General features: G+C 38.0%; 3 protein-coding genes and 1 pseudogene across 3 annotated transcripts; all 4 read left to right on the forward strand.

Annotated features, from left to right (window-relative positions):
• The first annotated feature begins 8,852 nt into the window (after nucleotides 1–8,852).
• Nucleotides 8,853–9,821, forward strand: LOC133043134 (olfactory receptor 9K2-like). The gene has a single exon (XM_061123989.1). The coding sequence runs from the start codon at nucleotides 8,880–8,882 to the stop codon at nucleotides 9,819–9,821; it is 942 nt and encodes a 313-aa protein (XP_060979972.1). The 5' UTR covers nucleotides 8,853–8,879.
• Nucleotides 9,822–33,653: 23,832 nt separating this feature from the next.
• Nucleotides 33,654–34,595, forward strand: LOC133043372 (olfactory receptor 9K2-like). The gene has a single exon (XM_061124178.1). The coding sequence runs from the start codon at nucleotides 33,654–33,656 to the stop codon at nucleotides 34,593–34,595; it is 942 nt and encodes a 313-aa protein (XP_060980161.1).
• Nucleotides 34,596–51,546: 16,951 nt separating this feature from the next.
• LOC133043135 (olfactory receptor 9K2-like) lies at nucleotides 51,547–52,550 on the forward strand (annotated as a pseudogene).
• Nucleotides 52,551–69,555: 17,005 nt separating this feature from the next.
• Nucleotides 69,556–70,554, forward strand: LOC133043373 (olfactory receptor 9K2). The gene has a single exon (XM_061124179.1). It carries the CDS (start codon nucleotides 69,613–69,615, stop codon nucleotides 70,552–70,554), a length of 942 nt encoding a protein of 313 aa, XP_060980162.1. The 5' UTR covers nucleotides 69,556–69,612.
• Nucleotides 70,555–72,089: the final 1,535 nt, after the last annotated feature.

Here is a 72,089-nt window from a genome sequence, read left to right on the forward strand (position 1 = left end):
CTTAGATCTATAGATAACACATACTGTATGTAGTATAACTAATAGTTTATGAAAATTATGCCCTTTCATATATGATTTAACTTCTTTTCATTATTTAGTGGTATGCTGGCAAGAGGTACATATCCTGATATATATACATATATGTATACATATCCTGTTCATTCATTTAGAAAATTTATAACATATAGATCAATAAATTACCCATCTAATATCATATTGATTAGAGGTGTGTTTCTTTATTTTTTTCATTAAAAATGAAAATGTGTGGATGTCTGCTATGCACATGTCTAAAGGTTTATCACCCTGCTTATTTAACTTATATGCAAACTGCATCATGAGAAACGCTGGGCTGGAGGAAGCACAAGCTGGAATCAAGATTGCCAGGAGAAATATCAATAACCTCAGATATGAAGATGACACCACCCTTGTGGCAGAAAGTAAAGAAAAACTAAAGAGCCTCTTGATGAAAGTGAAAGAGGAGAGTGAAAAAGTTGGCTTTAAGCTCAACATTCAGAAAACTAAGATCATGGCATCTGGTCCCATCACTTCATGGCAAATAGATGGGGAGACAGTGGAAACAGTGTCAGACTTTATTTTTCTGGGCTCCAAAATCACTGCAGATGATGATTGCAGCCGTGAAATTAAAAGATGCTTACTCCTTGGAAGGAAAGTTATGACCAACCTAGACAGCATGTTGAAAAGCAGAGACATTACTTTGCCAACAAAGGTCCATCTAGTCAACGCTGTGGTTTTTACTGTGGTCATGTGTGGATGTGAGATTTGGACTATAAAGAAAGCTGAGTGCAGAAGAATTGATGCTTTTGAACTGTGGTGTTGGAGAAGACTCTTGAGAGTCCCTTGGACTGCAAGGAGATCCAACCAGTCCATCCTAAAGGAAATCAGTCCTGAATATTCGTTGGAAGAACTGATACTGAAGCTGAAACGCCAATATTTTGGCTACCTGCTGCGAAGAGTTGACTCATTTGAAAAGACCCTGATCCTGGGAAAGATTTGAGGGCAGGAGGAGAAGGGGACGACAGTGGATGAGATGGCTGGATGGCATCACTGACTCAATGGACATGGGTTTGGGTGGACTCCAGGAGTTGGTGATGGACAGGGAGGCCTGGCATGCTGTGGTTCATGGGGTTGCAGAGAGTCATATGACTGAGCAATTGAACTGAACTGAACTGAAAGGCTTATTTGGAGTGTATGCCTAGAAATGGAATTGCTGGATCCTGTGATATATAAATATTTTCTACTTTGATATATATTTATAAATTACTTTCCAAATAGGTTTTGCCAGTTTACACTTCAGGTATAAAAATGTCCATTTTTCTTTTCCCTCATTTGTCAGTTTGAAGAGTGTGAAAAATAAGGATTTTAACATTTACATGATTATTAGTGATTTTAAGAGCAATTTAAAGTTTTTATTTGTTTCCTCTTATATGAATTTATCATTAGTCTATTTATTTAGTTGTTCCTTTAAAAAATAATTTTCTTATAAATTTATATGAAATAATTGTGTGTTGAATAGTGACTCTTTGGAGGTTGTATTTTGCTCCAGCCTTTGGGTTGTTTTGTAAATATTGTTTGTGGTCTGTTTTGTCATACAGATTAAAAAAATTTAAATACAGTCAAATTCGATAACTCATCATTGTCTTCCAGATAGAAACCTAATCCTGATTTTGAAAGCCCATTTACTAAGTAAAGAACTCACAGCTGTAGATTTCTAAACTAACAATCAAGTTCATGTTTCTTCCTGGTTGGGCTTTAAGGAGATCCTCTTAACATGTAGGTATCTCTACGTCTTTTTTTTTTTTTTTTTTTAACTAAGAAGAATTTGGCTTATGGCTCAGGTAGTGTGGGAGAGAAAGGAGGTGTGTGTGCAGACTTGCCCCGATGAGACTAGGACACGGAGCCCTTAACAGGTAGTTCACTTGTCTAGAAATCCAGATCAGTGTTCCATGTTCATCAGTTGGGAACTGCCTACCACACTCCTTTGAAAATTGTTTTTAATTTTCCTTATTGAAGTATAGTTGATGTATGTGTGTGCTTAGTCACTCAGTTGTGTCCAGCACTTTGCCACCCCATGAACTATAGCACCTCTGTCCATGGGATTTCCTAGGCAAGAATACTGGAGTGGGTTGCCATTTCCTTGTCCAGGGGATCGTCCCTATCCAGAGAATGAATCTGGGTCTCCTGCATTGCAGGTAGATTCTTTATTGTCTGAGCCACCATACTTGATGTATAATATTATTTAAATTATAGGTGTACAGTATCAGTTCAGTTCAGTTGCTCAGTCATACGACTCTTTGCAACCCCATGGACGGCAGTACGCCAGGCCTCCCTGTCCATCACCAACTCCCAGAGTCCATGCAAACCCATGTCCATTGAGTCGGTGATGCCATCCAACCATCTCATTCTCTGTCGTCCCCTTCTCCTCCTGCCACCAATCTTTTCAACTGAATCAGCTCTTCGCATCAGGTGGCCAAAGTACTGGAGTTTCAGCTTCAGCATCAGTCCTTCCAATGAACACCCAGGACTGATCTCCTCTAGGATGGACTGGTTGGATCTCCTTGCAGTCCAAGGGACCCTCAAGAGTTTTCTCCAACACCACAGTTCAAAAACATCAATTCTTCTGCACTCGGCTTTCTTTATAGTCCAACTCTCACATCCATACATGACTACTGGAAAAACTATAACTTTGACTAGACGGACCTTTGCTGGCAAAGTAATGTCTCTGCTTTTTAATATGCTATCTAGGCTGGTCATAACTTTCCTTCCAAGGAGTAAGCATCTTTTAATTCCACGGCTGCAATCACCATCCGTAGTGATTTTGGAGCCCAGAAAAATAAAGTCAGCCACTGTTTCCACTGTGTCCCTGTCTATTTGCCATGAAGTGATGGGACCAGATGCCATGATCTTAGTTTTCTGAATGTTGAGCTTAAAGCCAACTTTTTCACTCTCCTCTTTCACTTTCATCAAGAGGCTCTTTAGTTTTTCTTTACTTTCTGCCACAAGGGTGGTGTCATCTGCATATCTGAGGTTATTGATATTTCTCCTGGCAATCTTGATTCCAGCTTGTGCTTCTTCCAGCCCAGCGTTTCTCATGATGTACTCTGCATATGAGTTAAATAAGTAGGGTGACAATATACAGCCTTGACGTACTCCTTTTCCTATTTGGAACCAGTCTGTTGGTCCATGTCCAGTTCTAACTGTTGATTCCTGACTTGCATACAGATTTCTCAAGAGACAGGTCAGGTGGTCTGGTATGCCCATCTCTTTCAGAATTTTCCACAGTTTATTGTGATCCACACAGTCAAAGGCTTTGGCATAGTCAATAAAGCAGTAATAGATGTTTTTCTGGAAGTCTCTTGCTTTTTTGATGATCCAGCGGATGTTGGCAATTTGATCTCTGGTTCCTCTCCCTTTTCTAAAACCAGCTTGAACATCTGGAAGTTCACGCATGGTTCACGTATTGCTGAAGGCTGGCTTGGAGAATTTTGAGCATTACTTTACTAACGTGTGAGATGAGTGCAATTGTGCAGTACTTTGAGCATTCTTTGTCATTACCTTTCTTTGGGATTGGAATGAAAACTGACATTTTCCAGTCCCGTGGCCACTGCTGAGTTTTCCAAATTTGCTGGCCTATTGAGTGCAGCACTTTCACAGCATCAACTTATAGAATCTGAAATAGCTCAACTGGAATTCCATCACCTCCGCTAGCTTTGTTCGTAGTGATGCTTTCTAAGGCCCACTTGACTTCACATTCCAGGATGTCTGGCTCTAGGTGAGTGGTCACACCATCATGATGATCTGGGTCGTGAAGATCTTTTTGGTATAGTTTTGTGTATTCTTGCCACCTCTTCTTAATATCTTCTGCTTCTGTTAGGTCCATACCATTTCTGTCCTTTATTGAACCCATCTTTGCATGAAATGTTCCCTTGGTATCTCTAATTTTCTTGAAGAGATCTCTAGTCCTTCCCATTCTATTGTTTTCCTCTATTTCTTTGCATTGATCACTGAGGAAGGTTTCCTTATCTCTCTTTGCTATTCTTTGGAACTCTGTATTCAAATGGGTATATCTTTCCTTTTCTCCTTTGCTTTTCGCTTCCCTTCTTTTCACAGCTCTTTGTAAGGCCTCCTCAGACAGTCATTTTGCTTTTTTGCATTTCTTTTTCTTGGGGATGGTCTTGCTCCCTGTCTCCTGTACAGTGTCACAAACCTCCGTCCATAGTTCATTAGGCACTCTGTCTATCTGTATAGCGATTCACAATTTTTAGAGGTTATACTCCATTTATAGTTATTATAAAGTATTTGCTACATTCCTTTGTTGTGCGATACATCCTTACAGCTTATTTTATATTTAATAGCTTTAAAGTTAAACAGGGGAGCATTCTGAGTAGGCTTGATATGTAAAATGTAAATGTTGCACATTCACATGTATTAGTGTGTGTGTGTGTACTATTTCAGATCTTGTATGGATTCCCCCAATTTATGCTGCTCTCTCTTATCAGCAGGAGAGTTTACCCTTTTGGCAACCTCACTGATTGATTCTAGTGTCGACTTTGTTAGCACTTCAGTTATCTCCAAGCAGTCTTATTTTTGTTAGATTATAGGCTCAAATCACTCTTTCCCATCTTTTTTTCCCAGTAATGTCAAATGTACTGAATTGAATAAGATGCATTTAGCAGCAAGTAACTAAAGACTCACTGAAAATAGCTTAAGCCTTAAGAGGTCCACTATTTCACATCGCAGGGTTGCTGGAGACACCTTGACTGCAGGGGTGGGTCACTGGCATGAGGGCTTCATCAAAGACAGAAGCTCCTCTCTGCTTTCTGCTCTGCCATCCTCAGCAGGTCAGTAACACCAGTTATGGTCACATCATGGCTGCAACAGTTCCAGGTATCAATTCATTATTTTTGTCTAAAGGAAGAAATTTTTAATTTTCTCTCTTATAGGTCTTTAAAAACAAGATGTTTATTATAAAAATTTCAAAATATACAGACTATAATAAAAGAGAAAAATAGTAAAATCCACTTCTATATACTCACTACTTTAATGCAATATTTTGCATTATTTTATCATACAGGATGAGAAGCACAGTTATACTTCATTCCTTATACTTAACAGACTTCTCCAAAAATGGAGTGTTCTCCTTACATTACCAATTCATTACATGCTTTAACAGGTTACTGATAATTCATTATGTCATTTCATATTCTTCTAAAAGTAAAAATCCCTGACTTCCCCAAATGCGTATTTTGTGACTGGCTTGTTAAAACCAAGAGTCAGTCAAGGAACACTCACTGCATTTGATGCTATGTCAGTTTGTTTTTAGTCTCAAACAGTTGAGTACTTTCATGATATGATTTGTGTAGGAGCCAGGCTCATTTTTTTTGGTAAAATGACCCATTCTGGATTTGTCTAATTGTTTCATCGTGGTGATGGTGAACTATTTTTCAAAAAAAAAAAAAAAAGGTGAACTGCAAACCTTTTCAAAAATGAAACTGCTCAAAGACTTTATCACCAGTAGATCCATCCTATAAGAAATGTTAAAGGAAATCTTTTTTGACAAAAGGCAAATGATGCCAGGTAGGAATCTGGGTTTACATAGAAGAATAAGGAACCCACCTGGAATAGCAATAATAAGAATTTTCTTATTATTTAAATATCTTAAAACAACTTTTTATTTTATATTGGATTATAGCTGATTAATAGTGCTGTGATAGCTTCAGGCGCTGAGCAGAGCTGCTCAGCCGTATGTATCCCTTCTCCCCCAGACCCCCCTCCCTCCAGGCTGCCACATGACACTGAGCAGAATTCCCTGTGCTATAAGTAGGTCCTTATTGATTACCCATTTTAAACATAGCAGTGTGTACATGTTCGTTTCAAACTCCCTAACTGTCCCTTCTCTCCACCCTTCCTCCTGGTAACCATAAGTTCATTGTCTAAGTCTGTGAGTCTGTTTCTGTTTTGTAAATAAGTTCATTTGCATCATTTCCTTTTAGATTCCACATATAATGGATATTGTATGACATTTCTCCTTCTGTTTGTTTCACTTCATTCAGTATGGCAATCTCTAGGTCCATCTGTCTTGCTGCAAATGGCATTATTTCATTCTTTTCAGTAGGTGAGTAATGTTCTATTGTATACATGTACCACGTCTTTATCCATTCATCTGCTGATACACGTTTAGGTTGCGTCCCTGTCCTGGCTATCCTCAACCAGCCAGCACCAAGACTGCATAGCCAAGATCAGCAGAGTTGCCTGGTTGATGACCCCGGTCTTGGGAGGTTATATGACACTGATGTTTTATGATTGGTCTCCATAGATTTTGCAGTAGCTAGCCTGAAATAGGCTAAGGCACATTTCATTTCATCATTTTATCTTGAGCATTATATTCTCAGTCTTTGATAACTGAATTTCAGAATACAGTATACTAAGAACGGCTACAGTTCTACATGTTCATTTCCTTCAAGTCATTACTGCTTTCATTACTTGTGTTTCAGTGTAACAGGCACATTCTGATATCTGGACCCTCAAACCTGTGGTCCAGTTAGAACCATGTTCTCAGCCTACCAGAGGTGACAAAGCCTTGACATAATGATTGTCACTTATTTTCAAATAGATTTGCTTGGTAGTTGACTTTTGTTTGTTCATTTTAATTATGAATGCACTGATAAAATGGTCTATAATATGTTTTATGGTATAATATGAAAAATAGAAACCATCCAGCATAGAGTAAGATCTTAGGAGAGGATAGGGAAATGAACTTAGAGAATGGGCTTCCCTGGTAGCTCAGTGGTAAAGAATCCCATCTGTTAATGCAGGAGACACAGGAGACATGGGTTTGATCCTTAAATTGGGAAGATTCTCTGGAGAAGGAAATGGAAACCCACTCCAATATTCTTGCCTGGAAAATTCCATAGACAGAGGAGCCTGGTGGGCTACAGTCCATCAGGTCGCAAAGAGTCAGACACCACTGAGCAAGCACTCAGAGCAGAGAGAGAGAGCCTGAAGAATATAAGACTATTAGCTGCCATGTAACAGCATCAATAGATAAATTTAGTGTGATTGTAGGAGGGAGAAAAAACTGAGGAATGAAAATTATGTGAGATAATATATTTCAACTTTTTAAAACAAACTTTTCTAATAAGAAATTGTTTCCCAAAAGACCTAGAGATGGTTCAGGGTGAGTTGGAAGAGTAGATAATATTCTTTCTTTTGTTTCTTTCCTATATGGCCCTCGTGGGATGGACTTGGAACTTGGCACTGTTATCACCCCATAATTGACTTTATTTTTAGCCTCTCTCAGAGGGACCTTTTCACGCAGTTCATGCTGCAATTATTTGAAATAGTTGCAACAGAGACGACTAAGGCTACCAGGTTGCCTCCTGCTCTATTCCCCCAGGTCATCGGGGACTACTACTCCTTATTGGTGATGTTATCTTTGCTGCACTTAAATTCCATTTGGCTTTCATCGTTCTCATTCTAAGACCTGTAAGATATGTCCTCATGTGCATGGCCATGCAATGTGATTCTTCAGGTTCAGGTGCATTTTCTTTTCAGTTTCCATAAAGAAATGGTCACAGGGTTAGAGTCCTCACCAGGTCATCTCTGTCATCCTCTAGAAAGAGATAAGAGGTATATAGCTATAGGGGATTTTCAGGCAAAAACACAGCAAAGGAAATGAAAAGGCTATTCTTAATTGAAAAATGAGATATTAATCTCTGAGCAGAGCCCAAAACCAAATAAAATTATATATTTCAAAACAAGAATTTATATCTCATGTAAAATTTTAATTCTTAAAATATGCTGAATTTTGACAATGTCTTTAATTTCCCTTCTCTGGTTTTACACTCCTTTTTCCATTTCTAGGATTAAACACAATAACTTTTGTATCCTTGCTTCTACCATTAGGAAATTGCTCCACCAATGTAAGGTGAGAAATATTCAGGTAAGAGATAAGATAATGTCAAATTTGTACAGAAATTTTTAGGAGCTGTCAATTTTTCCAGTAGCATGTCCGAGGTTTGTCCACTTTGAGAAGCTGAAGATGCCTTCATTTTGGATGAAGGTTTTGGATAACCAAATAACTTTCTTGCTATCCTACTTTAAACTCTCACAAACTGTTTAGCTATTGACCTGTTTTAATCTCTACCGCCTACTTGTGGAATTTAAAATTACTCTTTTTGGGCTTCCAGAGTGGCTCAGTGGTAAAGAATCTGCCTGCCAACGTAGGAGACACAGGAGACAAGGGTTTAATTCCTGGGTTGGGAAGATCCTCTGGAGAAGGATACGGCAACCTACTCCAGTATTCTCGCCTGAGAAATCCCATGGACAGTGGAGCCTGGAGAGCTACAGTCGTGGGGTCACAAAAGGATCAGATACAAGTTAGTGACTATACAGCAACAAAATTGCTCTTCAATTTGACCCTTCTGTTGTAAAATGGAAGCATTAAAATGAATTTGAAATTACAGAGAGCAAATATTATTTATCTCTCAAAATCTTCAGATATGTTAGACTTGCTATGTAAATCAAATGAGGAACTAAACAGGTATAAACAGAAAATGCTTTATGTGTGAAAGTCAAGTGCATTATAATGGAAAGAGGACTGGAATTGGAGAATCACACTAGAAAACTATGAGTTAGGCAACTCAAATGTTGTGTGTTGATGGGCAATTACAATATACCTCAGAGTCAATTCCTACAAAAGGATGCGGCAAATCATACATAACACAACAGAATCTTATAAAGGAGATGATAATACAAATTTCAATGTCTTATACAAGAGGCAAAAGATATTTTGTGATACCAGGAAATAGGTAGAAGTCTCTATTTTAATCTTGTCTTGTACCTCTCAGCAGGTTCTTGCCATGGGTGACAGGGAAACATGCAACCACTCAGATGTAACTGACTTCATTCTTGTAGGCTTCAGGGTCCGTCCAGAGCTCCACATTCTCCTCTTCCTCCTATTCCTGCTTGTCTATGGCATGGTCCTTTTGGGGAACATTAGTATGATTGGCATCATTGTGACTGACTCCCAGCTGAACACACCAATGTATATCTTTCTAGGCAACCTCTCCTTCATTGATCTCTCCTACTCCACTGTTATTGCACCTAAGGCCATGGTCAACTTCATGTCTGAGAAAAAGACTGTCTCTTTTGTAGGGTGTGCTGCCCAGTTCTTCTTTTTTGCACTCTTCATTGTAACAGAAGGGTTTGTCCTGGCGGCCATGGCCTATGACCGTTTCATTGCCATCTGCAACCCTCTTCTTTACAATGTCCATATGTCAAGACGTCTTTGCACTCAGCTGGTGGCTGGTTCCTATTTCTGTGGTTGGGTCAGTTCCATCCTCCAAGTCACTGTAACATTCTCAGTGTCTTTCTGTGCCTCTCGAGTCATTGATCACTTCTACTGTGATTCTTACCAAATTGAGAAGATCTCCTCTTCTAATCTCTTTGTCAATAAGATGGTATCTCTTAGTTTGGCTGCCTTCATTATTTTGCCCACAATAGTTGTTATTTTAGTATCTTACATGTATATTGTAACCACAGTCTTGAAGATCCCCTCCAGTGAAGGGAGAAAGAAAGCCTTCTCCACTTGCAGCTCCCATCTTGGGGTGGTAAGCTTGCTTTATGGGACTGTCTCCTTTGTGTATCTCACAACTCCAAGCAATCCTGAACTTCGTAAAGTGGCTTCAGTAGTTTACATATTGGTTACACCCATGCTAAACCCTCTGATTTACTCTCTAAGAAACAAAGATGTCAAACAAGCTTTGAGAAAAATCTTATGGAAGAAGAAAGCTTTATCCTAATTCTACTTTCTTGTGATTTCCTCATTAATGGGCCCATCGATAGTTTCAGCCTGATTTGCTTTCAGTGTGGAGTCAAGCTTGAGTCATTTGAAGATCCTTTACATTGATCATTCCATAGATGAATTATTTTCATTGAAGGAGTGGTAACAATTTATCATTCACTCTTCATCATTCACTCTCCCTTAAGAGCAGTGGTATATCTCATGCATCAGTAAAATTTGCAGTCATCCTATAAACAGAAATATACTCCTTGCTCTTTTTAGGTAAACTTTATGGAGTGAAGGAAAAAAGAATTTAATTTTATTACTGTTATTTTTCTTTGGGCCCTATTTTTAGATAGTGGGCAGAAAAAATGCTTTGGTAGAATGCTAAGCTCAGAATAATGTTTAGAAGAAGGGTCAACCCAAGACGGGGTGATTCTGAGTTGTAAGTATTTAATTATTTTATGAAATTTAACTGTGAATAAATTTATTCACAATTAGTTGATTTGGGGCTCATAGTTCTTGAATAAATATCATGGTATAAGATTGCTTTTTGTCTGTGCCATCATGAGTTTATCAGAACAACTCAATAAATCATTGGTGTTTAATTGTATCTTACTGTATCTTATTGTTTGTTATTGTTGTCTAGTCACTAAGTCATGTTAGACTCTTTTGCAACCCCACGGATTGTAGACCCACTGGGCATCTCTGTCCATAGGATTTTCCAGGCAAGAAAACTGGAGTGGGTTGCCAGTTCCTTCTCCAGGTGATCTTCCTGACCCAGGCATAGAGTTCACATCCCCTGCATTTCAGGCAGATTCTTTACCACTCTGCCAGCAGGGAAGCCCATATCTTATTGTTACTTATTTTAAATAATGTTATTGATTTATTATCATGTCAAAGAGTTGGAGAAAGGTATCTTGTATCCAGTTTTCTAAAAACAGGATATACAAATCCACAAAGATAAGACTTTAGTACTGATGTCCTATCTAGAAGGGTTAAAAATTGCATTAGATTTAAATCATTGATCCCAGTTTACTGGATTACTCTGTTCTCTTTGGTAAATACTATTAAATCAAGTTTTGTGTCTTCAAAAAAAAAAAAAAAAAAAAAAAGAAAAGTGAAAGTTGCTCAGTCTTGTCCAGCTCTTTGTGACCCCATGGACTATACATCCAGTCCATGAAATTCTCCAGGTCAGAATGCTGGAGTGGGTAGCCTTTCCCCTCTCCAGGGGATCTTTCCAACCCAGGGATCGAACCCAGGTCTCCCGCATTGCAGGCTGATTCTTTACCAGCTGAGCCACAAGGGAAGCCCAGTTACTATTTATGTGTACACAATTTTTGTTTGCTTTGTATTTTAATTACATGTGAAATTTTTATTTTCCTAACACTTGTTTTATTGGTGCTATACTTTAAATTAAGCTATTTATATTTCTAAAGTAATGTCTGTGTTGTCATATTGTTTTAATTTTTCCAATTCAGGTTGTGCTTTCAGATGTAAATTGTAAGGAATTCAATTCTCCAAATACATTTGTGTGAGTGTGCTTAGTTGTGTTGTGTCAGATTCTTTGTGACACGATTGGCTGTAGCCCACCAGTCCAAATATGTTTGAATCAACAGAAGACATTGCTGAAGAAGATGGTCAAGGTTTTGCATCTATTGTATCCCTTTAATTTATGCATTTGGTAATAAGTTTGTTGATGGAAAGATGCAGAAGGCAGAAGTAAGAGGATGTTGTATAAGATGAACTGTTTAATGTGTGTTTGCCTGTTTCTACAATTTCAGATTGTATCAGTAAAGTCAATCAATGTTGAAAGAGCTCCGTGATTGTAGAGAGAATGGAACTAATTGTAGAGGGAATGCAACCCCTTGCAGAGATTAGAAAAGGAGGGGCCGAGTCGAGAAGGATGGCGGTTGGGAGAGCAGAGTATCCTGGTATTTCTCATACTATTAATAAAAATAGGCTTCTTCTCTAATTCTTACATATTCCAACTTAGACAATTCCTTAACCAAAGACTACATCAATATTTTTTCTCAAAGAATGAGAGGTTTTTTGTACTATTCTGAATGTGGTTCTTGAATTCAAAAATTATTATATTTTGATCCTTACTAATATTTCTAATAAATCAATTATTTTATCATTTTCACTTCAACTACACATATACATTTTTATTTGCTTAATTGTGTGTGTAACAGTTAGGTTTATTTTTTTTCAAAAACATTGAAAATTACTTTGGCTAAAGTAAACAAGGGAAATTTATTAGAAAGATATGTGAAAGAGAAAAGCCAAGGAACCAGCCTTGAATTTGGGTAGGAACCAAGGAGTCCCAAGAAACAAAGAGACAAAAGTTTTAGGAGTCTGCTAGCAGAAATCTGTTGCATTGAACGCCATATTTGGAATATGGGAACTCCAAGCATTTTCAAGCTTCTGTAAACTGGAAAAAAAAAATACATGCAACCTAAAAATTGAGAGTTATGTTTTATTCAGTGGAAATTTTTAGGACTTAAGTCCAGGTGGCAGCATCTCAAGGAACCCTGAGAGAATTGCTCCAAAGAAGGGGGAGGGAGGAGCCAGGTTATATATAAGTTTTTCAACAAAAGGCAAGTGGTCTGAATGTCAATTTTTTTTTGTAAATAAAGAAAATCAGATATCCCAAGTTAGGGGATTTAGCATATGGGAAGTGCAATTTCTGTGTATGGGAAGATACAAGAGTCTGGGCTTACTGAAATCATTCCTTTGATACATACCTCAACTATCTGGGTTTTTCATGTTCTGAATTTCCTTGGTGGCTCATGATAGGTGAAAGGTCGGGGCATGCTCCGGGAAAGTGCCGCAAGGCAAATTCCGGAGGCTGGCTAAACTTCCGGGGACCGACCCCCTGCAGCCTGGTCCAATCAGGTACCAGCACGGAGCCCTTGGACACTGACCGCCGCTGTAGCCCGCGTTTTCTTCCTTATATGAAAAGACCTGGCTTGGACGCCGGTCCTGGCTATAAAACCCCTCCCCACCCCTCATACCTCGCAGACTCCCTTTGTCTCCTCACTCACCCGCCCCCGGGAGTTCTGCCCGAGAGCGACCGCTCAATAAAGGCCTTCACCACCGGTCATTAAAGGCGGCTTTTTTCCTCCCGCGGCATTTTTCTAACAATAGGGAGTGGCTGCAGTTTGATGGCTGCTAGATGGCAAGTATTCTTTCCTTCCTGAGTTCCCTCAGGGATCATCAGCTCACCATCCGTGGTGGCTGCAATTGCTGATGACTGTGATATCTTTGTTTACTGATATGGCAAGAATATTTAATTTCTCACTTCCTTTTCCCTTTTCTGTCAATTTAAGTCCTGATACAGTATACTATGGGCTTCTCAGGTGGTTCAGATGATAAAGAATCTGCCTGCAGTGCAGGAGACTGGGTTCAGTCCCTAGGTTGGGAAAGGAATGGTGACCCACTCCTGTATTCTTTTTTTTTTTTTTTTAACTTTTGGAACACTATAATTGACAGAATGGAAGTATACAAACGAATTTCAAAATGAAATCAATGCACCCAAGAGGGAGATCTAACATGAGATCAGCTCAAAATGAAAATCTGGTGAGATGGAAGAAGGCCAAAGTGTAAAGCAGAGAGTGAGCAGGGATGTGTAAAAGAGAGGAAGGGCCCTGGGACCGAGTTTTCAAGACATGCTCAGCTGATGTCTTCAACTTCCAGGTCCCCGAGGCCTTAGTTGGTGTTTTGGGACAAACATGTTATTTGGTCATAAAAAGCAGTGGTAGAGATCAGCTGTATCTGGAATGGGGAGGGAGGTTAGAGATCTGGGGAGACTGTAGACAGTCTATGACAAAGAGGACGGAGGTATGAGGGTGCGAGTGCTAATAAGGCTCTGTGTCCCCTTACCAGAGGTGCCAACCAAACCACAGCACTGTACTATGAAAAGGACTCAAGTTACTACTTTAGTGGAGGATATGAAATAGCCACAGGAAACTTCTGCAGAAAAGGTTCAGCTTATATGGACAAAAATACACATTCAAGCACTGGATTATCTATAGTGCCACACTCAGAGTTGGTAGAGAAGGGGAGCTCTTTCTGGGTGACTTGCAGAAAGAGGACAGGACAAGATGAAGACTAACAGAACTTTGTAGAGAACTGAATGCTTCAGTCCTCTCCATGGAGAAAAGATGGCCTTCTGCGAGTCTTCCACTGTAGTATTCTTGCCTGGACAATTCCATGAGCAGAGGCACCTGGCAGGATACAGTCCATGGTGTCGCAAAGCGTTGGACGTGACTGAAGCGACCGAGCACCCACACACAGAGCACTATGCAGATCAGGCTTTGGGTGCGTGTCCCTCCCTTTACTAGAGAATGGCTGGACTCTTGGCTATGACTTTATTTAATTAAAAAAAGTCTGAATCTTTAAAACATAATGACATGTTTATTAAAAGGGCTTAAACCCAAAAATCTGACAATATTTCATACTGGTGAGGATGTAGAGCAACAGGAAGTATCTTTCAATCTTCATGAAGATGGAAATGGTACAGCAGAGAGTTTGGCAGCTCCTTATAAGTTAAACATAGACTAACTGTTCAAATTGGAATTTGTGTTCCTAGATATTTACCCAACTGATTTAAAAACTTACTGGGGTGGCTACATGACTTTTTATCACTTGTCAAAGCTCATAGATTTTTATGGTACAAAGAATAACTACTCTGGTTGGTAATGTCATTTCTCACAGAAGTACAGGTTTACAACTGTGACAATTCTGTGCATGTATACTGGCATTGAACAAATTAAAGTGAATAGACAACAAATGGTGGTGATCATAGGTTTCTCAATGTTGGAATGGGAGGTTGTAGATTAGCAAAAGAGAAAGCTAGAATGAACATGGGAGATGGGATAAGATTAATATAGATGCAGATGGATAGATAGAGAAAAAACTATAGCTATATATGTATACATATCTGGGCTTCCCTGCTAGCTCAGTGGTAAAGAATCTGACTGCCAATGCAGGAAATGCAAGTTCGATCTCTGGGTTGGGAAGATCCTCTGGAGAAGGAAATGACAACCCACTCCAGTGTTCTTGCCTGGGAAATCCCATGGACAGAGGAGCTTGGCGGGCTACCATCCGTGGTGTCACAGAAGGGTCGGACACAAGTTCACGACTAAACAACAATCGTGTACACATACACACACGTATATTCTAGTTGCTTATTCAAAGAGCCTGGAAGCAATGATACCTCAGTAGCAATAAGACATCTAGCAACTCAATCCCGATTACTAATTGCATTCTCTAATAAAAGGGACTAGGTCTGAAAGAGACACGTGCACCCCAATGTTCATCGCAGCACTGTTTATAATAGCCAGGACATGGAAGCAACCTAGATGCCCATCAGCAGATGAATGGATAAGGAAGCTGTGGTACATATACACCATGGAATATTACTCAGCCATTAAAAAGAATTCATTTGAACCAGTCCTAATGAGATGGATGAAACTGGAGCCCCTTATACAGAGTGAAGTAAGCCAGAAAGATAAAGAACATTACAGCATACTAACACATATATATGGAATTTAGAAAGATGGTAACGATAACCCTATATGCAAAACAGAAAAAGAGACACAGAAATACAGAACAGACTTTTGAACTCTGTGGGAGAATGTGAGGGTGGGATATTTCAAAAGAACAGCATGTATACTATCTATGGTGAAACAGATCACCAGCCCAGGTGGGATGCATGAGACAAGTGCTTGGACCTGGTGCACTGGGAAGTCCCAGAGGGATCGGGTGGAGAGGGAGGTGGGAGGGGGGGATCGGGATGGGGAATACGTGTAAATCTATGGCTGATTCATATCAATGTATGACAAAACGCACTGAAATGTTGTGAAGTAATTAGCCTCCAACTAATAAAAAAATAAATAAATTAATTAAAAAAAAAAAAAAAAAAGGGACTAGGAATCATTGGAGAAAAGGTTGATTCTGAGCAGGACCCCATGAGGCTTTCCCAGGACAGTATTTCCCCCACTAAATCCTCTGCTTTAGTTCCTCTTTGAAGATAATAGTATTTGATGCAAATTTCCTGAGTTGTTTTGTAGATGTGGAAACGCTCCTTCAGTTGGAAGGTGTTAACTACTTGATGACCAGAAGCACAGAGCCCCAGGCCTCCTGGAACCTAAGGATTGATAAATTAACCCCTGTGACACTACCCTGGTCTCTCATCATCAGCCAGTCGGAACTGTGCAGGATCTTATCACGTACCTTGGGACACCCCCGCCCTCACCTGATATTTTAAAAATGCTTTGCCAAGACCTCTCTGGTAGTCTAGTGGTTAGGAATCTGTCTTTCGATGGAAGGGATGTGGGTTCCATCCCTGGTCAGGGAACTGACATGTCACATGCCTTGAAGAAAGAAAGCCAGTCAGTGTACACCACAACCACTAAGCCTGTATATCTCAGTCAGAGAACCCACACGCTCCGGAGCCCACATGCCACAACCAGAGAGAAGCCAGTGTCCCACGACGAAAGACCCACATGCTACCATAAATAAATAAATACTAAACAAAATTCCTTTGTGGAAACCCTGTGGGGAGTTCAGGACTTTTTAGGGCAGGAGTCACCTGTCTCCTCCTGTGGCCTTGCAGTGAGCCTTTCTCTGACCCAAACTCTTACACTGTAGTCTGCTTGGCATCACTGTGCTCTGGCCACACAAATTTGCCTTAACAATTCTAGGGATGGGGTAAGGACCATTCAAGACGAGCCTGAAGAATCCTATAATATCAGACAGTAAGGGGGTGCTTAAAAACTACAACAAAACCCCCTCCAAGCGTTTAAAAAAGACACGGGAATCAATTTGAAAGAGTTTTAAATGAACAGAGCTAGAAAAAATTGAGCAAAACATAAAGAACATGTGTGTGTGCTAAGTCACTTTGGTAAATATAAATATATATATGTTATATAAATAATATATATCTATATTTTATATTATATATAAATATATAAAATGATATATTTTATATTGTATATATTTATACAATATATATTTATATATATATATATAAATTTATGCCATCTGCAAAAGAGAATTTTGCTATTTCCTTTCAAATTTGGATGCTTTTTTTTTTATTGCCCAGTGCTCTGGCTAGGGTCAGGACTTCCAAAATTATGTTGAACAGGAGTGGGCACTCCTGTCTTGCTTCTGATTTTAGAGGGAAAGCTTTCAACATTTTACCATTGAGTCTAAAATCGCGTGCATGCTAAGTCGCTTCAGTAGAGTTCAATACTTTGGAACCCCATGAGCTGTAGTCTATCAGGCTCCTCTGTCCATGGGATTCTCCAGGCAAGAATACTGGAGTGGGTTGCCATGCCCTCCTCCTCCTGAGCTGGGGATCTTCCCAACTCAGGGGTTGAAACCGTGTCTCCTGTGGCTCCTGCATTACTGGCAGATTCTTCACCGCTGAGCTATCAGGGATGTGGGTTTATCAAACATGACCTTTGTTATGTTTATGTATGTGTGTATATTATAGGATGCAACGATTACTAATTTTACATCATAGTATTTAAGTTACGGGATATAAAGGAGCAGAGTAAACATCACTCAACGGTTTTACCTTCTTTTTTGGGGAAGTGATTAGTGTATTTGGGTTGTATGTAAGATAGCTGTATCATATTAGGTGGAGTTATGACCTTATTATTGTATTTTTTTTTTGGGGGGGGGGATTAAGTATGGCTCAGGCTTCCCTGGTGGCTCAGGTGGTAAAGAATCTGCCTACAAGGTGGAAGATCAGGATTTGATCCCTGGGTCAGGAAGATTCCATGGAGAAGAAAGTGGTAACCCACTTCAGTATTCTTGCCTGGAAAGTTCCATGGACAGAGGAGCCTTGTGGGTTACAGCCCATGGGGTTGCACAGAGTCGGACATGAGAAAGCGACTAACACTTTGACTTTGAATTATGGTTCAGAGAGATGTGCATGGTTTCCAAGTTGAGAAGGGGTGAATTTACTATTAATTTATTTCATGTGTCAACTTGACTAGATCACAGGATGCTCAGATATCTAATTTAATATTATTTCTAGTGTGTCCATGAGGGTGTTTCTGCAAGAGATTAGCTTTTGAATTGGTGGCCTGCATAAAGCAGACTGCCTTCTCCAGTGTTGTAATGCTCATTGGCCTGAATAAAAGAGGCTGAATTCTCTCTCTCTGCCTCTGACTGTTTAAGTGAAACATCTAGCTTTCCCTCCTCTTGGACTGGAATTTACATCATCATTTTTTTTGCATCTCCAGCTTGCAGAGGGCAGACTGCGAGACAGCCTCTGTAACCTCATGAGTCAACTCCATAAAGCAAACCTCATTCTAGATATTTCTGTCTATGTATTATCATCTATCATCATCATTCATCTGTATACCTATTTACTATGTATCTATCTATACATCTATGTAGTTCGATCACCTGTTCATCCTATGGGTTTTGTCTCTCTGAAGAATCAAGGTTAATACAACTATTAAATGGTAGAGTTTTATTTGTAACTTACTATACTACGATATTTTGATACTTCTTCCAAGAATTCTCAAAAGGTTTGTATTATTTCTTTTTCTTGTATGGTAAAGTTTCTTAGTCTTGGTGTATCTGAAAATATCTTTATGGCATCCTTTCATTTAAATTAGAACATTTTTAAGTCCTAAGTTCTTGACTCAATTCCCTCAGTGCAGCCTTTAAAAAGTCAGATGGCAGTATCACTCTTTTTCCCCTTAAGGTCATCTATTCTTTCTTTCTGAAAGGTTTTAGGAATTCTTAAATATTACTATATTCTAAATAGCATGTGTGCATGCTAAGTCATTTCAGTCATGTTCAGTTCTTTGTGACCCTGTGGGCTGTAGCCCTCCAGACTGCTCTGTCCATAGGGTTCTCCAGGTGTGAATACTGGAGTGGGTTGCCATGCCCTCCTCTAGGGGATCTTCCTGACCCAGGGATCAAATCTCTGTCTCTTAAATCTCCTGCATTAGCAGATGGGTTCCTTACCACTAGCACTGCCTGGGAAGAGGTGCTTTAGATATAAGAATATCTAAATAGCATAGATATTCTTAAATTTTATCATACTATGTATCTGTGTTTTCCTCCTTAAATGTTATGTTTAGTCTTCTATGAGTGTTTTCTATTTGAATTTGTATACACACACACATACACACACATATGAAATTCAGATAAATTCTTAATATAACTGTTTTTCCACCCATGCCTAGCCTGGAGCAAAAAAAAATAATGAGATGGCTGTGGTGTTCTCTAAGTTCAAAAGAAATACCTATTTATTTAAAGATTGTATTTCTTTCTTTCCCCCAAATGCTTAGCGGAAAGGAAAAGAAAACATGAAAAAGTTATTGTCAGAGACAGAAAAGTCTTTCTTAAAAAGTGTTTCCTAAATCATGGTCTTCGATTCTTTACTTCTACTTTTACAATGACAATTAAGAAACAATGATTATAACAATGACAAAAATTATCAAAACTTGACTAGGCCTACAAGGCACCATGCTAAATGAAGCAGGAAAAAATTGCTCAGAAATTCATTAAATTTAAATCTATTACACACTATTCTCTGTCTGAAAACAACTTGTGTATAATAAATCCCAGTGGGGAGATTCTAGGTCTGTTTGATAGGACGGTAATGAAGGAAGTTTTTGTACAATGTAGTTAGAAACATTAAAACTTCAAGAAGAGAAGCTGTAAGATCACTGGTGATTGGGAGACATGTTTCTTCTGTATATGCAGTTTCAACTCAAATATCACAGATGATTTATCATGTCATCAAGTGACTTTTTCTGTCCTAATTCATCTCTTCTAACTTCTGAAACTGAAAAAACTCCTAGACAATCTCTATTAGCACCAAAATTACTTAATGAATATATTACACAATTGTTTTAGTCACCTATTTTGATATTATTTCCTAAAAATTTATTCAATGTGGATAATAGATCCCAGATTCAAGGAGTAGAATTATTTATTCTTCATAATTAGAAAAATATATCAGTTCCTAAGCTAATCTCTAAACTTTTCTATCTTTAAAATTTTTAATATGGTGGATTAAACTGAGTTGACTGTTAATTTCTTTTTTTAATTTTTAAATTGAAGAATAATTGATTTAATTTTATTTTAAAATTGAAACATAGTTGTATTTAATTTCTGCTATACAGCAAAGTTCTTCTGCCTATAGTTCTTATGTGTATTCTTGCCACCTCTTCTTAATATTTTCTGCTTCTGTTAGCTCCATACCATTTCTGCCTCTCATTATGAAGAACTTTACAAAAAAGATCTTTATGACCCAGATAATCATGATGGTGTGATCACTGACCTAGAGCCAGACATGCTGGAATGCAAAGTCAAGTGGGCCTTAGGAAGCATCACTACACAGAAAGCTTGTGGAGGTGATGGCATTCCAGTTGAGCTATTTCAAATCCTAAAAGATGATGCTGTGAAAGTGCTGCACTCAATATGCCAGCAAATTTGGAAAACTCAAACAGTGGACACAGGCCTGGAAAACTTCAGTTTTCATTCCAATCCCAAAGAAAGGCAACACCAAAGAATATTCAAACTACTGCGCGATTGCACTCATCTCACAGGCTAGCAAAGTGATGCTCAAAATTATCCAAGCTAGGCTTCAGCAATGCATGAACTATGAAATTCAGGATGTTCAAGCTAGATTTCAAAAAGGCAGAGGAACCAGAGATCAAATTTCCAAAATTCATTGGATCATTGAAAAAGCAAGAGAGTTCCAGAAAAACATCTATTTCTGCTTTATTGACTATGCCAAAGCCTTTGACTGTGTGGATCACAAAAAACCATGGAACATTCTTAAAGAGATGAGCATACCAGACCACCGGACCTGCCTCTTGAGAAACCCGTATGTAGGTCAAGAACCAACAGTTAGAACCAGACATGGAACAACAGACTGGTTCCAAATAGGGAAAGGAGTATGTCAAGGCTGTATATCGTCATCCCGCTTATTTTACTTACGTGCAGAGTACATCACGCGAAATGCTGGGCTGGATGAAGCACAAGCTTGAATCAAGATTGTTGGGAGAAATATCAATAATTGCAGATATGCAGATGACACCACCCTTATGGCAGAAAGTGAAGAAGAGCTAAAAAGTGTCTTGATGAAAGTGAAAGAGGAGAGTGAAAAAGTTGGCTTAAAGCTCAGCATTCAGAAAACTAAGATCATGGCATCCAGCCCCATCACTTCATGGCAAATAGATGGGGAAACAGTGGAAACAGTATACTGAGACTTTATTTTCTTGGGCTTCAAAATCACTGCAGATGGTGACTGCAGCCATGAAATTAAAAGATGCTTCCTCCTTGGAAGAAAAGTTATGATCAATCTCAGTTCAGTTCAGTTCAGTCGCTCAGTCATGTCCGACTCTTTGAGACCCCATGGACCACAGCACACCAGGCCTCCTTGTCCATCACCAACTCCCAGAGTTTAGTTTACCCAAACTCATGTCCATCGAGTTGGTGGTGCCATCCAACCACCTCATCCTCTGTCGTCCCCTTCTTCTCTTGCCTTCAATCTTTCCCAGCATCAGGGTCTTTTCAAATGAGTCAGCTCCTCGCATCAGATGGCCAAAATATTGGAGTTTCAGCTTCAACATCAGTCCTTCCAATGAGCACTTAGGACTGATCTCCTTTAGGATGGGCTGGTTGGATCTCCTTGCCGTATAAGGGACTCTCAAGAGACTAGTTTAAAAGCTAGACAGCATATAAAAAAGCAGAGATATCACTTTGCCAACAAAGGTTCATCTAGTCAAAGCTATGGCTTTTCCAGTAGTCATGTATGGATGTGAGTGTTGGAATATAAAGAAAGCTGAGTGCTGAAGAATTGATGCTTTTGAACTGTGGTGTTGGAGAAGACTCTTGAGAGTCCCTTGGACTGCAAGGAGGTCAAACCCGTCAAATCCTAAAGGAAATCAGCCCTGAATATTCATTGGAAGGACTGATGCTGAAGCTGAAACTCCAATACTTTGGCCACCTGAGGTGAAGGACTGACTCATTGGAAAAGACCATGATGTTGGGAAAGATTGAAGGTGGGAGGAGAAAGGGATGACAGAGGAAAAGATGCCTGCTCCTTGGAAGGAAAACTATGACAAACCTAGAGAGTATATTAAAAAGCAGAGACATCACTTTGCCAACAAAGGTCCATAGTCAAAGCTATGGTTTTCCAATAGTCACATATGGATGTGAGAATTGGAACATAAATAAGACTGAGCACCGAAGAATTGATGCTTTCAAATTGTGGTGCTGGAGAAGACTCGTGAGAGTTCCTTGGACTTCAAGGAAATCAAACTATTCAATCCTAAAGGAAATCAACCCTGAATATTCATTGAAAGGACCAATGCTGAAGCTGAAGCTCCAATACTTTGGCTACCTGATGTGAAGAGCTGACTTATTGCAAAATCCCCTAATGTTGGGAAAGATTGAAGGTGGGAGGAGAAGGGGATAACAGAGGATGAGATGGTTGGATATCATCCACTCAATGGATATGAGTTTGAGCAAAATCTGGGAGATAGTAAAGGACACAGGAGCCTGGAGTGCTGCAGTCTGTGGGGTTGCAAAGAGTGGGACATGACTTAGAGACTGAACAACAACAAACTTTTTAATGATGGCCATTCTGACTGGTGTGAGTTAGAAAGTGAGATGGTACTTCAGTGTAGTTTCACTTTGCTTCACTGTAGTTTCAATTTACATTTCTTTAATAATTATTAATGTTGAGCATCTTTTCACATGTCTATGGCCATTTGTATATGTTCTTTGATTAAATGTCTCTCAAGGTCTTTTGCCTATTTTTCAATTGGGTTTTTGTTTTTATTTTGTTGAGTTGTATGAGCTGTTTGTATATTTTGGAAATCGAGGCCTTGTCAGTTGCATCATTTGCAAATATTTACACCCTTTCTGTATGCTGTCTTTTTGTAAGATTATTAATTTCATGAACTACACAAGGAACATATATGTATTAGATATGACTAGTGTTATAAAATGTAGAAATTGACTTTCAGGTGAAATACAATCAGAACATTTTATTCCAAGGGCAGTTCTAGCAGGTGTTGCAAACCTCAAAAAGGTGGCTAAAACTTACTAACACAACCATTAACCTCTCATCTTCAGTAGGTACATAAAATAGTCTAGAGGATTTAGAAGGACATAGAGGAAAACTGTTGTGTAGTGCACCTCTCTCGGTCCACAAGGATCTGAAGTGTGATATACTTCCGTCTTAAGCTGAAGTCAAGATTGTAGTTTGGTCCTGTTGGCTTAGAGAGCATAATATGTGTCTCCTCACATGAGTGGGATACAGTGTACAGGTTTCTGACTCCATCAATTAAAATGGCAAGAAATAAGCCCTTTAAAAGGGGAAGAAATTAAAAGGGCAAGAAATTAGCAGGCTAAACACTTTGAGGTAGAGGAACAGATGTCATGGAATAGGCAGGTTTGCCTCCACATTTTCAGGGCAAGATGTGCCAGCTTTTCCTGTAGACTAGACTTGAGCTACGCACCCTTTCTAAGATGTTGTTCAATATGGCTTCTTGGGGAGAGGGGTCACAGATCTCATGGAGAGAGGCTGGTGATATCATAGGATTTCCAAATGCGGAGGCAAGACTAGTTCAGTTCAGTTCAGTCGCTCAGTCGTGTCCGACTCTTTGCGACCCCATGAACCGCAGCACGCCAGGCCTCCCTGTCCATCGCCAACTCCCGGAGTTTACTCAAACTCGTGTCCATTGAGTTGGTGATACCATCCAACCATCTCATCCTCTGTCGTCCCCTTCTCCTCCTGCCCTCAATCTTTCCCAGCATCAGGGTCTTTTCAAATGAGTCAGCTCTTCAGATCAGGGGGCCAAAGAATTGGAGTTTCAGCTTCAGCATCAGTCCTTCCAAAGAACACCCAGGACTGATCTCCTTTAAGATGGACTGGTTGGATCTCCTTGCAGTCCAAGGGACTCTCAAGAGTCTTCTCCAACACCACAGTTCAAAAGCATCAATTTTTCCGCCCTCAGCTTTCTTCACAGTCCAACTCTCACATCCGTACATGACCACTGGGAAAACCATAACCTTGACTAGACGGACATTTTTGGCAAAGTAATGTCTCTGCTTTTTAATATGCTGTCTAGGTTGGTCATAACTTTCCTTCCAAGGAGCAAGTATCTTTTAATTTCATGGCGGCAGTCACCATCTGCAGTGATTTTGAAGCCCAAGAAAATAAAGTCTCAGTATACTGTTTCCACTGTTTCCACTGTTTCCCCATCTATTTGCCATGAAGTGATGGGGCTGGATGCCATGATCTTAGTTTTCTGAATGCTGAGCTTTAAGCCAACTTTTTCACTCTCCTCTTTCACTTTCATCAAGAGGCTCTTTAGCTCTTCTTCACTTTCTGCCATAAGGGTGGTGTCATCTGCATATCTGCAATTATTGATATTTCTCCCAACAATCTTGATTCAAGCTTGTGCTACATCCAGCCCAGCATTTCACGTGATATACTCTGCACATAAGTAAAATAAGCAGGGTGACGATATACAGCCTTGACATACTCCTTTCCCTATTTGGAACCAGTCTGTTGTTCCATGTCTGGTTCTAACTGTTGGTTCTTGACCTACATACGGGTTTCTCAAGAGGCAGGTCCGGTGGTCTGGTATGCTCATCTCTTTAAGAATGTTCCATGGTTTTTTGTGATCCACACAGTCAAAGGCTTTGGCATAGTCAATAAAGCAGAAATAGATGTTTTTCTGGAACTGTCTTGCTCTTTTGATGATCCAGTGGATGTTGGCAATTTGACTTCGGTTCCTCTGCCTTTTCTAAAACCAGCTTGAACATCTGGAAGTTCACAGTTCATGTATTGCTGAAGGCTGGCTTGGAGAATTTTGAGCATTACTTTACTAGTAATTTACTAGTAATTGAGATGAGTGCAATTGTGCGGTAGTTTGAGCATTCTTTGGCATTGCCTTTCTTTGAGATTGGAATGAAAACTGACCTTTTCCAGTCCCGTGGCCACTGGTGAGTTTTCCAAATTTGCTGGCATATTGAGTGCAGCACTTTCACAGCATCATCTTTTGGAATTTGAAATAGCTCAACTGGAATTCCATCACCCCCACTGGCTTTGTTCATAGTGATGCTTCCTAAGGCCCACTTGACTTCACATTCCAGGATGTCTGGCTCTAGGTTAGTGATCACACCATCGTGATGATCTGGGTCGTGAAGATCTTTTTTGTACAGTCCTTCTGTGTATTCTTGCCTCCTCTTCTTAATATCTTCTGCTTCTGTTATGTCCATACCATTTCTGTCCTTTATTGAACCCATCTTTGCATGAAATGTTCCCTTGGTATCTCTAATTTTCTTGAAGAGATCTCTAGTCCTTCCCAGTCTATTGTTTTTCTCTATTTCTTTGCATTGATCACTGAGGAAGGCTTTCTTGTCTCTTTTCTCTATTCTTCGGAACTCTGCAAATGGGTGTATCTTTCCTTTTGTCCTTTGCTTTTCACTTCGCTTCTTTTCACAGCTATTTGTAAGGCCTCCTCAGACAGTCATTTTGCTTTTTTGCATTTCTTTTTCTTGGGGATGGTCTTGATTCCTGTCTCCTGTACAATGTCACAAACCTCCGTCCATAGTTCATCAGGCACTCTGTCTATCAGATCTAGTCCCTTACATCTATTTCTCACTTCCACTGTATAATCATAAGGGATTTGATTTAGGTCATACCTGAATGATCTAGTGGTTTTCCCTTCTTTGTTCCATTTAAGTCTGAATTTGGCAATAAGGAGTTCATGATCCGAGCCACAGTCAGCTCCTGGTTTTTGTTTTTGCTGACTGTATAGAGCTTCTCAACCTTTGGCTGTGAAGAGTATAATCAGTCTGATTTTGGTGTTGGCCATCTGGTGATGTCCATGTATAGAGCCTTCTCTTGTGTTGCTGGAAGAGGGTGTTTGCTGTGACCAGTGCTTTCTCTTGAGAAAACTCTGTTAGCCTTTGCCCTGCTTCATTCCGTACTCCAAGGCCAAATTTGCCTGTTACTACAGGTGCTTCTTGACTTCCTACTTTTGCATTCCAGACTCCTATAATGAAAAAGAAATCTGTTTTTGGGTGTTAATTCTAAAAGGTCTTGTAGGTCTTCATAAAACTGCTCAACTTCAGCTTCTTCAGTGTTACTGGTCAGGGCATAGACTTGGATCACCATGATATTGAATGGTTTGAAGCAAAATAGGTAACTAGTAAAAATTTAAAATAATTGTCCTCACCAAGGGAAACAAGGAATTGGAAAGCATTCCTGAAAAACTTATAAAAACTCTTAGTGAAATAGTCATTTTTCCCAAGATTTACTTGGCATGTCCCTCATGGCTCAGAATCCACATGCAATGCAAAATACACAGGAGATGCGGGTTTGATCCCTGGGTTTGGAAGATCCCCTGGAGGAAGAAATGGCAACCCACTCCAGTATTCTTGCCTGGAAATTGCGTGGAAATAGCCTGGCAGGCTACAGTCCATGGGGTTGCAAAGAGTCAGACACAACTGAGCAACTAGGCAAGCAAGCAACTTGGCATGTGAGTATCATTGTAGCTCATAACAGCCCTTACAAGGTGCGTCTAAGTCTACAACTTTCATAAGCTTTTTACACGATTACTACTTTTTTTTTTTTATTGTAATACTATTAAACGAATAGTATCCATCAAGTAAGAATTTTGTTCTTTCCCCTTCCTGCCCTCTCATTATGAAATGTTATGAAACATACACAAGATGGGAGAGAAGAGTTCCCAGACAAAGAGAAATTAAAGCTTGGTTCTGTTCTACTACTGTAGGAGTCTTCTCTTCAGCAAACTCTATATATGTGTGCTGTGTTATAAATTATGTGATAGTTATTCACCTACTCTTTCATGAATTTTACCTCATGGTATAATATACCTTGAAATGTGGTATTTATCTTGTGTGTACTTCCAGCTAAAATACCCATACACTAGTGTCATAAACCATTCCTTTATTTTCATCCACAGATGTACATTTACCTATAGGTAATATCATGGGAGGTCTTCCAAGGCAAGTCTAAGTCTATAATTATTTTTGAACTCTTAAAATGATTACTACTTTTAACTGTAATGCTATTAAATGAATAGCATCTTGGGTCAAAGCCATTCCTGTTCAAAACATAAAGCACATATACAAATAAGCTTATTTCCCAGAGATATCTACTGTCAACATTAATGTTTCTGTATATATCTATATAAACACTATTTTTTACTATTTAAGGGAAATTGTGCTGCATAGGTTTTTAACTCAGCTTTGCCTATTTATTAATTTTATTAATTGGTTACATTATTTTTATCATTAGTTTTCTTTTACTTTTCAGTTTTTTTTTCCCTTTTGATCAGATGTGGTTCAAGCTGCATTATCTCAACATATTTTGGGGGGTCTTTAACCACATCAATATCTGATGAATGTCTATGTGCCAGAGATAACATTTATGCTGTTTCAAAGTCTCCATTTTGCTATTTTATATTAATTCAGGGTTTTATTTTATTTTTTTGTGGTCACATCAGATTTCAGTCTTAAATATATAAAACAGAACTATTTTTCTTTTAAATTTAAGTCATCCTTTCTGTTGTCTGGAGATCTTTTTTTTGGTACCTAACGTATTCAAGTAGACATTTAGAAATGTGTGCTGCTTAGAAAAGTAGACATACTTCAAGAAAGGGATGGTAATGCCCAGTAGTAAGAGAACAGTAGGGAGACCCCTTAAAAAACTAGGAATAAAACTACCATATAACCCGAGTTTTTAAAGGAATTCCCATACTGTTCTCCATAGTGGCTGTATTAATTTACATCCCCACCAATAGTGCAAGAGGCTTTGCTTTTCTCTACACCCTCTCCAGCATTTATTATTTGTAGATTTTTTGATGACGGCCATTTTGATTGGTGTAAGGTGATACCTCATTGTAGTTTTAATTTGAATTTCTCTAATAATGAGCAATGTTGACCACCTTTTTGTGTGTTTAGTAGCCATCTGTATGTCTTCTTTGGAGAAATGTCTGTTTAGGTTTTCTGCCCACTTTTTGATTGGGTTGCTCTTCTGGTAGTGAGCTGCATGTGTTGCTTGTATATTTTGGATTTTAATCCTTTGTTGGTGGTTTCATTTGCAATTATTTCCTCCCATTCTGAAGGTTGTCTTTTCATCTTGTTTATAGTTTACTTTGCTGTGCAAAAGTTTGTAAGTTTAATTAGGTCTCATTTGTTTATTGTTTTTATTTCCACTACTCTATGATATCTCTGAGGAAAGCCTTCCTCAGCGATCAATGCAAAGAAATAGAGGAAAACAATAGAATGGGAAGGACTAGAGATCTCTTCAAGAAAATTAGAGATACCAAGGGAACATTTCATGCAAAGATGGGTTCGATAAAGGACAGAAATGGTATGGACATAACAGAAGCAGAAGATATTAAGAAGAGGAGGCAAGAATACACAGAAGGACTGTACAAAAAAGATCTTCACGACCCAGATCATCACGATGGTGTGATCACTAACCTAGAGCCAGACATCCTGGAATGTGAAGTCAGGTGGGCCTTAGAAAGCATCACTACGAGCAAAGCCAGTGGGGGTGATGGAATTCCAGTTGAGCTATTTCAAATTCCAAAAGATGATGCTGTGAAAGTGCTGCACTCAATATGCCAGCAAATTTGGAAAACTCACCAGTGGCCACAGGACTGGAAAAAGGTCAGTTTTCATTCCAATCCCAAAGAATGCTCAAACTACCACACAATTGCACTCATCTCACATGCTAGTAAAGTATTGCTCAAAATTCTCCAAGCCAGGCTTGAGCAATACGTGAACCGTTAACATCCAGATGTTCAAGCTGGTTTTAGAAAAGGCAGAGGAACCAGAGATCAAATTGCCAACATCCACTGGATCATCGAAAAAGCAAGACAGTTCCAGAAAAACATCTATTTCTGCTTTATTGACTATGCAAAAGGCTTTGACTCTGTGGATCACAATAAACTGTCGCAAATTCTTAAAGAGATGAGCATACCAGACCACCTGACCCACCTCTTGAGAAACCTATATCCAGGTCAGGAAGCAACAGTTAGAACTGGACATGGACCAACAGTCTGGTTCCAAGTAGGAAAAAGAGTACATCAAGGCTGTATATTGTCACCCTGCTTATTTAACTTATATGCAGAGTACATCATGAGAAACGCTGGGTTGGAAGAATCACAAGCTGGAATCAAGATTGCCGGGAGAAACATCAATAACCTCAGATATGCAGATGACACCACCCTTATGGCAGAAAGTGAAGAGGAGCTAAAAAGCCTCTTGATGAAAGTGAAAGAGGAGAGTGAAAAAGTTGGCTTTAAGCTCAGCATTCAGAAAACTAAGATCATGGCATCCGGCCCCATCACTCCATGGCAAATAGATGGGGAAACAGTGGAAGCAGTATCAGACTTTACTTTTTTGGGCTCCAAAATCACTGCAGATGATGACTGCAGCCATGAAATTAAAAGACACTTACTCCTTGGAAGGAAAGTTATGACCAACCTAGATAGCATATTAAAAAACAGAGACATTACTTTGCCAACAAAGGTCTGTCTATTCAAGGTCATGGTTTTTCCAGTGGTCATGTATGGATGTGAGATTTGGACTGTGAAGAAAGCTGAGGGCGGAAAAATTGATGCTTTTGAACTGTGGTGTTGGAGAAGACTCTTGAGAGTCCCTTGGACTGCAAGGAGATCCAACCAGTCCATCCTAGAGGAGATCAGTCCTGGGTGTTCATTGGAAGGACTGATGCTGAAGCTGAAACTCCAATACTTTGGCCACCTCATGGGAAGAGTTGACTCATTGGAAAAGACCCTGATGCTGGGAGGCATTGGGGGCAGGAGGAGAAGGGGGCGACAGAGGATGAGATGGATGGATGGCATCACCGACTCGATGGACATGAGTTTGAGTAAACTCCGGGAGTTGGTGATGGACAGGGAGGCCTGGAGTGTTGTGATTCATGGGGTCACAAAGAGTCGGACATGACTGAATGACTGAACTGAACTGATGATATCTCTACAATGATAAAAATAATATACAAGAGGTTGACGCTAGTAGGTAAAATTGTTTTGAAGTTCAAAATATGCAGTTTATATGAAAGTACTTAGAAAAATGCTTGACATAATTTGAGTTTTCAATAAATTTAATAAATTATTTTGTCACAACTGTTTTCAAATTACTTCAAAAATCATTTTTATAATAAAAAATACATGAATTCAATGAATTAAAAACAAGTTTTTTTGACTATAAGATTAATAAGATGAAATAGTCAAAGCAACTTTCAGTCATCTGTCTTAAAAGTAGTATATATCACAAGTAATTAGGCAGTGATATTTCAAGGTGGTAGATTATATCTAGCCTGATATCAAATATTGGCAATGGGATTTTTTCAAGGGACACTAGCAAGATATTATAAAAATAACTCAGTTGCTGCTGAAAGGAGATCCTAATTGAAAATAGGGACATTGCATCCGGAGATGAGAAGTAGTATGGGACAATAATGCATTTGTCTTTTTACATTTTAAAAGATGCCATTTAGAGAATCAAACAAAGATACTGAGTATTGATTCAGGAGCAGAGTTTTGGAAGGAAGCTCTGATAGTCAGATGGGTAGAACTTTGCTACAGGGAAGCAAACTTTAAAGAAAGAACTTTCTAATAAGGAGTCTTGTCCAAAATAACTTAGTCCCAAGAGAATTCTATAAGTGAAGAAATCACTCTGAGTGTTCCTTGTGTAGTCCTCATGGGATGGTTCTGGAGTTTGTCCTTGTTACAAAATTATAATTGACTTATTTTACAGTCCTCTCTCGGAGGGACTTCTTCCTCCAAAATTCTGAAACACTTTCTGCTGCAATTCTCTGAAATAGTTTCATGGGACTGGAAAAAAATTTGACTACCATGGATTCTGGCTGCTACTATTTGTGTAGCTCATCGGGGACCAGGGAGTCTAGCTGCTTGTCTTAAATTTCCATTTTGCTCCCATCTTCACTCTAAGGTCTGTGAAGCATGTAGCATGGAGGCAAGAGATTTTCATGTAGTTTGATTTCATAGATTCCTTGTCACCTATTTCAATTTTGGTAGCAAAATATCCATAATTCTCTAAGAGAACAAAAGAGACCTAACCCATCATCTCCACCCAGTGTTCGTGAAGACAGATACAACCGGTTTTCAGACAAGACTGTATTAAAGAAAGAGCAAGCTTTAATAATAGGTAATGGAAAATTATGGACCTATAGGCAATACCACTAACGAAGAATATGGTCATGCCATGCTTAAGAGTGTTGTTATTTTATTGGGGAGTAAACTATATTTGAGATTAATTTTGATACTGTCTTTGAGAGTTTTTATTTTTCAACTACATCTTTTTTCCTAGACTGAAATAAAAAGAATTTGGATCTCTGCAATTTTCATGAAAAAGTTCACAAGATAGAAATATACATTCAGGTAAGAATAATTATAGAAAAAGCACACCTATTTTAGTCACAAATAAGGCAGCCAAGAACACTTTCTATATGATTAAAATATATTTTTCTTGAATTTCAAAATGTGCCATGAGTGAAAGATTATCAAGATGAAAGTGAACCTTGATAATTCATATTCCAATGCTTGAAGGAAGGTCATGGTTAAATCAGACTGGTGAATGATAACTGATGTTTAAAATATATTACTAAAGATGTATATTCTATGATCTTTTTTATCTCTTGTTGCATTTCTTAGAATTCAAAATTATAAAAATCCTCTGTTTTCTCTAATTTATTTCTTGCCTAATATGCACTCTTTATAATTCTTCTATGAATAGAGGTGAATCTTTTCATAGTTCACATCCTATAATTTTGTACAAAGGTGATATATATGATATTACTCTACTATATTATCCTAGGTTAGGTTATCCTTGAAATATTAATATATTACTTTTATTGATATGGCATCAAAAATGTAACATTTGACTTGGCCTAAGAACAAATTTTCTTCTCCTTCTCCATCTTCTACTCCTTCTTCTTCTTCTTTGCCTCCTTTTTAAACAGGAGCAAAGTGCAAGGTTTATTAATCATGTGACTCTTTGCAGAAAGAAGTTACATGTAAAATAATTTTAGCATGTTTCAAAGGTACTTTCTCTTTTGAGTCTTTTTTTGACTGTAAACCAACACATGGTGACCTATGCTTGAAAATGTTCCATTCAGCTTTATGCCTAAAAAGAGTCATTCTATTAGTTCTAGAATAAAATTTAACTGTCTTCATGGATGTTAACCTGTAAACTTAATTTAATTTATTCTGTCAGTCCCTATTAAAACCAAATTACAATTATTTGAATGGGTTTCACACATGTAGTTTAGCAGTAGAGTGAGGCTAGCAACTGAGAATAGTATTATTTTGTTCAGCCATTTACCCATGAATTAAGTTCATGGCTTTTTTTTTTTTCTGGCCGTGCACTGTGTGGCTTCTGGGATCTTAGTTCTCCAACCAGGGATTGAACTTGGGCCCTTGGCAGTGTAAGCATGGAGTCTTAACCACTTGACCACCAGGGAATCCCCTTATGTTCTTTTTGAGAAAGTTTTTGGGAAAAGCAACAAATGAAAGAAGCAGAGAAAGTCATGAAGGTTTCAGGATCCAGGGGATTTTTTTGTAGATCATAAAAAACACAAAATAAAAGCTCTTACAATTGAGGGAATTTTGAGATTCAAAATGAAACTCAGCATATTTTCTAAGGTTTTGATTGTTAGTATACATTCATTTTAATTTTGTTAAAAATATTTTGTGGATCATTTGCTAGCTTTTATTATTCATACCAGTCTTTGAAAGGATAAATGACAGTTGGTTGAAGTATCATCAAGAAGAAAAGATGTGTAAGGTTATCTTTAATTGCTAGACAACTTAATTGACAATGAGTGCATTGTTTCATAGAGAAATAATAAAAATATTTAAAATTAACCAAAATTGTCTTGATTGCTTAACAGGTCATCCAAACTCAAATAAGTTAATTTGGATGCTTCCAGGAAGTCAATACTTTTGTTCTCAAAACTACTCAATACTACTGAGCTCTAACCTCATATTACGAGTTCAGTAAAATTTGCTATTTAATATATTCTTTTACACAGTTAACATTTTTGATTGGTTCTTTCTCTCATTTGGAAAAGTTTGAGATGAAGTGAATGTCTTGACAGATTTACATAGAGAAAACCAGGATCAATAAACTTCACAGGATAAAAAATATAAAGGTATCACTCACATTTTACTTTCTCACTTAAATAAAATTAGACTAGTTCCAGAAGTTGAAGATTTACTTTATTTTAAAAGATCTCAAAGTAAGGCAATTTAGTTCTTTAGTAATATACTTGGACTTGTAAAAGCTCTTTTGTGTAGAAAGTTCATATAATCTTGGAATGTACTTTTAGCTTCTTTTCCTTCATTAATCTTTTATTACTGAATTGAAGCAAAGTATTACGTATAAAAGTGAATATTTAATGATAAAATTTATGGAAGTGTCTTTTTCTTAGTACAAACTTATCAGATTTTAGTATTTTGAAATCACAGATGACATCTACAAAATATCTCATTTGACAAACTCTGTTGTGTTGAAATTAACACTAGACTTGATTTCAAAATATTTCATCTTGAGTCTAAATTCCATTTTTAACCAGTTGTGTTACCTCAGGCAACTCAAACTCTCTCTCATATTTCTTTTGCTTTGTGTAAGCTTAATAGAATAATGGATATGAAAATATTATGTCAACTATAAAGTATTTTTAGATGTAAAGTGTTATTTGTGATACTAGCGAGAGAGGAGAGACTTCGCTGACTTTCTCTTGTGCCTTTAAGCAGAAGTCTGCATGGGTGACCAGGGAGGAGACAACCGCTCAGAAGTGACCGACTTCATCCTCGTCGGCATCAGGGTCCGTCCAGAGCTCCACAGTCTCCTTTTCCTGCTTTTCCTCATTGTTTACTGGATGGTCCTTCTGGGGAACCTTAGCATGATTGGCATCATCGTGACTGATCCCCGGCTGAACACACCAATGTATTTCTTCCTGGGCAATCTCTCCATCATTGACCTCTCCTACTCCACTGTTATCGTACCCAAAGCCATGGTCAACATCCTATCTCAGAAAAAGACCATATCCTTTGCAGGCTGTGTGGCTCAGTTGTTTCTTTATGCACTTTTCATGGTAACAGAGGCCTTTGTCTTGGCAGCCATGGCCTATGACCGCTTCATTGCCATCTGCAACCCGCTTCTCTATACTGTCCGCATGTCAAGAAGTCTCTGTATCCAACTGGTGGCTGGTTCTTATCTTTGTGGCTGGGTCAGTTCCATCCTTCAAATCAGTGTAACATTTTCAATGTCTTTCTGTGCCTCTCGAGTCATTGATCACTTCTACTGTGATTCAAACCCAATTGAGAAGATCTCCTGTTCCAATGTCTTTATGAATAAGATGGTGTCACTTAGTTTGGCTATTCTTATTATTTTGCCCACGATAGTTGTTATTGTAGTATCTTACATATATATTGTGTCCACAGTTTTAAAGATCCGCTCCAGTGAAGGAAGGAAGAAAGCCTTCTCCACTTGCAGCTCTCATCTGGGGGTTGTAAGTTTGCTTTATGGGACTGTCTCCTTTGTGTATCTCACACCTCCAAATAACCCGGAACTTCGTAAAGTGGCTTCAGTATGTTACATTTTATTCACACCTATGCTGAACCCTTTAATCTACTCTCTAAGAAATAAGGATGTTAAAGATGCTATGAGAAAAGTTGTATGGAAGAAAAAAGTTTTACTCTAAATATGCTTCCACTTTTACTTTTTCTCCCATCCTTTGATTTTGTTCTCCAGATCTTCTAGACTTATGCATTTAAACCTCAAGTTGTTTCTCAAACCAAAGCAAAACCAAAAACCTTAACAGTTTTATTCAACAGCATTAATAATATCCTATAAAAAATTCTACAAATTCACTTTTCACTATTTACTTTTCACTTTTCCACAAGGCAACGTTAAACCTGAAAGTTTTGGACAGCCATAAGAAAAATTCATTGTATTTCTACAAAGAGATGTATTTTTCACTCTCCTGTAAATGGAGAAGAATAAAATATCATCGTTTCTCTTCCAAGTGTACCTAAGTAAAATTTAGAAAATATTTAAGTATAAGGATTCATTTGGAAACTGTGTGACCCAATTGGTTTACATGCAAATAACAGTATAAATGCTAGTGTTGTGTTTTGTTTTTGACATCACGCCAAAGATGTGAGGACATGTGTATATGATGAAAAGAAAAAGGAAAGATTACATAAACAGTGATTTTTGTTGAATTAAATAGGGGCCAAATAAAAATGAGCATGGGAAGATTGCATTCATTTGGTTTAAATTATGACATTTGTTTGGTTTTCCTTGAATGGCATGGTCATCCTACTTTCCTCCCATATGATGAGAACATTTTATGATATTTATGATGTTTTACAGCTCATGTCCTCTATCTTTTGGGTAATACAAATTATTGGTAGTGAATATGCTATTAACAGGGGGCTTCCCAGGTGGTGCTAGTGGTAAAGAATCCACCTGCCAATGCAGGAAATGCAAGGGACACAGGTTTGATCCCTGGGTCAGGAAGATTCCCTGGAGAAGGAAATGGCAACCCATTCCAGTATTCTTGCCTGGAAAATTTTATGGACAGAGGAGACTGGCAGGTTCCATGGAGCCGCAAATAGTCAGACATGACTGAGTGACTGAACACACACACACACACACACACACGCATGTGATTAATGAAAACACTCAGTTGAAATAAAGTCAGTTTGAAAATCTCAGTTAAAAATATCTTAAGGCTTTATAATAAGCTCTACGGATAGTTGGGTTATACATAAATGTACATACTGATTGTGTGCACGCATGTGTGCATTTGTCTGTGTATGAATATGTTTGGGTTATTTGAATATAGGGTAATTTTAAAATGTGATTAGTTCTAAATATCAGGTGTCAATTGAGAAGGGAAGGCAGGTTAAAGCAGCATCCCATAGGTCTGATAGGTATTAAACTTAGGAAGACAAGTTCTAGAGAAAGTTGTGCCAGAGTTACCATTTTTACAGTTGATGTAAGTAATGCTTTAGCTAAAAAATTACAGTGCCTAAGTCAGGACAACATTAAATTCTAGGCAAGAACTAATCTTAAGAAATAAAATAAAATTATGAGTTTTGTCCATACGCTTGGCATTGAGAAAACCTAAAATATGGGTCTTTGATAAGGTCTTCTGTTTTTCTGCTTTTAAGATAGCAAAACCTCCTTTGATGAATGCACAAAGGTAAACATCATGGGTTAATGTTGATTAGGGTAAGAGATTTGAGAAATGAATATTCTTATTGAATAGACAAAGTGAGAACCTAAGTGACTTAATAAATCAAGGTTATATTTATCTTTCTCCCTAAACTGGGGAATATACCATTTTTCTTGATGCTCAGATGCTGCCATTTTCCTTGATATTCAGAAAAATATCATTTAAGAGGGAAATGTGAATTCAAATCAGCTTGGGAAACTGATCTTTGGCATTGATTATTATAAGTCTGGAAAATACCCTTTTTAGGTTTCAGTTTTACTTATTTCCATTGCATATTTGATACCCTTAAAATGTCACTCTTTGATGTCTCTAACAAGTGTGAGTTATTAAAGACTACTTGGAAAAAGCAACAAAATACTGATTAACAATAAGGCCTAGATTCATTTGCTTTAGATTTTAGTCTGGCGGATTACATTTTCTGTTTTGCAGCTATAACAGATTACAATATTCCAATGTATAACCTTCAAAGTGGTGTTGCTTAAACCACTCCACGTGTCGGAAGAAACCTGGGAAAGTTGAAAATCAAGGCAGAATGCTCTCACGGGTGTTAAGTTAAGCTCTCTCTTACTTTCTTTTAATTGTCATAAACATTCTTCTTGGTAAATTCTTTTTCTGTTTCACAGGCCTTATGTGAAAAGTAGTGCCTAATTTATATCTCTCCCATTATGTGTGCCATCGAGATTCCATCTGAACCACCTGATGTCCTATCAACGTTTTGTTGGCTTTTATTGATGAAGTGTTTCCTTTTTCAGTGTTGCATGGATTGCTTATGAAACACCGTCACATTCCAAGGGAGTCTGAAAACTGTATTCTCCATCATGTACATCATACGTCATTACTTTGAGGGAACTTTAAGTCTGTATTCACATGTAGAAGTCTCTCAATAGTGATATGATATTGAGAGGCAGAAGATTGCATTAGATGTCTCAAACACTCTCCGCAATGCACTATTTCTCCCCGGTTCCAAGTTTTGGGACATGTGCATATATTGATTGTCCTATAATTCCATGTGTTACATTTTGTCTTTAAATTTTTTGGATTGTTAATGTTTACCTAATGTTTAGTGCATTGAGCTTTGGTGAGGACATTTAGAATATTTTCTATTGCCAGAGTGCTAAGATGATCTGACTTAGATAATTTCAAATGATAATTCAAATATTCATAAATACAAGTTAAAATTACTAAATTAAACATCTGTTGGATAAGCACCCAAAGCACGCTCCATTTGTTTTCCTTAGGATAGTTTTAACTCTTATTATGAGGTTTAAATTGTTGTAGTAATTGGAGTAGCTGAACAGATTAGATATTGCAAAAATGTTGAAATTTGAATTGATATTGGACTGTTACTCTTGTGAATTGAGTATATGTCACTTTATCCAATCCCATAATACCAGTCTAAGTCATAAAATCAATAAAAATTTTTGAGTGTGTGTACGCTATTGTGTAATTGAAGACAAAGCTGCTTACTGTTAAGGGCTGGGCAGGGAGGGAGGGGAAGAAGAGGGAAAGGATGGGATAAGAGAGAAGCAAGGTATCCTGGAACTTAAAAAAGAATCCATTTCAATCATTTCGTTTTTCTTTTTAATGTGAAGTACAGATTTTATTTTCTTTTTAAAAAATATTCTTTTTCAAGTTATTTTCCTATTTAGGTTGCTACATAATATTGAACACATTTCCCTGTGCCAAACAAGTAGGTCCTTGTTGGTTATCTGTTTTAAATATAGCAGTGTGTCCATCCCAAACTCCCAATCTATCCCTCACACTCTTTCCCTCACCCTTCCCCTCTTGTGACATTAAGTTCTTTCTCTAAGTCTGTGAGTCTGTTTCAGTTTTTTAAATAAGTTTATTTGCATCCTATTGTTTTTTTAAGATTCCACATATAAGTGATATCTCATGTGGCTTAATATCATCAAAACAAACAGCCCAATTAAAAAATGGGCAGAGGCATATGTACACCTATGGCTAATTCATGTTGATTTGACAGAAAACAACAAAATTCTATAAAGCAATTATCCTTCAATTAAAAATTAAATAAATTTTTAAACAATGGACAGGAAACCTATACAGACATTTCTTCAAGCAAAACATACTGAGGGTCAACATCATTTCTTAACTATTATAATACTGTAAAAAAAAACAAAAAACAAGACAAACGCCCCCAAAAAACTTCAATCAAAGACTAAGGTTGGCTTAAAACTCAACATTCAGAAAACTAAGATCATGGCATCTGGTCCCATCACTTCATGGCAAATAGTTGGGGAAACAATGGAAACAGTAAGGGACTTTATTTTTTGGGACTCCAAAAATCACTGCGGAGGTGACTGCAGTCATGAAATTAAAAGATGCTCGCTCCTTGGAAGAAAAGTTATGACAAACCTAGACAGCATATTAAAAAGAAGAGACATTACTTTGCCAACAAAGGTCCATCTAGTCAAAGCTATGCTTTTTCCAGTAGTCATTTATGGATGGAAGAGTTGGATCATAAAGAAGGCTGAGCGCCAAAGAATTGATGCTTTTGAACTGTGGTGTTGGAGAAGACTCTTGAGAACTCCTTGGACAGCAAGGAGAGCCAACCAGTCCATCCTAAACGAAATCAGTCCTGAGTACTCATTGGAAGGACTGATGCTGAAGCTGAAACTCCAATTGTTTGGCTACCTGATGAGAAAAATTGACTCATTTGAAAAGACCCTGATGCTGGGAAAGATTGAAGGCGAAAAGAGAAGGGGATGACAGAGGATGAGATGGTTGGATGGCATCACCAACTCAATGAACATGAGTTTGAGTATGCTCTGGGAGTTGGTGATGGACAGGGAAGCCTGGAGTGCTGCAGTCCATGGGATCGCAAAGAGTTGGACATGACTAATCGACTGAACTGAACTGAATTTTCATAGTTCTTACTTTTACTGAATATGACCTCTAGATTTTAGAAATAGTCCCCCCCCCCCCCCTTATCAATGTGTAAACATTGTTTGACATTGTGATGATTGGTATTGGGTTTCTCAATTGCATGTCTTATAGTTGGGTGTCTATAGTGGTAACCTACATAAATGAACTTTGGATATTTTAAGCAAAAGACATATAATTAGACACATACTTTTTTCTTTTGCTCCAGCTGCACATACACAATGAGAGGGCTGGAGAGGTTGAGACATTTGGCAGCAATCGAGGAAGTTAGAATGTGAAAAATAGGCAAGAGTCTTCAAGTAGGATTCAAACTTGTCAAATGTCACACTATTAGAAACTTTTACTCTAAGAAATTTCAAGTTCTTTGTCCCTCTGCTGGACAGTCCTGAGACAGGATCTAATATATAGCTCTGTTGTTGTTGCGGTTACTGTTGTTTAGTCATTAAGTCATGTTCGACTCTTTTGTGATCCCACAGACTGTAGTCCTCCTGGCTCCTCTGTCCATGGGATTTTCCAGACAAGAATACTAGAGTGGGTTGCCATTTCCTTCTGCAAGGGATCTTCCTGACTTAGGGATGGAACCCATGTCTCCTGCATTAGCAGGTGGAGTCTTTACCACTTAGACACCAGGGAAGCCCAATAAATAGCTCTATAACACCACAAAATGTTTGGAGAGTTCTTCAAACATTTTCTTCAGTGTTCAGTCATTTGAAAATTAGTCACCAAAATATTTGGAAGGTTTTGGAAGGAATTCAGTTCACATCTTAATCAAGAGTGAATTCAGTGATTTCAGTTCACATCTTATTCACATCTTCATTCCACTGACTCTGTGACTCAGCTCAGGTCTAAGAATTGGGAGATGGGCATTATCTGAATCATGGTAGCTCAGGTCAACTTTTGATCTTATCTAAGGCCTCTCTCTTTTTGTCTCTCTGTCTTTTGTTCTCTCTCTAAAGAGGGTTCACTTATTTTCTTCCTAGATACCTTATGATTAGCTAACCTTAGGTGGAGATTACTATACCATATTCATTTTTGAACTAATAAGTTGCTACTATCATGTTAACCAAATCTTCCTTTGCTCTCAGTCAGAAGCCATAATCTGAACACTCTCACTCCTCTATTCTCACTGATATTAGAAAGGCCACTTTAACCTTAATGTCTGCCACCAATATCCTTAGAGAGAAGTATCACATTTTGAAAATTTCTAGCTGTTTGCTTTGTCATTGGTGGAGGAGCACCTCAGGGACACCTAGCCAGGATATATGAGAACAGAATATCTATGGTTAATCCTCCTTAGCACTACTGTCTCCTAAAGATATTAAATTTCCTTTTCTATACTTTTACCAAAGTGTTTTTAGTGTCTTAATTTCCTTTAATATCCAGTATCAATTAATAAATTACACTTGTCATCTCAACCAAGCATTAGACTTCAACTTAATGACATTAGCTAGCACACTAATTATCAAATTTTGGTAAGTAAGAATTCTATCAAATAGCTTCCTCCTTCTCAAGTAAAAGAGCCCTAAAATTCATTCACATCAAAGCACTTTTGCCAATATGTACTCCAAAAATATACAAAAATTTAAGCCAGTCTTCTATAAATACTCCATCTGCCTTGGCACAGTATTCATGTTCTTGCACTAATAAATGAGCTCATAGAGTGAAAATGAAGAGTGGAAAGGGGGAACTATAGTTTCTTCCTTCAAGGAAACTTCTTCAGGTAAAGGAGTAGCAGCATCTTAAATTGAGCAGGGAATAACTGTTAGGAAGATAGGTCTGCTTCCTTCTGTAAAGGTGGTTGAGGTAGTTTCCAAAATGTCAGGATTTTCAAATGTTTTAAGTATTGTTACAATTCAGGACTCTTGCCTGGAAAACCCATGGACAGAGGAGCATGGTAAGCTACAGTCCATGGGGTCACAAAGAGCTAGACACTACTGCGCAACTTCATTTTCACTTTCACAAACCAGGAATCGTCAGTTAATTGTGTGAGAGAAATTGAAGGGACGAATCAACATACTTTGTGTTCAGTAAGCCAAAGATTCATACTCTGGGTTTAGCTTTCAGCAATTTCATCTCTGCAGCTGTTAACTATAGGAGATTATCTTGTCATGTTGACAAGTTCCCTATAGAAACAGAATTTAAAGATCCGAGCTCAATTTTTGCTTTAATTTGTCAGAAGTACTAGCAGCATGTTGCAGTCCTTGAATTACCCATGCCATAATTACAATTCAGATGGTGACTCTATTGGTCCTTCAGATTCTTGCTTTCAGTGGGTATATGATTCAATTTAACTGTCTGGTAGGTCAGTTCAGTTGCTCAGTCGTTACCGACCCTTTGCAACCCCATGGACTGCAGCATGCCAGGCTTCCCTGTCCATCACCAACTCCTGGAGCTTACTAAAACTCATATCCATTGAGTCAGTGATGCCATCCAACCATCTCACTCTCTGTCATCCGCTTCTTCCACCTTCAATCTTTCCCAGCATCAGGGGCTTTTCAAATGAGTTAATTCTTTGCATCAGATGGTCAAAGTATTGGAGTTTCAGTGTCAGCATCATTCCTTCTCATGAATATTCATGACTGATTTACTTTAGGATTGACTGGTTGGATCTCCTTGCTGTCCAAGGGACTCTCAAGAGTCTTCTTCAAAACCACAGTTCAAAAGCATCAATTCTTTAGCACTCAGCTTTCTTTATAGTCCAAATCTCACACCCATACATGACTACTGGATAAACCATAACTTTGACTAGATGGACCTTAATTGGCAAAGTAATGTCTCTGCTTTTTAATATGCTGTCTAGGTTGGTCATAACTTTTCTTCCAAGGAGCAAGGATCTTTTAATTTCATGGCTGCAGTCCCCATCTGCAGTGATTTTGGAGCCCAAAAAGATAAAGTCTCTTACTGTTTCCATTGTTTCCAAAACTATTTGCCATGAAGTGATGGGACCAGATGCCATGATCTTTATTTTCTGAATGTCGAGTTTTAAGCCAAAATTTTCACTCTCCTCTTTCACTTTCATCAAGAGGCTCTTTAGTTCTTCTTCACTTTCTGCCATAAGGGTGGTGTCATCTGCATATTTGCAATTATTGATATTTCTCCCAGCAATCTTGATTCCAGCTTGTACTTCATCCAGTCTGACATTTCGCATGATGTCCTCTGCATATAAGTTAAATAAGCAGAGTGACAATATACAGCCTTAACATACCCCTTTCCCGATTTGGAACCAGTCTGTTGCTCAATGTCGGGTTCTAACTGTTGGTTCTTGACCTGCATACATATTTCTCAGGAAGAAGATAAGGTAGTCTGATATTCCCATCTCTTTAAGAATTTTCCAGTTTGTTGTGATTCACACAGTCAAAGGCTTTGGTGTAGTCAATAAAGCAGAAGTGCTCTCTGTTTTCGGGCGCTCCCTCACTTTTTCAGTGATCCAGTGGGTGTTCGGAATTTGATCTCTGGTTTCTCAGCCTTTTCTAAATTCTTCTTGAACATTTGGAAGTTCATGGTTCACATACTGTTGAAGCGTACCTTCAAGAATTTTGAGCATTATATTGCTAGCATGTGAGATGAGTGCATATGTGCAGTAGTTTGAGCATTTTTTGGCATTGCCTTTCTTTGAGATTGGAGTGAAAACTGACCTTTTCCAGTCCTGTGGCCACTGGTGAGGTTTCCAAATTTGCTGGCATATTGAGTGCATCACTTTCACAGCATCATCTTTTAGGATTTGAAATAACTCAACTGGAATTCCATCACCTCCACTAGCTTTGTTTGTAATGATGCTTCCTAAGGCCCAGTTGACTTTGCATTCCAGGATGTCTGGTTCTTGATGAGTGTCACACCATCGTGGTTATCTGGGCTATGAAGATCTGTTGTGTAAAGTTCTGTGTATTCTTGCCACCCCTTCTTAATATCTTCTGCTTCTGTTAGGTCCATACCATTTCTGTCCTTTATTGAGCCCATCTTTGCATGAAATTTTCCCTTGATATCTCTAATTTCCTTGAAGAGATCTCTAGTCTTTCCCATTATATTGTTTTCCTCTACTTCTTTGCTTTGATCACTGAGGGACGCTTTCTTAACACTCCTTGCTATTCTTTGGAACTCTGAAGTCAAATGGATATATCTTTTCTTTTCTATTTTGTCTTTCACTTCTCTTCTTCTCAGCTCTTTGTAAGGCCTTCTCAGACAAACATTTTACCTTTTTGTAGTTCTTATTTTGGGGAATGGTCTTGATCACTAACTCCTATACAGTGTCATAAACCTCCATCCATAGTTCTTCAAGCACTCTGTCTATAAGATCTAATACCTTGAATCTATTTGTCACTTCCACTATATAATTGTATGGGATTTGATTTAGGTCATATCTGCATGGTCTAGTGGTTTTCCCTACTTTCTTCAATTTAAGTCTGAATTTGGCAATAAACGATTCATGATCTGAGCCACAGTCAGCTCCTGGTCTTGTTTTTGCTGACTGTATAGAGCTTCTCCATCTTTGGCTGCAAAGAATATAATCAATCTGATTTTGGTATTGACCGGACTGGTGATGTCCATATGTAGAGCCCTCTCGTGTTGTTGGAAGAGGGTGTTTGCTATGACCAGTGCGTTCTCTTGGCAAAACTCTATTAGCCTTTGCCCTGCTTCATTCTGTACTCCATAAATTTGCCTGTTACTCCAGGTATCTCTTGACTTCCTTCTTTTGTATTCCGGTCCTGTATAATGAAAAGGACATCTTTTTTGGGTGTTAGTTCTAAAAGGTCTTGTAGGTTCTTATAGAACTATTCAACCTCAGCTTCTTCAGCATTACTGGTTGGAGCATAGACGTGGATTACTGTGATATTGAATGGTTTGCCTTGGAGATGAACAGAGATCATTCTGTTGTTTTTGAGATTGCACCCAAGTACTGCATTTAAGATTCTTTAGTTGACTATGATGGCTACTCCATTTTTTTCTAAGGAGTTCTTGCTCATAGTAGTTGATATAATGGTCATCTGAGTTAAATTCACCCATTACAGTCCATTTTAGTTTGCTGATTCCTAAAATGTTGATGTTCACTCTTGCCATCTCTTGTTTGACCACTTCCAATTTGCCTTGATTCATGGACCTGGCATTCCAAGTTCCTATGCAATATTGCTCTTTACAGCCTCAGACTTTACTTCCATAACCAGTCACATCCACAACTGGGTGTTGTTTTTGCTTTGGCTCTGTGTCTTCATTCTTTCTGGAGTTATTTCTCTACTGATCTCCAGTAGCATATTTGGCATCTACCAACCTGGGGAGTTCATTTTTCAGTGTTCTATCTTTTTGCCTTTTCATATTGTTTATGGGGTTCTCAAAGCAAGAATACTGAAGTGGCTTGCAATTCCCTTCTCCAGTGGACCACGTTTTGTCAGAACTCTCCACCATGACCCGTCCATCTTGGGTGGCCCTACACAGCATGACTCATAGTTTCATTGAGTTAGATAAGGCTGTGGTCCATGTGATCACATGATTTTCTGTAATTGTGGTAGACAATTTTGCCACAAATCATGTGAACATCTAGGCTCCATGCCCAGTATAAAGGCTTTTTTTTTTTTGCATCATATTTTTGGCCATATAAGCAATTACCAGATCCTAGTTTTTCCTGAGACAATTATTTGGAACAGTGTTTGAGTATCTGTTTAAAGTTTTGGGTGCTAATAACAGAAATTCAGTTAAGTAACTGATGCAGATTTATATGTTAGAAGGGTAAGGGCATTGGTTAACACACAACATTGACAGGAAGGCAGAAGTTTCTGATTTAAAAGAGGGTAATATCAAATATACTGCAGAGAATGAAGAAGCAAGACATATAGGAATGGTCTGGATGGGACCCATCTAAAAATAATGTCACAAGTGGGAAATGTAAACTTCAAGTATCATAGTTCTCTGAGCCACTCTGCTAAAACTTCAAATTCCAGTGAGAATACATTATATTGGCCTTTATTGTCATGGGCCTATTTGTTTGTCAAGGGAAGATAAGACATCTAAATTGAGTCCAGTAGACTGTATCAAACTGAAAATTATTAATGCCTCAAAACTAAGTTAGGCATTATTAAGGAAGGGAAAATGGAAACCAGATGGCAATAAAAGCAATACACAGCCACTATACAGTTTGTATTTCATGTAATAGCTCATGAAAAAGAGATAAGAATTATATATATAGTAGTGTGTATATGTTAATCTCAAACTCCTAATTTATCTCTCCACTATCCCCTTTGGTAAACATAAGTTTGTTTTCTATGCCTGTTAATTTATTTCAATTTTGTAAATAAGTTCATGTGTATCTTTTTTTTGATTCCACATATAAGTTATAAGATATTTATCTCTGTCTGACTTACTTCACATAGTATGATAGTCTCTAAATCCATCCATGTTACTGCAAATGGCATTTTTCATTCTTTTTTATGACCAAGTAATATTCCACTACATATACACATCACATCTTCATTCACCTGTTGACGACATTCAGGTTGTTTCCATGTCTTGGCTGTTGCTAGTGCTGCTATAAGCATGTGTCTTTTCTTTAGATATATACCCAGGGGTGAGATTGCTGGATCATGTATTAACTCTGTTTTTAGTTTTTAAAGGAGTCTTCATAGTATTTTCCATAGTGGTTGCACCAAACTGCATTCCCACCAACAGTATAGGAGAGTTCTCTTTTCCTCACACCCTCTCCAGGATTTATCATTTGTGGACTTTTAAATCATGGACATTTTGACTGGTGTGAGGTAAAAGTAAGCCCCTTGGCCTTCAAAGCCAGACTTTCTGGAAGCTTATCTCATCTTCCCAGAGCAGGAACCTCATCCTGGGGATTCTGATATGAGCCTCAGACCACTCACTTCTTGGGGAGAACCTCTGAAACTGTAGTTATTTTCCTGTTTGTGGGTCACCCAGCTAGGAGTATGGGTCTTGACTATACTGTGACCCTGTGCCCCTACCCTTATCACTGTGGTTTCTTCTTTATACTTTAAGTTTTTGAAGATATTTTCTTGTAAGTTCTGATTTTATTTATAATGTGCCCATGAGAGGAGGTGAGCTCAGGATCTTCTTACTCCACCATCTTGGGAATTCTCTGTTAAAATTGCTTCTGCTAATATCATCCTATTAGAACTCAGCAAATTCTTTGCTCACTATTATACCATATCTTACTGGTGCTTTGGCACAAGGCTTACAGGGCTTCCCTGGTGATTAGCAGTAAAGAGTCCACCTGCAATTCAGCAGCCACAGAAGATGCAGGTTTGATCTCTGGATTGGGAAGGTCCCCTGGAGGAGGGCATAGCAACCCACTCCAGTATTCTTACCTGGAAAATCCCATGGACATAGGAGCCTGGTGGACTGCAGTCCATGGGGTAGCAAAGAGTCAGACATGACTGGAGTAACTTAGTACACACACCTGCCTTCGCTTCTCAAGAAGAGAATTAAGTCAGTGCACTCATATCCACAAAAGTCAAAAGACGCATCTGGTCAGTCAGATGAACTTATGGAATTGTGGAATCACTTACTGAAGTGTGACTTACTAATTTGCTGAACCAATTAGCTGGCAATACTTTAAAGAAGTGGGTTACTGTCATCTAGGATATGGTCTGTGCTCTGCATTCACAACCAATTTATGAAGATATTTTTTTCATAATCAGACTATGATCCAAGTACAGTGGGTCAAAGTGGGAATGCCAACCATCACTATAAAATCTACTAACCCAATCTCAACATATTTTCTTCACTGCCTGAGACATTTGACATTGCTGAATTAGAATATTTACTACCAACAGAGGGATGACTTTACTAGGGAACACAGCAATTGTTCCTGCTTCCTTGGCATACATTTCACTGAACCACAGGTGAACAAAACACTCTGCATTCTTTTGGGTAACTGATACTGATAAGCAAAAGATATTAATAAAATGGAGACAAAGAGGAGTATGGTAGTGATCCAGGGAATTTTCCAGGATGCCTCCTAATACTTTTAATGAACAACTATAGCATTTCAGCATGACAAGACCACACGTGATCAGATTCTTCATTAATGAATATTTACATTCCCCACCCTCACCACCTCCCCGGGAATACAACTTCTGGATACTGTGGTCATTAGTGAGACCAAGGAGAATATGGAAAGGAAAATGCCAACTATTGCCTGTAAACAGTTGCATATATGAAGATTTTATGAGCCATCATTATTTTCTTCCTTTTTACCTATTCTCCTTCCCTTACTATGTTACAAGATGTATTTATGGCAGTTAATGATTTTGTTTATATCAAAAACAAATCAGCATTTTCTTGACTGATATGTAACAGTTTAAAAATTATTTTGAACTGTATAGCTATTAGGAAATTATTAACATAATATATGACAACTGGGTAAACATCTTTGAATCAATTAAAGTTACAAAGCGAACCAATCTCTAGATCTCACCAACCATTATTTATTCTTCATTTAACTAATTAGGGGGCACTTATTGGGCTTTGTCTTTCATCTTGTTCATGGTGCTGTATTTTTACTATCAATTATTTGATACAATATACCTAAAGAATAAATATGGGGAATTTTAAGTGAAAATGAAATAAATGTTATGGCTAGGAGAAAAATTTTCTATAAGTTATACCTCATAATATAATATTTCCTTTCATATTTATTTCTATTTTCCTACCAACACTTTGCTGCCATGGTAAATTGAAATGATACTTTTCAGTGGAGAAGTTAAGACTGAAAGATCTTCTTCATCCCTCCCAAAGGATTCTCATGAGAAAACAGCTCTTGTATGTGTGCTGACTCCTGGTAGACTCAGGCTGCTTTTTCCCTTCATTGTCTTGTTTCTTTTCTTCTTTCATTTTAAAATTTGGAGTCCCTATCTCCAGGTCTCATGGACCTTGGCTCTGGAGCCTAGACATCTTAATAACTAATTTAGACTTCTTTTTTTCTCCCAGGAGGACTATTTCCCAGAAGGTAAAGGAAACCTCAATGCTGCAATTATTACAAAAATTGATACTGTTATGCCAAAACCATAGCCATTGTAAGTAACTGCTGCTGTTATCTTAGAAGATTATCGGAGATTCCAGGTGACTCAGGGCCTCTGCTTGGATGTATAAGACAATCTATTTTTCTTCTTAAAAGCATTCAAACGATGAAGAATGCAGGAGAGAGATTATCCTGCTGATGGATTCCTCAGGTTCACCTTGCATAACTACAGAATATAATTTCTGGAAGTATTTTAGATTTAGCCAAGCATCATTGGAAGATTCATTTGTGTCTCTTCTACAAAGGACAATAACATTTTCCAATGTCAACTACTAAAGGAAAGGCCAGTAGTTTACATAGGGCAATAAGGAAAATATGCCTATTTTCTCTATGGGAAGAATATGAAACTGGGAAAATGAACACGTATTTGGAAATACTGAGAGGAAGGGAGTTCTTTTTATTTTGACATAAAGATTTTTTCAGTATTTGTAGTTGTAACATAGTCATTAACTTTGTTTACTCTTTCTAGAATTTAAACAATAACAAGACAAAAACATTGGAATTCTGCTGCTTTTTACAGAATATGACAAATTACCAAATAATATAAGCTAAGAGCAAATTTTAAAGCATAATCATGTAAGTTTTTGACAAATAATAAATCACTAACTGACTATTTGTCTATTGACTACTCTGGGAAAAACACTATCTCTTTTCCAGATATAAATGTCTTCAGCCATAAGTGAAGGGAAAGTCACTCAGTTACGTCCGACTCTTTGCGACCCTATGGACTATACAGACCATGGAATTCTCCAGGTCAGAATACTGGAGTGGGTAGCCATTCCCTTCTCCAGGGGCTCTTCCCAGGGATCGAACCCAGGTCTCCCACATTGCAGGCGGATTCTTTACCAGCTGAGCCAACAGAGAAGACTGCTGACTACTCTGTGAAAAACACTATCCCTTTTCCAAATTTAAATGTCTTCAGTTTTTAAGGAATCTCCACACTGTTCTCCATAGCGGCTGTACTAGTTTGCATTCCCACCAACAGTGTAAGAGGGTTCCCTATTGTCCACACCCTTTCCAGCATTTATTGTTTGTAGACTTTTTGATAGCAGCCATCCTGACTGGCGTGTAATGGTACCTTGTTGTGGTTTTGATTTGCATTTCTCTGATAATGAGTGATGTTGAGCATCTTTTCATGTGTTTGTTAGCCATCTGTATGTCTTCTTTGGAGAAATGTCTGTTTAGTTCTTTGGCCCATTTTTTGATTGGGTCATTTATTTTTCTGGAATTGAGCTGCAGGAGTTGCTTGTATATTTTTGAGATTAATCCTTTGTCTGTCACTTCGTTTGCTATTATTTTCTCCCATTCTGAAGGCTGTCTTTTCACCTTGCTTATAGTTTCCTTTGTTGTGTAAAAGCTTTTAATAGAACTGCCATATGACCCAGCAATCCCACTTCTGGGCATACACACCAAGGAAACCAGATCTGAAAGAGATACGTGCACCCCTATGTTCATATAAACCCCTGTTTATAATAGCCAGGACATGGAAGAAACCTAGATGCCCATCAGCAGACGAATGGATAAGGAAGCTGTGGTACATATACACCATGGAATATTACTCAGCCAATAAAAAGAATTCATTTGAATCAGTTCTAATGAGATGGATGAAACTGGAGCCCATTATACAGAGTGAAGTAAGCCAGAAAGATAAAGACCAATACAGTATACTAACACATATATATGGAATTTAGAAAGATGGTAACGATAACCCTATAGGCAAAACAGAAAAAGAGACACAGATGTACAGAACAGACTTTTGGACTCTGTGGGAGAAGGCAAGGGTGGGATGTTGTGAGAGAACAGCATCAAAACATGTATATTATCAAGGGTGAAACAGATCACTAGCCCAGGTGGGATGCATGAGACAAGTGCTCGGGCCTGGTGCACTGGGTAGACCCAGAGGGATGGGATGAGGAGGGAGGCGGGAGGGGGGATTGCGATGGGGAACACGTGTAAATCCATGGCTGATTCATGTCAATGTATGGCAAAACCCACTACAATATTGTAAAGTAATTAGCCTCCAACTAATAAAAATAAATGAAAAAAGATGTCTTCAGCCATAAACTTATTAACTATAGAATGAGTTTGATAGGAATAAATCTCAAAAATTAAAATGATCTGATCCCTGTCCCTGTTTAGGATTAAAGAAATATAAATAAGACATATTATTTTTCAAAAAACATTTCACAACACAAATTACAGTGTTTCCTTTCACTGCCCAAATAGTTTATACTTCTTCAGAACCTAAGTATGATCTATTTAAAATCTTGCCCCCTTTTTAATATAATTATTTGCACATTCAAGTTTTAATGGAGCTGATCAATAACAAAAATCTATCAAGAAGACATCATGCCATTTTCTTGAAAGCCATCTTTTTCTCAGGCAAATATACTTCTCTCAAATTTCTTTATCAAAGAAAAAGATGATAGATATCACACAGTGTTTAAGAGCATGGATTCTGAAGCCAGATTTCTTTAAAATTTTGACCCTAGTTTGTGTCTTTCAACATATTTTATTTCTTGGTACTTCATTTTCCTTACTGTAAACTGGGGAATACAGTAGTACTCACCTCATATTATTTTTTTTTTCACCTCATATTATTATTGCATGTATTAAATGAGCTACTATAAAAGCTTTAAGAAAAGTAGCCTATAAAAGATGCCACATAATGTTTGTTATTATTGTTGTCTACACAGAGTCATGCATATAAGTGAAGAGAAAGAATGATCTTATGTGAACTGTCTAGTAAATGAACTAATGATGACTGTGAAAGTTACATTGAGGGTAAATAAGAATGCAATCAACAATTTCTTCACTGTTCAGTATCCACATCTAATTTTATATAGACCGTATAAGTTTCTTTCTTAAAAACTATGAGCTGTCAGTTGAGGAAATGAGGGAAAATCGTTTTTATGCAAGAGATTTTGAGGCTCATCTGGAGAAATTCTAGCATGCGAATGCTAACAATTTTTGTGTTTGGTTGTGCACAACTTATTCTTTCTGAGTGTGTAACTTACATCAGAATCTAAAATTTCCATGACACAGAAAAAGCAATTGCACCTTTTAAACAGTCTTAAAATTCAATCATTTTCTTTGGATCTACTGGTACTCTAAGCCCATCAAGCTAAGTTTTACCAAACTAGACTGATGAAGCCCTTAATATATTTGAAACTAGACACCAAAATTGCTTCCAAAATGTCATTTATTGAAATATTTGTGCTCTTTTCCAATCACTGTTTCCTGGCATTACATTTATTGCACAAATCCTGAGTTGTAAATATGTACAGAAGTGATACTTGCAAATGTGAAAAGTATTTGGTGGAAAGGCATTGGAGTATATTCAGAAGGAACAGATCTAATTCCATGACTTACATGAATTAGTAATTTTTAAGGTTAAAATAAATAATGATTGTAGAATAGCTTTATGACTCCTATACTGAAAGAGATGATTTGTAACTAGGATGAATGTCAAGAGTTCATTTGTTTATTTTGCCTCGCGCCTCTCAGCAGATTTCTGCCATGGGTGACAGGGAAACATGCAGCCACTCAGAAGTCACTGACTTCATTCTTGTCGGCTTCAGGGTCCACCCAGAGCTCCACATTCTCCTCTTCCTCTTATTTCTGCTTATCTACACTATGATCTCCTAGGGAAGTTTGGCATGATGGTCATTATTATGAAAGATCCACGGCTGAACACACCAATGTATTTCTTCCTAGGCAACCTGTCCTTCGTTGATCTCTTCTATTCTTCTGTCATTGCACCCAAGGCTATGATCAACTTCTGGTCTGAGAGCAAGTCCATCTCCTTTGCAGGCTGTGTGGCCCAGCTCTTTCTCTTCGCCCTCTTCATTGTGACTGAGGGGTTTCTCCTGGCAGCCATGGCGTATGACCGCTTCATTGCCATCTGCAACCCACTCCTCTACACGGTTCAGATGTCAACACGTCTCTGTGTTCAGTTGGTGGCTGGTTCCTATTTTTGTGGCTGTATCAGCTCAGTTCTTCAGACCAGCATGACATTTACTTTATCCTTTTGTTCTTCTAGGACCATTGACCACTTTTACTGTGACACTCGCCCACTTCAGAGGCTATCTTGTTCTGACCTCTTCATCCTGAGAATGGTTTCTTTCACCTTATCTGGCCTCATTATCTTGCCTACCATCATAGTAACTGTTATTTCATATTTGTACATTGTGACCACAGTTCTAAAGATACCCTCCACCGAGGGACGTCAGAAAGCCTTCTCCACTTGCAGCTCCCACCTGGGAGTCGTGAGTGTACTCTATGGTGCTGTCCTCTTTGTGTATCTCACTCCTGACACATTTCCTGAGCTGAGTAAAGTGGCCTCCTTGTGTTACACCCTGCTCACTCCCATGTTGAACCCTCTGATTTACTCTCTGAGAAACAAAGATGTCAAAGAAGCTCTATACAAACTTTTGGAGAAGAAAAGTACTATTCTGCAATTTTTATTTCTCTTCCACTAATGAGTGGTGTCTGTTTATTTTGTACTCCTCTGGTCATCAGTGAGATTATTCTCCTGAGTATCATAGAAATGTTATCAAAAGCTTTTTAAAGGTAATGTATTATTTCCATATAGTACTTTTTTTTCCATCTTAGCATTATCAAACATAAATATCTTGGATATTGGAGATGCTCAGGACATTGCAGATACATTTTTCAAGATGAATCTTCATTCTAATCTCAAATAACATTTTATTTCAAAAAACTGGAATTTTATGGCATACTGCAGAACACTGTTTTTATATATTACTATAGTGCTTAAGCAATTATTTTGTCTAGTTAAGTCACCCCTAGTGGCTCAGATGGTAAAGAATCCACCTGCAATGCAAAAGACCCTGGTTTAATCCCTGGGTTAGAGAGATCCCTGGAGAAGGGAATGGCTACCCACTTCAATATTCTTGCCTGAAGAATTCCATGGACAGAGGAGCCTAGCATGGTACATCCCACGGGGTCACAAAGAGTCAGACTTGACTGAGCAGACTTTGGGATCCAGACTTTGAGATCAGGAGGTGCCAAAGAGTCGACTTGACTGAGCAGACTTTGGGATCATCAGAGAATTGCAATTTGTGGTCTGTATTCACGGTGAGCCACATGCAAGTCTCTGCATGCCAAAGGAAGGAGAACAGTTCTATAAGAAGGAAGAGGAACTTGGGAAAGCTCTTGTGCACAAGACCATGACTTTTCACTGGCTGAGACTTTGCCAGGTAAGAAGAGTAATCTTGTAGCCCTTCAAAAGAACTAGATCAAAGGCTGAAAAGCCCAACATTGTTTAATAGAAAAAAATCCTGTTCCTGAATGAATGGGTTGAAGGCTAGCCACCTTAGAAGGAGCAGTCCCCTCTTCTGCAGAGTACAGGCTGAAGACTACTCAGTTTCGTGAAATGGTCTGATCTCACATCACTTCAAAGTGCCAAACAACTATTAGCCTAAAAGCAACAGCTTAACCATAAAGGTAAACTTTTTAATAGATCCCAAATAAAGCCAGGAGAGCTTCAAATGCAAAGAGGGTGAAAGCTCAGTTCCAGGAGTAAGACATCCTTCAAACCCCAGGGTTGGTAAGAAAAACAGTAAACAACAATGACTCAAATGAGGATATTGGACTTGTTTGTACACCAGCCCTAGAACTGTTGGGAGTCTTCTCAGGCCCCTGTGGAGCCCACTGAAATGTTGACCTGAAACAGGTAGACTGACATATATTTCTTAGCAAACATGGAAGAGAAGCACAGAGTTGCAATTCAAGGTCTGCAACCAAGGCCAGACACATGCAAGTTCCCGAATGACAAGGGAAGGAGAACTCATTTAAAGAAGAAAAAAGAAATATTGATCATATCAAATACAAATTGGCATTTGCCATCTACCTCTACAAGGATTAAATCATATGCTGGTATAACTGCTGATTTTCAATACCCCTGAAGGGAGTTCAGGGTAGAGAGCAGAAACGAGGAATTATGTGCTCTGGGAAAAACTGGCAAAACAAGTCTTAAGACAGTTTGATATTTTCAGGAGCTAATTTGATGAGCCCTATTTTTGTATCTCCTCATATCTAGAAAAAGCATTAAAGTCCATGGTGATAGCTGTTCCTTGTGAGTATTAGAAACCTTCTGCAAAGAATATGCACTTGATTGCATGTACTCCTGCTTCACCAAAATCACATGTATATTGACCATCTTTGGAGCAGTTTCTCAGAGCTATCTGAGATGCCGTCTCCTGGACCACAGTTCTCATTTGTCCCAAATGAAATTTGACTCACGACTCATGTTGTGTATTTTTCTTAAGCTTTGACCTGCGCTGTAGTGAAAAAAAGTGCCCTTGGCTTTTCATTGGCTGAGTCCTTGACAAGAAAGAAGAGGAGACTTTTTCTTTACAGTTTGGCTCTGCTTTTGTTGTAGGTGTGAAAGTCCCCCACTTTTAGTTTCCAACTTTATTTCATTGAGGTTTCGGTTTACTAATTTTTACAATCATTTTTGAATTTTCACTTGAATCAACTATTTTATACATTTTCTATCAAGAGGAAGTAATAATAAGAAGAAAGAAACAATAAGTAATCTTTGTTACATACATGAACTTGGGAAATTGTATATTGTGTTTGTCAGACATTGGGGAGTGCTCTGAGGACCTGCTTGTTCCAGGACGTTAATAAAAAAAATCAAAGTGGGAGACAGAGATATCAATTTTTTTGAGGCAATCATTCCCTTGAATGAACTTTGATTAATTGTTCCTATATTAATTATTTAAGGAATATTTAACAAAAGAATAGAAAATAGGTAATCACTAAAATAGAGTGTGATCCAAAATTTACATGCTATGCCTCTGTATCTTCATTTATTCTATTAATTTTATTTAATGCCTGTAAACTCCAGGAGATGATGAGGGACAGGGAGATGGTGAGGCATAGTAAGGCCTGGTGTGCTCTAGTCCATGGAGACGCAAAGAGATGGACACGACTTGGTGACTGAACACCAACAGCATGTTCTGATCTTGTGGTAGCTGTGGGTACAGATAACCTGATTCTTCAGGAAACTTATAATTTAATGTTGGAATCAGATCATTGGACGTACAATTAAAATACAGAGATTTTATTTTACTGCTTATTGTATGCAAGCAGTAAACATGGAGATTGTAAGTTTGGATGCCTGAGAGTGGGTGTTGGTAATCAGGGAAAATTTTAAGGATACATGGAAAATATACTTGAAGGGCGTATGATTGTAGTCAGGGAAACTGCTTTATCAGTTTATATTATTGATGGGGATTGAAGTATGCCAATGTAACTTTAAAAAGCTTTACTTAAAAATTACTAGTAGAGGTTCCATTTCAAGATGGTGGATGGAGTAGAAGGGTAGAAGGACGTGTGCTCATACCCTTATGCAAGAGCACTAAAATCACAACCGTCTGTTGAACAACCATTGACAGGAGGACGCTGGAACCTACCAAAAAAGATACCCCATGTCCAAAGACAAAGAAGCAGCAGCAGTGAGATGGTAGGAGGGGCACAATCATGATAAAATCAAATTCCATTCCCATGATGGGGGTGACCCACAAACTGGAGAACAACAATACCAAAGAATATTAATACCCAAAGAACAATACCAAAGAACAATAATACCAAAGAAGTTCTCCCACTGTTGTGAAGATTCAGGACACTACTTCAGGCTTCCCAGCCTGGGGATTTGACAAAAGGACTGGGAATCCTCAGGGACTCTGACCTTGAAGCCCAGCAGGATTTGATTATAAGACTTTCACAGGACTGGGAGAAACAGAGACTCCAGACTTGGAGGGCACAAACAACCTTGCACACACCAAGAGGAAAGGAGCAGTGCCTCCACAGGAAACTGAACCCAAACTACCAGCTAGTCTTGGAGGGTCTCCTGTGGAGGCGTGGGTCAGCAGGGGCTCACTGCAGGGACTGGGGGACTGGCAGCAGCTGTCAGGGAAGGTTCTCTTTGGCATAAACACTCTTGGAAGTCACCATTAACTTGACCATAGACCCCAGGGCTGGGTTACCCCAGGCCAAAAAAACTACCAGGCAGGGTGTGCAACCCTACTCAACAGTAGATAGCTGGGTTAAAGCTTTACTGAGCAACGCCCTGCCCACCAAAGTAAGTCCCAGTTTTTCCCACCACCAGGCCCTCCCATCAGAAAGTTCTTACACAAGCCTCTTAACCTTCTCCATCAGAGGGCAGACAGAAGAACAAGAAGAACCACAATCCCACAGCGACTAAAACAAAACCACATTCAGTTCAGTTCAGTCGCTCAGTCGTGTCTGACTCTTTGTGACCCCATGGACTGCAACACACCAGGCTTCCCTGGCCATCACCAACTCCTGGAGTTTACTCAAACTCATGTCCATCGAATCAGTGAAGCCATCCATCCATCTCGTCCTCCGTTGTCCCCTTCTCCTCCCGCCTTCAATCTTTCCCCCCATGAGGGTCTTTTCAAATGAGTCAGTTTTTTGCATCAGATGGCCAAAGAATTGGAGTTTCAGCTTCAGCATCAGTCTTTCCAATGAATATTCAGGACTGATTTTGTTTAGGATGGACTGGTTGGATCTTCTTGCTGTCCAAGAGACTCTCAAGAGCCTTCTCCAATACCACAGTTCAAAGCATCAATTCTTCAGCGCTTGGCTTTCTTTATAGTCTAACTCTCACATCCATACAGGACTACTGGAAAAATCATAGCTTTGGCTAGACAGACCTTGGTTGGCAAAGTAATGTCTCTGCTTTTTAATATGCTGTCTAGGTTGGTCATAACTTTTCTTCCAAGGAGCAAGCATCTTTTAATTTCATGGCTGCAGTCACCACTTGCAGTGATTTTGAGCCCAAGAAACTAAAGTCTGCCACTGTTTCCATTATTTCCCTATCTATTTGCCATGAACTGATGGGGCTGGATGCCATGATCTTAGTTTTCTGAATGTTGAGTTTTAAACCAACTTTTCCACTCTTCTCTTTCACTTTCATCAAAAGCTCTTTAGTTCTTTGCTTTCTGCCATAAGAGTGGTGTCATCTGAATATCTGAGGTTATTGATATTTCTCCCAGCCATCTTGATTCAAGCTTATGCTTCACCCAGCCGAGCAGTTCACACGATGCACTCTGAATATAAATTAAATAATCAGGGTGACAATATGCATCCTGGACATACTCCTTTTCCTATTTGGAATGAGTCTGTTGTTTCATGTTCAGCTCTAACTATTGTTTCTTTACCTGCATTTAGATTTTCAGGAGGCAGGTCCAGTGGTCTGGTATTCCCATCTCATTAAGAATTTTCCACAGTTTTTTGTTTCCACAAAGTCAAAGACTTTGGTATAGTCAATAAAGCAGAAGTAGATGTATTTCTGGAACTCTCTTGCTTTTTTGATGATCCAGCAGATGTTGCAAATTTGATCTTTGGTTCCTCTCCCTTTTCTAAATCCAGCTTGAACATCTAGAAGTTCACAGTTCATGTATTGTTGAAGCCTGGCTTGGAGAATTTTGAGCATTACTTTGTTAGCATGTGAGATGAGTGCAATTGTGTGGTAGTTTGAACATTCTTTGGCATTGCCTTTCTTTGGGATTGGAATGAAAACTAACCATTTCCAGTCCTGTGGCCACTGTTTGAGTTTTCCAAATTTGCTGGCATATTGAGTGCAGCACTTTCACAGCATCATCTTTTAGGATTTGACATAGCTCAATTGGAATTCCATCACCTCAAGTTGCTTTGTTCATAGTAATGCTTTCTAACACCCACTTGACTTTGCATTCCAGGATGTCTGGCTCTAGGTGAGTGATCACACCATCATGATTACCTGGGTCATGAAGATCTTTTTTGCATAGTTCTTTTATGTATTCTTGCTACCTCTTCTTAACATCACATTAAAACCACATTACAGACAGTTAATCAGCATGAAAAAGCAGAAAGCTGTCTCCCAGATGAAGGTATAAAATCTCAGAAAAACAACTAAATGAAGTAGAGATAGGCAACCTTCCAGAAAAAGAATTCAGATAAATGATAGTGAATATGATTCAGGTTCTCAGAAAAGGAATGGAGGCAAAGATTGAGAAGACACAAAAAATGTTTACCAAAGATCTACAAGAACTAAAGAACCATCAAACAGAAATGAATAATACACTAGAAGGAATCCAGAGCAGAATAACTGAGGCATAAGCACAGATAAATCACTTGAAGGACAGTTTGATGGAAATCACTGCCTCAGAACAGTTATAGAATAAAGAATGAAAAGATATGAAGATAGCCTAAGAGACCTGGAACAACATTAAAAGCACGCACATTTGCATTATAGGGACCCCAGAAGGAGAAGAGAGAGAGAGAGAAGACCTGAGAAAATATTTGAAGAGATAATAGCTGAAAACTTCCCTAACATGCAAAGAGAAATAATCAAGTCTAGGAAGCAGAAAGAATCCCAGGCAGGATAAACCAAAGGAAGAACACACCAAGACACATAGTAACCAAACTTAAAAAAATTAAAGACAGAGATTAAATATTAAACGCAACAATGGAAAAATGACAACATACAAGGGAACTCCCATCAGGCTTATTTCTTTCTTTCATTTTCTCAAAATTTATTTATTTTAATTGGAGGCTAATTACTTTACAATATTGTAGTGGGTTTTGCCATACATTGACATGAATCACAGGTTGATTTCTTAACAGAAACTCGACAAGCCAGGTGGGAATGACTTGACATATCTAAAGCGATGAACGGGAAGAAACTGCAACCAGGAGTACTCTATCCAGCAAGACTCTTCTTCAGATTTGATGGAAAAATCAAGAACATTCAAGATAAGCAAAAGTTAAAATACCTCAGCACCACCAAATCAGCTTTATAACAAATGCTAAAGGAACTTCTTTAGGCAGAAAACAAGAAAATGGAAAGCCCTATCTACAGAAAATAAACCACAAACAATTAAGAAAGTGGTAATAGGTAATATGATAATTACATTAAATGTAAATGGATTAAATTCACCAATCAAAAGACACACACTGGCTAATCAGTTGAAAACATGTGCATGTATGCACTTCTGCTTACCACATCCTTCTGCTTGGCCCACCAAGTTGTATGTCATTATTTTATATTGTTAGGTTGATTATGTTTCCTTCATGGCTTGCAACTGTAATTATCTTCTATTTTTTGTCTGGTTATTGATTGTGAAAACTGATCAACATCTTTTACTACTGTGATTATGTAACTATTACCCACTTAATACCATGGTATCATGATTGATCAACAGAAAAATTATAAAATTCTATATCACCAAAACTTCCATTGAATAGAAAAATCTGTAATCACTTTTTAAAATCCAGATGCATATCAGACTTATCTTGGAATTTTTTGAAAAATACAGTTGCCCAGGTATTGCTTATTTTTTTTTTTTTTTGCCAGAGCTCCAGATATGTTTCTAATGAGCAACCATGTTAAAAACAACTGGACTATATGAGGATCTTTTATCTAGTTTGCTTCACTTTTTCTATTTCATATTCACTGCTCCTATTTCATTTAGGTTATGTTTTCCAATTTCTCCATCTGCTTTTTCATTGATGTTCTTTCTCAAGCCTTTATCAAGGGTAGTAGAAAAGTTTTTGTATACAGATATATAAATAATATGTATAACATATATATTTTAGATAAAGTATGGATTTTTGCCTAACTAAAAATTTATGACATTTTGATTCCAATTGTTTGACTTATTATGAGTAGAATGCTAGATTTCTAATTTAAAAAAATAGATATGAAGCAGGAAAGGTTTACTGTATAGCACAGGGAACTATAGTCAATACTTTGCAATAACTTATAATGGAGAAAAATATCATATTTGTATATGTATAACTGAACCACACATACAAAAAAGAATTCTACTTTTTGAAACATAGTAATGTTTATCTTTTGGCCAGTTTTTCTAAATGTCCTATGGACTTCTGATAACACATGAGATACAAAATTCTAAATATATTTATATAGGATACAATTAACATAAATTTATTAGATAAATATATATTATATTAAGTTATTAATGACATCTTTCAGAATGCTCCTATTTTTGTTTTTTCTACAGTTGATAAAATATTCTTAGAGAAATGTTAATATGTCTCACTCTGATTATATATTTTTGTTCTTTTTCCTTATATTTCTCCTGTATTTGCTTTATGAATCTTTGTTTCTTTGTTGTCAAGGGGTCTAATGGTTTATGATGTCTATCTTCTTTGTGAATTGCACTTTTTAATCATTAAAAACATTCATCTTTGTTTCATTTAAAATAAATAAAGTTAATAAAAATTATAGGTAAAATACACAGAACATAATAACTAATTAGTATGAGACAGATACAGCAAAGAAGGTGTGTCTTATCATTTTAAATCTGAATGATATGTGTGGTGATCGTACAAACATATAAAAAGTAAAGGAGCTCTTAGCAAGCCAGGAATAGAGAATTTCCTTAACTTGAAAAGTAACATCTATCAAAAATCTAGAGCTAAGATCATATTTAAGGTGAGAAGCAGAAGCTTTCCTGGTAAAGTTAGGAACAAAGCAAGGAAGTCCCCACTGCAAAACCTTTTCAACCTTCAACTGTAAGTCTTAGCTAAGGCAATAGACAAGAAAAGAAAATGTTATGGGCTGAATTATGTTTTTCAGAATTCGTATGTTGAAGACCTAACCCCAGTACTATAGTGTATGACTATAGAGTTGACCCTTGAACAACACTAGTTTTAAATGTGCAGATTCACTTGCACACAAATTGTTTTTAATAAATGTATTAAAAGTTGTTTTTGAATATTTGCAACAATTTGAAAAAACTTGCAGATGAACTGGGTAGCCTAGAAATATTGAAAATAATTAAGAAAAATTAGGTATGTCATGAAGGCATAAAATATATATAGATACTACTCTAGACCATACCTGGCACCATTTTCAGTTGAGAGAAATTTAAAAAATGTAACATTGGAGTATTAAATAATAATGACAGGAAATTGATTGTAGTACATGTTGTACTACTATAATATATTTGTAGCTACCTCCTGTTGCTACTGTGGTGAGCCCAAGTGATGTGAGTATCCATCCAAACACTACAGGACACTAATCATCTCTATGTGAGCTGTTAATCTTTGCAATAAACTGGGTACCACAGTAAAAAGTGACCTCTCCCAGTTCTTGTAAATTTTTCATTATGTTTAGTGCAATACCTTAAACAACATCATCTCAGGACTCCTATGAAATGCCACTAATAATGCAGGAAGTGCTCCTAAGAAGCAGAGAATAGTCATAACCTTACAAGAAAAAGTTGAATTGCTAGGTATATACTGAAGATTGAGGTCTATAGCTATGGTTGCCTGCCATTTTAAGATGAATGAATCCAGTGTAAGGACTCATTTTATTTTTTTTAAGAATTTGTGAAGCTGTAGCTTGCTGTGGCTACACCAGTAGGCATGAAAATGTTGTACTTTTGTGAATATTTTATTTCATATTAAAATGCATATTTTACTGGGTGTGGGGTTGCCAGGAGAAAGACATATTTATACATTCTAATGCGATTTGAGAAAAAGTAAAGTTATATGCCAACATAAAGCAAAAGCAAGGTGAAGGACTAAAACTGGAGAATTTGATGAAAGCAAAGAATGGTTTGATAATTTTAGAAAGAGGTTTGGCTTAAGAAGTGTCAAGAAAATTGGGGAAGCCGCTTCTGTTGATCAAGAGGCATCAGATGAGCTCCCAAATGGCAGTAAAAAAAAAATCATTGAGGAGAGAGGATATCTGGCTGAACCAGTTTTTAATGCAGAAAAAAGTGCCCTAGTCTGTGAAGAAACTGCCACAGAGGATACTTATTAGAAGGGGAAGGAAGTGAGCCCCAGGATTCAAGGCAGGAATGGATAGGCTTACCCTACTGTTTTGTACAAATGTGTTTAGGTTTATGAGCAAGAATGTCCTTATCTATAAAACTACTAATCCCCAAGTTTTAAAGGGAAAAGATAAATGGCAGCTGCCAGTCTCTTTCTGTGAAACAAAAAACACTAGGTAAGTAACCCCTTTCTCCTGAATTGATTCTACTGACGCTTTTGGAAGCACATTGCAGGAGAGGTCTGTCTTAAATTTTTTTTTTTTTTAAATATTGGACCATGTCCCTGGCCACCCAGAACTCCATGAGTTAAACACCGAAGGTGTCTACTTGTCCCCTGAACACAACATCTCTAATTCAGCCCCTAGATCCGGGGGCATAAAGATCTTTAAGGCTCATTATGCATGATAATTTAGGGAAAGATTGTCAGTGATATGGAAGAGAAACCTGATAGAGCGATCATGAAAGTCTGAAAGGATTATACCATCGAAGATGCCATCATTGTTATAGAAAAGCTATGAAAGCCATCAATCCTGAAATAGTAAAGTCCTGTTGGAGAACTTGTTCAAGATGTTGTGCATGACTTCACATGTTACAACAGAGCCAATGAAGAAAACCATGAAGAATTGAAGATATGGCAAAAAAGGTGTTGATGTGGGTAAAGTGTTTCAAGAGATGGATGTTGGAGAGATCCAAGAACTGATAAATACAACAAAGGAATTAACAGAGGATTTGATGGAGGTGAGTGGTTCTCAGTCAGTGCCGGATGACAGGAAGGAGATGCAGAAGCAGTGCCAGAGACAAGTGACATCAGGCAATTTGGCAGAAGGACTCCAGTTATTAAAGACTGCTTTTGACTTTTATGATATGAACCCTTCTACTACTGGGTTGACCAAAAAATTCATTTGGGTTTTTCTGTTATGAAAAACCTGAATAAACTTTTCAGACAATGCAATACATTATGAATTACAATATGGTACAGTACTGGTGGGCTTCCCAGGTGTCTCAGTGGTAAAGAAGCTGCCTGCCAATGCAGGAGATGCAAGAGATGTGGGTTCAATCCCTCAGTTGGGAAGAATCCCTGTAGTAGGAAATGGCAACTCACTCCAGTATTCTTTCCTGGAGAATTCCATGGATGGAGGAGCCTGGTGGGTGACAGTCCAGGGGTTGCATGACTCAGTGAATGAGCATACAAGCATGGTATGTGTACATCACTCTGTAATAATTAGAGAAACTACATCATAGGTAGGTGGGTGTTTTAAAAAATAAAACTGTTTCTAATACTGTATTATGAATATGACTATAATACTCTATGTAATAAAAGTTTATAGTGATTCATTCATTTGTTTGTAGGTTGCACTACTATGAAGCAACTAAATTGAGTACACAGTTCTCATGGAGCAATCATATTGCTGCTTCTTAATTATCAGTAAAAGAATCCTTATACCTGTAAATAAATATGAATTTCTTTTTCTCATCCTCTTTTCATTTTTTTATATCTTTCTATATTTTTCATATTTGATGTCTAGTGTTAGCAATATGTATAATATATACAATATTTTGTATTATGTAAGATGTATTGTTATAGGCACTGACAGATGATTTGACAGATGTTCTTGCTCCTTGGAAGAAAATCTATGACAAACATAGACAGTGTATTAAAAACCAGGGACATCATTTGCTGACAAAAGGCCATATAGTCAGAGCTATGGTTTTTCCAGTAGTCATGTATGGATGTGAGAGTTGGGCCATAAAGAAGACTGAGGGCTGAAGAATTGATGGTTTTGGATTGTGGTGTTGGAGAAGACTCTTGAGAGTCCCTTGGACTACAAGGAGATCAAACCAATCAATCCTAAAGGAAATCAACTCTGAATATTCATTGGAAGGACTGATGCTGAAGCTGAGGCTCCGATACTTCAGACATCTACTGCGAAGAGCCAACTTATGGAAAAAGACCCTGATGCTGGGAAAGATTGAAGGCAGGAGGAGAAGCGGGTGACAGAGGATGGTATGGTTGGATGACATCATCAACTCAATGGACGTGAGTTTAAGCAAAATCCAGGAGATAGTGAATGACAGGGAAGCCTGGCGTGCTGCAGTCTACAGGGTCACAAAGAGTTGGACAAGACTGAGTGACTGAACAACAACAACATTTGTTGACTGTAAATTTCACTACTCAGCAAATTGCCTCCAGTAATTCTTGTATCATTTTCTAAAAATTCTGGGACATATATTGTTCTACATTCTAATCCAATTAAATTTGTCCCTTTGGTGGACAATATCCACATATATGAATGATGCATATAATTCAACAATAAAAAAACCAAACAACCTGAATAAAAAATGGGCAAAGAGACATACAGAAGGACTTGTGAACACAGAGGATGAAGGAGAGGGAGACAAACTGAGAGAGTAGAGTTGACATATATACTCTATCATGAGTAAAATAGCTAGCTAGCGGAAAGTAACTGTTTAGCACAGGGAACCCAGCTCCATGCGGAGAGAGCTGGGATGCCAGGGGTGGGAGAGAGGTCTTCGAAGGAGACTTATAGCTGGTTCCCTGTTGGATAGTACTTCCCTGGTGGCTCAGATGGTTAAGTGTCTCCCTACAACGCAGGAGACCCGGGTTCAATCCCTGGGCCGGGAAGATCCCCTGGAGAAGGAAATGGCAACCCACTCCAGTATTCTTGCCTGGAGAATCCCATCCATGGGGTTGCAAAGAGTCGGACACGACTGAGCGACTTCACTTTCATAGCTGGTTCATGTTGTTGCACAGCAGAAACCAACACAACATTGTAAAGTCATTATTGTCCAATTAAAAATAATTCTTTTAAAAATGTAAGCTCTTTAAGGGCTTACTTTTTCTCTGCTTTCATCACTGATTTTTATTTTACATTTACAACAGTGTGTGTTTCAACAATAAATGAGTGAAATAAAAAAAGTGGTCAAAGGACTTGAATATACATTTTTCCAAAGGAGACAGACGTATGGCCAACAGGCTCATGAAAAATGTTCAACATCACAAATTAATGCAAATCAAAGTCACAATGAGATACCACCTCCTGCCTATTAGAATGGCTATTATCAAAAAGGCAAGAAATGAGAAGTATTGGTGAGGATGTGGAGAAAAGGAAACAGAGTTTCGGTGAGAATATAAATTGGCTTAGCCACTATAAAAAATTATGGATATTTCTCAAAATATTAAGAACAGAGCCAGCATATGAATCAGTCATTCCACTTCTCGGTATTTACCAAAGAATATGAAAATACTAGTTGAAAAGATATATGCACCCTTATGTTCATCACAGTGCTATTTACAATAACCAAGATAGAGAAACAGTTTAAAGGCCCACTGATGGATGGGTAAAGAAGATGCGGTGTATATACAGAATAGACTTATATTCAACCATAAAAAAGATGAAACCTTGCCAATTGTGGTAACACAGATGGACTTAAAGGATATTATACTAAGTGAAGTAAGTTAGATAGAGAAAGACAAATACCATATGACTTCACTCATACGTGGAATACAAAAAAAAAAAAAAAAAAAAGCAAAAATCAAAATAGGTAAGCAAACCAAACCAATCAGAAACAAGCATGTAGATACAGAGAAGAGAATAGTGGGGGAGTGGAGAGTGAAATGGGTTCAGGAGATCAACTATATGGTGATGGAAACTGTTTTTGGTGGTGAGCACTGTGCTGTGTATATAAAAGGAGAAATACAATGTATTCATGAAACTTGTATAATATAGACCAGTGTTACCTCAATAAACAATAAATTAAAATAATAATATATTCTGAAATGCAACAGATATCAAAAAAAATTTTTTTTTTGATCTTTACAAGGATAGTCTTTAAGGCTAGTTTTTAATGCTTGTTCAAAACCAGAGAAGGCATTTCTTAGCTGTCTCCTTCTCTACTTCTCTCTAGTAAACTTCTAGTTGGTCGACAGTTGGCCTTTTGCTTTCATGGAGCTAACCATCTCTACTTCATTACTTATCACCAAATTATTTTTAAGTTTCAGAATTCACTTATGCTTGAACTTTTCCACACTTTGTTCTAAATACAGTTCACTTGCAGCTCTCTGTTACGGTACACTTTTCATTCTAGGCAAAACCTGTGGTTCAGTTCTCTGAGTGACACCTCTGATTCTGCGTATGGTCAGTAGCCGATGGTATTATTGCTCTTGGCACAGAAACTTCATCCTTTGAACTGAGGCTACTTAAATCAGCGCTCCAGTATTCTTGGTGTAACATGACAGAGGTCAAGCTTCTACCCTATGAATGGAGGCTGGATAAAAAAAGAGATCTTCAAGATATTTTAGCCACTCTTGCTTTGAATAGACTTTCTGCATTATTTATATCTTGGGGATAAGATATATTTGCTGCCTGATACTCTCAAGGTGATGGGCTTCCCAGGTGGCGCTAGCAGTAAAGAACTCATCTGCCAATGCAGGAGACGAAAGAGTGGTTCAATTCCTGGCTTGGGAAGATCCCCGGGAGGAGGGTGCAGCAGCCCTTCCTAGTAGTCTTGCCTGGAGACTCCCATAGACAGGAGAGGTTGGTGGACTCAGTCCATTGGGTTGCAAACAGGGGGACATGAATATAGCGAATTAACTCTCAGGGTGATATGGTCGCCTTTGTCTGGCACCGAGGGGAAGAGAAATTTGTGTATTTTTTCCTGCACTTGCTTGAGTGTAGGAAAGTTATGCTGTGCTGAGAGAGGAGAGGAAGGAAGTGGTCCTTGATCAAATAAGTGTGTGTGAATATTTATATTGACTTTATTCACAATATCTGAAATCAGAAAACACCTCAATTGCCCAAGATTTAAGAGTACCAAAATTTGGTACATATGTAAATGGAATACTCATCAATAAATAGAATGAGTTACTTATAGATATTACAAAATGAATAAATCTCAAAATCATTTTATTAGTGAAAGAAACCTGAGAGGAAAAGGTGCATACTATATGCAAACATATTTATATGCAAAAAAATCATATCACTGGTTAGCTGAAAATGGAGTTGGAAGCAGGCATGGTTAAAAAAGGGCATGATAAGTCTCTTGGAGGAAATACTCTGTATCTTGACATGGTGGTGGTTTCATTGATGTGTAAAGCTGGCAAAACTCACAGAAATGTATACTCAGTGAATACAGTTTGCTTCACACTATTTCTCAGTGAAGTGTTTGAGAAAAAATAATGACTAGAGCTGCAGTTTTAGATGTAAGGAGTTGTGTTTTAGAACTCTGACTCAGATATGTCTTTTTTTGGATTGGTGATTTTAAAAAAGATCTTTTTGGTCCTTCCCAAAGGATTCTCACAAGAAAACAGCACTTGTATGTATGCTGACTCCTATTAGACTCAGGCTGCTTCCATACATCCCCGCCCCCATTTTCTTTCTTTTCTTCTTTTCTTTTTTAAGTCTGAATTCCCTATGTTCTTCATGGATCTTGACTCTGGAGTCTAGACATCTTAGTAAAAATTTTATACTTCTTTCTTTCCCAGGAGGGCTATATCCCAGAAGGTAAAGGAAACCTCAATGCTGCAATTATAAAAATTAATACTGTTATGCCGAAGCCATTATGAAAACTGCTGCTGTTATTTGAGCAGATTATCAGAGATTCCAGATGACTCAGGGCCTCTAATTGGATGTCTAGGACAATCTATTTTTGCTTCTTAAAAGCATTCAAGCACTAGAGAATGCAGAAGAGGGACTATCCTATTGACTGATTCCTCAGACTCACTTTGCATAACTACGGAATATAATTCCTGGAAGCATTTCAGAGTTATCCAAGCATCACTGGAAAATACACTTGTTTTTCTTCTACAAAGAGCAATGACTTTTTCCAATGTCAACTACTAAAAGAAAGCCCAGTAGTTTACACAAAGCAGTAAGAAAAATAAGGCTATTTTCTCTAAGGGAAGAATATGGAACTGGGAAAATGAACATGCATTTGGAAATTTTGAGAGGAAAGGGGTTCATTTTACTTTGACATAATGATTTTTTAAATTATTTTTGTAACATAGTCATTAAATTCGTTTACTCTTTCTAAAATTAAAATAATAACAAGACAAAAACATCAGAATTCTGCTGCTTCTTTTTACAGAACATGACAAATTACCAAACAATATAAGGTAAGAGTAAATTTGAAAGCATGTGAGTTTTTGACAAATAATAAATCACCAACTGACTACTTGTCTACTGATTACTCTGGGAAAAACACTCTCCTTTTTCCAGATATAACTGTCTTTAGCTGTAAACTTATTGACATTAGAATGAGTTTGATAGGAATAAATCTCAAAAATTAAAATAATCTGGTCCCTTGGCTCTAGACAGGATTTTAAAGAAATATAAATAAGATACATTATCTTTCAAAAAACATTTTACAACTATGACAGTGTTTCCTTTCACTGTCTAAATGATTTATACTCCTAAGACCCTAATTCTGATCTATTTAAAATCTTGCCCCTTTATAATGTCATTATCTTCATATTTAATTTTTGATGGATCTGGTGAATAACAAAAATATATCAAGACAACATCATACCATTTTACTGAAAGTCATCTTTTCCTCACCAAAATATTAAACTTCTCTCAGATTTCTTTATCAAAGAAAAAGGTAATAGATATCACACAGTGATTAAGAGCATAGATTCTGGAACCAGATTTCTTGGCTTCAGATTTCAATTCTGACCCTAGTAGGTGTCTTTCAACATATTTTATTTCTTGGTACTTCATTTTCCTTACTGTAAACTGGGGAATACAATAACACTCACTTCATATTATTGTTGTATGTATTAAATGAGCTATTATGAAAGCATTTAGAGAAGTGGCCTATAAAAGATGCCACGTAATGTTTGCTATTATTATTGTTGTCTACACAGAATCATGTACATAAAGCCTTGGGGAAAAGAGTGATCTTATTTGAAGTGTCTAGTAAATGAACTAATGATGACTGTGAAAGTTATGTTCAGGGTAAATAAGAATGCAATCAACAATTTCTTCTTCATGTATCTTTTGTTCAGTATCCATTTCTAAATAATTCAATCTAGACAGAATAAGTCTCTCTCTTTACTATGAGCTGTCAGTTGAGGAAATGAAGGAAAATTGTTTTTATGAAAGAAATTTTGAGGCTCATCTGGAGAAATTCTAGCACACAACTGCTGATAATTTTTGTGTTTGGTTGCACACAACTTTTTCTTTGTGAGTATACAAGTTATATCAGAATCCATGGTTTCCATTATCCACAAAAAATAATTGCACCTTTTAGGGATGTTAAAATTCAATCATTTCCTTTGTATCTGCTGGTACTCTATGCCTGCCAAGCTAAGTTTTCCTAAACTAGACTACTGAAGCCCTTATCTCCAAACCCAGACTCCAAAATTGCTTCCAACTGTCATTTATTGAAATATTTGTGCTCTCCTGCAAACACTACTTCCTGACATTTCATTTATTGCATAAATCATGAGTTGGAAATATATACAGAAGTGATAGATATTTGGTGGAAAGACACTGTATTAGATTCAGAAGGAAAAGATCTAATTCCACCACTTGTATAAATTAGTAATTTTTAAGGTTAAAATAAATAATGATTGTAGAATAGCTTTGTGACTCCTAATACAATAAGAGGTGATTTGTAACTAGGATGACAGCCGAGAGTTCATTTGCTTGTTTTGCCTTCTGCCTCTCAGCAGGTTTCTGCCATGGGTGACAGAGAAACACGCAACCACTCAGACGTGACTGACTTCATTCTTGTCGGCTTCAGGGTCCACCCAGAGCTCCACATTCTCCTCTTCCTGCTTTTTCTGCTTGTCTATGCCATGATCCTTCTAGGGAACATTGGCATGATGGTCATTATTATGTTTGATCCCCAGCTGAACACACCAATGTATTTCTTCCTAGGCAACCTCTCCTTCATTGATCTCTTCTATTCTTCTGTCATTGCACCCAAGGCTATGATCAACTTCTGGTCTGAGAGCAAGTCCATCTCCTTTGCAGGCTGTGTGACCCAGCTCTTCCTCTTCGCCCTCTTCATTGTGACTGAGGGGTTTCTCCTGGCAGCCATGGCGTATGACCGCTTCATTGCCATCTGCAACCCACTCCTCTACACGGTCCAGATGTCAACACGTCTCTGTGTTCAGTTGGTGGCTGGTTCCTATTTTTGTGGCTGTATCAGCTCAGTTCTTCAGACCAGCATGACATTTACTTTATCCTTTTGTTCTTCTAGGACCATTGACCATTTTTACTGTGACACTCGCCCACTTCAGAGGCTATCTTGTTCTGACCTCTTCATCCTGAGAATGGTTTCTTTCACCTTATCTGGCCTCATTATCTTGCCCACCATCATAGTTATTGTTATTTCATATTTGTATATTGTGTCCACAGTTCTAAAGATACCCTCCACCGAGGGACGTCAGAAAGCCTTCTCCACTTGCAGCTCCCACCTGGGAGTCGTGAGTGTCCTCTATGGCGCTGTCCTCTTTGTGTATCTCACTCCTGACACATTTCCTGAGCTGAGTAAAGTGGCCTCCTTGTGTTACACCCTGCTCACTCCCATGTTGAATCCTCTGATTTACTCTCTGAGAAACAAAGATGTCAAAGAAGCTCTATACAAACTTTTGGAGAAGAAAAGTACTATTCTGTGATTTTTATTTCTCTTCCACTAATGAGTGGTGTCTGTTTATTTTGTATTCCTCTGGTCATCAATGAAATTGTTCTCCTGAGTATCATAGAACTGTTATCAAAAGCTTTTTAAAGGTAAGGTATTATTTCCATATAATACTTTATTTCCATGTGAGCATTGTCAAACATAAATATCTTGGATATTAGAGATGCTCTGGACATTACAGAAGCATTGTCCAAGATGAATCTTCACAGTAATCTCAAATAACAGGTTATTTCACAAAACTGATTTCTATTTGTTTTTATTACATTCTGCTGAACATTATTTTTATACATTATTATAGTGTTTAAACAATTATTTTGTCCAGTGTTAGTTTTGAAATGGCTCCTTCCCTTATACACAATCCCGATGGCTCAGACTGTAAAGAATCTGCCTGCAATGCAGGAGGCCCAGGTTTAATCCCTGGGTTGAGAAGATCTCATGAAGAAGTAAATGGCCACCCACTCTAGCATTCTTTCCTGGAAAATTCCATGGACAGAGGAATCTGGAGGGCTACAGTCTAGGGGTTACAAAGAGTCGAACACAAGTGAGTGAATAACACATTTTACACACAAGCATTGGATATTGTAAAACATGTCCAATTTACTTTTAAAGTAAATGGTTCCTGAATTAGTACTGATTTTTCTAACATGCTAAAGGGTTTTGACCTGAAACCGACCGCAAGATCTTTCTCTAGTAAATATGGGCTTGTTTGGGATCAGCAGAGAATTATAATTTGTGGTCTGTAATCATGGCGAGCCATATGCAAGTTTCTGCATGCCAAGGGAAGGAGAACCATTTTATAGGAAAAAAAGGAAGTTGGGAACTCTGTAGTGAACACATTCCTTGCTTTTTCACTGGCTGAGTCTTTGCCAGGGAAAAAGAGTAATCTTCTTGTAGTCCTTCCAAAGGAATAGATCAAAGCCTGAAAAACCCAGCATTGTTTCAGAGAAAAAAGCCCTGTTCACATTGATGCATGGCAAAAACTACCACAATACAGTAAAGTAATTAGCCTCCAATTAAAATGAATAAATAAATTTTAAAAATGGGTTGAAGGCTAGCCACCTTAGGAGAAGCAACCTCTGTCTGCACGTAACAGGCTGATCAGTTTCCATGGAAGAGTCTGATCTCAAATTACACCAAAGTGCCAAATGACTACTAGCCTAAAGAGCCACATATTAACCAGAAAGTCAAAACCTTAAATAGATCCCAAATAAAGCCAGAGTGCTTCAAATGCAAAGAGGGTGAAAGCTGAGTTCCAGGATAAACACATCTTCACTCTCCAGCATTGGTGAGTAAAACAGTAGTCAACAGTGGGCTCAGAAGAGGGTACTGCACCTGTTTGCACCAGCCCTAGTGCTGTTGGGAGTCATCTCTGGTCCCTGTGGGGGCCACTGAAACGTTGACCTGAAACAAAAAGACTGCCAGATAGTTCTCCAGCAAACATGCAGGGGAAGCACAGAGTTGCAATTCAAGGTCTGCCACCATGGCAAGACACAGTCAAGTTCCCAAATGACA

Source organism: Dama dama, chromosome 22 (assembly GCF_033118175.1).
Source record: "Dama dama isolate Ldn47 chromosome 22, ASM3311817v1, whole genome shotgun sequence".
Taxonomy (NCBI): domain Eukaryota; kingdom Metazoa; phylum Chordata; class Mammalia; order Artiodactyla; family Cervidae; genus Dama; species Dama dama.

What these genes read in the sequence shown, in the direction of transcription:
- LOC133043372 (XM_061124178.1), top strand. Translation starts at nt 33,654, where the DNA reads ATGGGTGACCAGGGAGGAGACAACCGCTCAGAAGTGACCGACTTCATC.
- LOC133043134 (XM_061123989.1), top strand. Translation starts at nt 8,880, where the DNA reads ATGGGTGACAGGGAAACATGCAACCACTCAGATGTAACTGACTTCATT.
- LOC133043373 (XM_061124179.1), top strand. Translation starts at nt 69,613, where the DNA reads ATGGGTGACAGAGAAACACGCAACCACTCAGACGTGACTGACTTCATT.